This window comes from Malus domestica, chromosome 04 (assembly GCF_042453785.1).
Source record: "Malus domestica chromosome 04, GDT2T_hap1".
Classification (NCBI taxonomy): Eukaryota; Viridiplantae; Streptophyta; class Magnoliopsida; order Rosales; family Rosaceae; genus Malus; species Malus domestica.
This window is the reverse complement of record NC_091664.1, coordinates 16,245,384-16,317,472: the sequence shown is the minus strand read 5'-3', so window position 1 is coordinate 16,317,472 and position 72,089 is coordinate 16,245,384. Positions and strand designations below refer to the sequence as shown.

The 72,089-nt window shown below is 39.6% G+C and overlaps 2 protein-coding genes across 2 annotated transcripts; one reads left to right on the top strand and one right to left on the bottom strand.

Moving 5' to 3' along the window:
- The first annotated feature begins 2,398 nt into the window (after positions 1–2,398).
- Positions 2,399–3,409, top strand: LOC103433113 (uncharacterized). Its single transcript, XM_008371341.4, has 3 exons — positions 2,399–2,645; positions 2,754–2,862; positions 3,040–3,409. The coding sequence occupies exons 1-3, from the start codon at positions 2,561–2,563 to the stop codon at positions 3,203–3,205; spliced, it is 360 nt and encodes a 119-aa protein (XP_008369563.2). The 5' UTR covers positions 2,399–2,560; the 3' UTR covers positions 3,206–3,409.
- A 17,848-nt stretch (positions 3,410–21,257) lies between these two features.
- On the bottom strand, positions 21,258–65,271 carry LOC139195156 (uncharacterized). Its single transcript, XM_070820334.1, has 6 exons — positions 65,198–65,271; positions 65,039–65,098; positions 64,799–64,892; positions 64,595–64,694; positions 64,056–64,190; positions 21,258–21,684 (listed from the first exon to the last, which is right to left on the bottom strand). Exons 3-6 carry the CDS (start codon positions 64,851–64,853, stop codon positions 21,558–21,560), a joined length of 417 nt encoding a protein of 138 aa, XP_070676435.1. The 5' UTR covers positions 64,854–64,892; positions 65,039–65,098; positions 65,198–65,271; the 3' UTR covers positions 21,258–21,557.
- Between the last annotated feature and the right edge of the window lie 6,818 nt (positions 65,272–72,089).

Here is a 72,089-nt window from a genome sequence, read left to right as displayed (position 1 = left end):
TAAACGGGTAAACGGGTAAATGATTATGGTTAAATGGGTAAACGATTATGGGTAAATGGGTATACGGTTATGAGTTTGGTTAACCATTTATAAATGGTTATGGGTATGGGTATAACCGTTTATGCAATTACCCAACGGGTAAACGGTTATGCGGGTAAGAATATAAACGATTATGGGTAAATAACCGCGGTTATCCACCCGCTATAACCATTGTGTTGGAAATGTGCCCTAAAACCAATCATATGATGATACTTTACGGACATTTCACAAGTTAAACTAATGTAGTTTAAATATAAAGGGCAAAGATTATTATTTTAAGCCGTCTCATATAAATGTTATATGCTTAAACGATAAGTCCAAGGAATATGTGATTGGGAGAATGCAATCTAAAGAAGTTAGATTCATGAGACCATTCTTTCGTATACATATCTTAAACGTTCCTGATTATAGGATTGCCAATTGGGCATTGACAGTCCGTTAAGATCAGTACATGCTGTGTCTTCTCTCAGGGAGAGTGACTAGTCTCGAGTCATTGGTGTGTGTGACATCAAGACAAGTACGTAGGTGCTCAATAGAGAATGAGTTCACTGAACACGATCAACGAAGAGTTCTCATATTCATGTCACATGAGAACTCATGGTTGGGATAATGCAAAGTAGTCATTTGACCTGAGGCATCATAGTTGTCTTGTGGTTAAGTCCTTGATATTTGATTATGTCAAAGTCACTCCATCAGGAGGGTGTCCACGGCATAGTTGGGGTTAAGCCACTTAGCTATGGAGGCAAGTGAATGCGCAACAAAGGATCTCTAACCTTCAAACCGTTTGAGGGAGAATACTCTATGATATGATTAAGAATCTCTGGCTAGAGTATGAATGAGATTTAGGAAGTCGTTCCAAATCACATTCAAGGTAATCATATAAGCACACGAATCACATTGGATAGTAGACATGAATAAACTATCAAACCAAACAATATGGTCAAGAGTATTGTATTAGAGAAAGACCGTATTGCATTTGTAATCCTAAACTAAATAGGTTCTCCACCTCTTCTGATTAGCTTGGGTAACCATGATATGCTGCTAGGTGTCACTCATGGTTTGTGGAAGCCCTAAACGTGTATAATCACTAAAGGAAGAATTGAAAGTGAGTTTCAATTCTCAATCGATTTGAAATGGTTTTAATCGCCCACTGCCTCGCTAAAAGGAACCTAATGGATCGTACACCGTGTAAGGTGGAAATTGAAGAAACAATGGAGATGAGTAAGAATAATTAAATGGTTTAATTGTTTATGGCAATGATTAATTAATATGTTAATTAATCAAACGAATAAGTTCGTTAAAGACCTCGGGATAGTTTTGGACCTTAAGGCCCAATGGGCTTCGAACGTCAAGCCCATTGACTTAAGTTGTATGACAATTTAATGAATAAAGATTCACAAGGGCCCAAAAGCCCAAATCCCTTATGTGGCCGGCCATTTGATATGAATTAAGGTTTTGGTTCTTTAGGTCACTTAAAGAAGTGACTATATAAATAACTTTATAGCCAAAATTCATTAAGGGTTTCTTTTTAGGAAATTGGAGAGAACACAAAGCTCTCATTTCTCTCTAAAAAGGCCGGCCCCCTTGGAGGGATTAGCTAGTAATCTTTCTCCTCCAAGGTCACTCATTTCTTCATCAATCTTACCTTGGTATGGAGATTTAGAGGTTCTCAATTTTGGGAACTTGGATAACCATTTCATCCATCCAAATCCATAGATCTAAGATGCAAGGAATGAAGGCCCTCTCTTTGGGTGATTAGCCTTTACTTATGCAAAGAGGAATCTACAAATGTATAAATCTCAACTCACTTTATTTTGAGTTGAGTCTTGGTTCACCAATCTACTAGGCTTTGAATTTCATGGTTAATGTTTTGTTTTTAAGTGCATGCAAGCATGATTCCGCCTTTAATTGTTAATTGCATGCTAATAGATGTTGCTTAAATGCACATATTTTTCACAAAATTTCCTTCACATTGCCCATCCCTAATCCCAATCTGCCCGACAGCAATATCGTCCCAGAATATTTTGAAACGACACCGCATTCGGGAAGCAAGATAAATCATGTTCCCTTCCCTCTATCCATCCCTCTTTTCGTTTCCAGGGTCAGAAAATGAAAATTATTTTTTTTGTAATTTTCAAGTTGTTAAAAAAAACATGTAGATAGGTGAAAAAAGGGATAAAAAAATGATAAACGGGTAAATGATTATGGTTAAATGAGTAAACGGTTATGGGTATGAGTATAACCGTTCATGCAATTACCCAACGGGTAAACGGTTATACGGGTATAAATATAAACGATTATAGGTAAATAACCGCGATTATCCGTCCTCTATAACCATTGCCCATCCTAATCCCAATCTGCCCGACAACAATATCGTCCCAGAAGATTTTGAAACGACACCGCATTCGGGAAGCAAGATAAATCCCGTTCCCTTCCCTGTATCCATCCCTCTTTTCGTTTCCAGGGTTTACGAAACCCTAACTCGCAGCCACAGAAACCGAAACTTCGAATCCAAGAAAACATGGGAGGCAAGTGCCCGCATAGAAGCGTCAAGAAACGAAGATACTCTCACAAGACTCACCGCCGCGCCAAATTTGAAATCAAAGATATCCTTTTTTTTCTTCACCGTAATTGTTATTTCCTTTTTTTTTTTTTTTTTTTTGGTTCAATTTTGTAGAATTTTGATTTGGTTCCTTGACGGAGAATTTGATCACGTGACGACATGGTGTATGATGGTCTGAAGAAGGCAGAGAAGGGGGCGAAGCCACTGCCTCAGGATCAGGACCTTCCTGGGATGGGCCAATACTACTGCCTACACTGCGAGTAAGATTTTGTGTACTTTTAGTTTTGAATTTTGGTGGAAATTTTTATCTGGGTCTGTTTGGTTGCTGAGAAAAAAATGGAAAGTTACCCATCTTCGAGACTCATTTGTTTTACTAGTTTGTTTTAGTTGGGTTTGTATAATTTGCTCAAGTGAGCAACTCGGTTTTGGAATTGCAGCCGATATTTTAACAATGCGCTGGTGAGGGACGATCATTTCAAGACAAAGCGTCACAAGAAGCGTGTGAAGATAATGATGGGGGATGCACCTCACACTCAGCTGGACGCTGATTTAGCTACTGGGATGGGTATGCCAGATAATGGTCCCAAGCTTATGTCTTTTTGAGCTTTCCGTTTTTGTTTTATTTTATGTACCTCGTAGCGGAAGATACATGATACATGCTTTGTGAGGTCTGGTCTCTGAATTTTGTGCATTGTTCATCAAATGCCTGACAGGGGAATAGGAATATTTTACGTGAAAATGGCTGCTGAAGTACTTGCGTAGGTTGTAAAATCCCATATAGTAATATTCTTTCTGGATTACAAGTAATATTCTTTCTGGATTACAATGGAAGGAATTCGCATTTTTTCGGAAATGATAAAAGTAGGTTGGTGCAGACGAAATCCTGTAACTCCACTTTAGTAGGAGAAGTACTACTAGATTACAGAGACCACCAAAGAAAACTAGAAGCTATAAAGAGAGATTTTGAAAGAATTAGGATTTTAGGTTCCCTGATTGTTGGGACTGCAGTTTTGAGCACTATGCCAATTCCTATGTTGATGAACGTCCTATTGAGCATTAAGCTAGACTTTTTAATAGAAATTGTTCTACCAACAGAAAGAGGGGTGACTTGCGTGCATACTTGCTAGAGTAAGAGTTAGTTCCCACTTCCCTGTATTGATAATTGTTTGATCGGTGGTGTTTAGACATTGAAGATTAGATCAATATACTCTTTATCAACTGGAGTTGCAACATCATATGCATCCAATCATACTGCCACAGCTTACCACATAAGAGCAGCTAAATACAATATAGACCCTTTCCATTTTCAGGTAGTCCGTTGGCATTCTATTAATGTACTATCCTGGTGTGGACTCACGGGTTTCTGTTGCCTTTGTAATTAGACAATAACCAGGTCTCTGCTGCGTTCTACTCTGTTGCCTCGTTTGGTGTTGAAAATTGTGTCTGAGTGGATGACTGACTAGAATCAATGTATGTTAAAGAAGAAATGGATACCAACTTCAAAATTTGTCTGTTGAAATTCGAAGAATGGATCAGTCATGAAGGAAACAAATCTGTCACAGTCCTACTAATTTTTGTGAGATCGGAAGGGATAAGTCTTGACATCCATTTTGTCTTTCAACATATATTAAATCTAGTGAGTTATCCAATCCAATCCATTCGTTGACACCAGAGACCTATTTTCAACCCCTGCCCATTCAGGGCTTTCACCCCTCGTACCATCTTCTTAGTTGTGTCATTTTAAATCATATTTTCTCAAGTCATAGATTTTCAGACACTAGGGTTCTGCCTTAGTAAGTCCTTCACTTCAACTCTTACTTCATTTTTGTTATTTTTGAAGTCTTCTTGATTGTGGTCTTCTTTTTCTTCAAAGAGTGAAAGTTCATAAGTGTTTTTGCTCATAAGAACTTTTGTTATACGTATAATATCTATTTTAGTTGTTTGGGGTGTTGGATGGATTGGCCACCCAACATTTAAAAACTGATAACGAATTGATCGGCAGTTGAGCCGAATCGGCCATTGACATGCAGTCCACCATTCAACTGTAATTAGTCATTTCTCCTTACAAATCATAGTTCTACGAGTATGCATGAATACGTCATTTCTGTAAGAAGGCCAAGAGTTAAAGTTGGTACGTGTGGTTTTTTACTTGATGGTCATTTTAGGTACTCAATCTCACTGAATCATGAATTGGAACAACGCAATCCCGAACAACTTTATTGTCTCCAATTTTGTTCATAAAATAGTGTTTTATTGTCTCCAATTTTGTCTCCAATTTTGTTCATACCCCTGAACGTGAAGCATGAGAAGAAATACATTAAAAAATTTGTTACTTTATTCATCCTCTAGGGTTTGTAATATATACACATGCTTTACTCTCCAGGAAACTAATTGCAATGATAAGGAAACTAAATCCTAAAAATTACAACCAATTACAAATCCTATTCCTACCAAATATTGGGCTCCTAGAATATTTATAATAAAATCAACACTCTCATTCAAGTTGGTGCATAGATATGGTACATGCCCAAATTGCTAAGTAAGTCTAGAAAAAAACTTTACTAGATACTCCATGAGTAAGAACAACAGCCAACTATTTCCCTGAATTTACAAATGGTATAGATGCAATCTTCCTTTCGTGATTCTCCTTAACAAAGTGTTATGAACCTCCACATGCTTTGTTCTATCATGTTGTTCTGATTATATGCTATTTCTCTTGTAGACTTATTGTCACAACATAATTTCATAGCTTTCTTTGGTTTGAAACTAAGACATCTCAAAAACTTACGTAACCAAGGGAGTTCACATATTTCTTGTCCCATACCCTATACTCAGCTTTGGCAGATTGTCTTGCCACCACTTTGTTGTAATTTTATGCGCAAACGGAAGCGAATTATAACAAAGTACTAAATATCAACATCGTAGGTGATAGCTAAAACAAACAATCTCAAACTAACACAAGAGATTTAAGTGGTTTGCCATAAAGCCTACTCCATGGGTGAAGCACGGCAAGGAATTTCACTAAACAAACGTAAATTACAAAAGAGTGTTTAAACTCTCACAACCCAAATATCACAAATTACAAACCCTAAACCAAACAAGTAGAGAACTCAAACAAACAGAGAAGATTCTCCCAAATTGCTATCTAACTCATAAACTCACAAATTGACTCTTACCAAATTGTCACACGAATGAGCCACACAAAATACACAAACCCTAAGGTCTTATTTATAGTGTGTTGATGCACAAAATCAGTGAGGACTTTGGTACAACAGAAAGTGTTAAGTTTGCGACCTTCGCTAGATTGCTCTAGTCACTAGTGTGGATAAGTATGTAAATGGATAGAGACAGGGAAGCAAACACAAGATGCACGTGATTCACCCAGATTGGCTACGTCCACGGAGTATAGGAGTTCTCATTAATTGTGAAGAGTTTACACAAGTACATAGGTTCAAACTCTCCTTTTGTGAGTACTAATGAATAATCTAATACAAATGACATTCGAAAATATTGTGAAAAAATGATCTCTATTTATAGAAGAGAGTTTCTATTTTCATTCTGACATTGACACGTGTTGTGTTGTGATTGGCTACTAACGTCGACATGTGTCGTGCTGTGATTGGCCCGAAGGAAACTTTTCTGGGTCCTTGACGGTATAATATTGACCGGTGCTCAGTAGTTTCAAGATTGGTTAAGTATGGTACAAACATAATGCATAGGACTTAGGTTACAATAAGAATCCTAATAGGAAGTAAATCCAAATCCTAATCAAATAGGTAATTAACAAAATCTCTCCACCAAGGAAACTAACTAAGAAGTCAAAATCCAAACCCAAATAGGACACCAAAACCAAATAGGTAACACAAACCTAATTCTTTGCATCATCCTAATTTTAAGCCGTAAAAACCCAACAATCTCCACCTCGGCGAGAAATTAGCAAACTTCCAAATCAAATACAAACTTCAAATTTGGGATACCAAAATACAAACGCAAATGTGCACCAAATTCTTTTGAAACTGATCTCCACCTAGAATCTAAAATCTAAAAGTCTTCAAACTTGAAATTTCCTCCAACGCCTTCTCCAGCAAATTCCATTACGGAAACTAACAAATACGAAACAAAATCCAAGCAAAAGCTTGAACATAAGAACAAAAAAGTGCGAATTGCACTCCACCCAAAGAGCTTGAGTACCAAGCTCCACCTCCTCACATAACCTTTAGAAGAGTTCATAACAATGATCTTCTGCAATGTTTGCATCAACACTAGCAAAAGACTTATCAAACGGCTTCTTTTTGCCCTTGAGTTTAGGGCAATCTACTTTTCAATGGCCTTCCTTAAAACAATAGCTACAAATGTTCTTTCCAAGTTTGCTCCTTTCCTTGTTCCTTCCTCGAACTACCAAATCTCCATCTTGTGTGTCAGACACTTTATTCTTTAGCTTTTTAGAATTCAAAGTAACTTTAACATCTTCCAAAGTAAGACTTTCTCTGCCAAATAGCATGGTATCGACAAAGTGTTCATACGAAGGAGATAAAGAACACAACAAAGTTATCGCATAATCCTCATCACTAATTTGGCCATCCACACTTTTCAAATCCATCATAAGTTTATTGAATTCATCAACATGCTTATGAATTGACGTACCTTCATCCATATGAAGAGTATGCAAACTTTTCTTGAAATACAACCGTTTAGCAAGGGATTTGGTCATATACAATTTATCCACAACTCCAGTGCAGAGTTGATGCTACCAACTTCACGCAAGACTTCATTCGATAAAGTCAGCAGGATTGCTCCAAGTGGCCGCTCCATAACGTCTTCTTTTTCATTATCAGTCCATGAATTCGGCAAAGTCTTCCTACCCTTTAGCGTTTTCAAAAGCCTTTGTTGAACTAACAAAGCACGCATCTTCAATTGCCAAATACCAAAGTCATTGCCGTTGAATTTTTCAATATCCACTTTCACCGACGACACAGAAGGCTTCATAGTGACTGCCAAGCAAAGCCTAAGCCGAAACCTGGCTCTGATACCACTTGTTGTAATTTTATGCGCAAACGGAAGCAAATTATAACAAAATACCAAATATCAACGTTAGGTGATAGCTAAAACAAACAATCTCAAACTAACACGAGATTTACATGATTTAAGGTAAAGCCTACTCCACGGGCGAAGCACGACAAGGAATTTCACTAAACAAACAGAGATTACAAAAGAGTGTTTAAACTCTCACAACCCAAATCCCACAAATTACAAACCCTAAACCAAATGAGTAGATAACTCAAACAAACAGAGAAGATTCTCCCAAATTGCTCTCTAACTCACAAACTCACAAATTGACTCTCACCAAATTGCCACATGAATGAGCCACACAAAATACACTAACCCTAAGGTCCTATTTATAGTGCATAGGACTTAGGTTACAATAAGAATCCTAATAAGAAGTAAATCCAAATCCTAATCAAATAGGTAATTAACAAATTCTTTCCACCAAGGAAACCAACTAAGAAGTCAAAATCCAAACCTAAATAGGACACCAAAATCAAATAGGTAACACAAACCTAATTCTTTGCATCATCCTAATTTTGAGCCTTAAAAACCAACACACTTTCTGTTTCTTACTTTGCCATGTAACCAAGTTGCCTCCAACAAATGTAAAGTATCCCTCAACTTTTAGGTGCCCATGTCTTCCATAGAATATTCCCTTACTAGGTGGCAAGTGCAAATTTCAGGTATGCCAAAATCCACATTATAGCAGCCATGTGATCCTCACTAGTGAGTGCATAAGCTGACTCACAACATATGCAAAATCAGGACGAGCGCGAGCTAGATAAACTAATATCCCCACAAGTCTTTGATATCTACCCTTATTAACAGGAACCTGATTAGGGTAAATACATAAGTAATGCTTTTCTACTATAGGAGTGTTAACATGTTTACACCCTAACATACCAGTTTCTCTCAACAAATCCAAAACATATTTTCATTGAGACAAGAAAATACCTTTAGTTGAACAGGCAACCTCAACCCCAAGAAAGTACTTCAACTCTCCCAAATCTTTCATCTCAAATTCATATGCAAGATTACCTATAACTTCTTAATTTCTTCTGAATCATCTCTTGTACTAATCATATCATCCACATAAACAATTAAAGCAATCAATTTTCCAAGCCTACGCTTTAGAAAAAAGTGTGATCTGAATGACTTTGGTGATACCCATACTCCTTCATTGCTTAAAGTAAACCAGTCAAACCAAGCACAGGGTAATTGCTTGAGTCCATGAAGAGACTTACGCAATATGTACACCCCAATATTACCCTTTGCACCATATCCTGGTGGAAAGACCATATAAACTTGCTCTTCCACGTCCCTATGAAAAAGCGCATTCTTCACATCAAATTGTTTACGATACCAATCCATATTTGTAGCTAAGGAAATCAAAACACATACTGTATTCATCTTTGCGACTGGAGAAAAATTTTCTTGGTAATCTACAACATACATTTGAGTGTACCCCTTAGCAACTAACCTTGCTTTGTATCTATCTACTGATCCATCAGCCTTGCACTTGATTGTAGTAAACACCCAACGACAACCAACCTGTTTCTTTTCTTTTAGCAACTGCACTATCTCCCAGGTTTTATTTTTCTACAAAGTTGACATCCCTGCATCCATAGCTTTATCCACTTAGGATCTCGTAGAGCTTTTTCGACTTGAGTTGGAATTTTAATTGATTCCATATGATTTACCATTGTCCTACATTCTGTAAACAGTGCTTACATGATACGCAATTAGAAATTGGATACTTCACATTTCCTTCTAGAGAGGGCTTATTAGGTGACACATCACGATTTTGTCTCGCTGGCTATTTATACGTGCTCATAATATTAGGATTAGTTGTATTATCATTTAGAATACTTACCTCTTAGATATTCAGAGGAGATGGAATAGACACTACAGGATTGGAGAGCGAGAGAGAGAGCGAGAGGAAGAGGTTGCTACAGACATATTGGGCAGTTCAACACATTAATGCTGAAAAATACTATTTTGTTCGATAGAGGCCTGCTGAACAAAACTGAATTCTTCAAAAAAATCCTACCAAATGGGGCTAGATACCTCGACAGGGGCCTGCTGAACTATGTTGGTATTTTTAATAGGGATTTTCCGATTTGGGCTATATTTCTCAATGGGTTCTTGCCAAAAAAGACTGGCATTTTCGGCAGGTTTCTGCCGAACTGGGTCAAGTTCTTTGTTTAGCTGGACTATTACATCATTTCTTTCTCCCTTTGAAGTACAATATAACCAACGTAGATCATCCAAGTCATCATTGTCCCCTAGTGATCAAAGTTGGATAGATAAAAAGAATAAAACCATTCAAACACGGAACATGCAACATCCATTGTAACATATACATATGTAGAGTGGCGGGTGATAACACTTGAATCCCTTCTGCTGAGTTGCAAAACCCAAAAAAAAAAACACACTAAAGATGGATCAAGTTTGCTACGATGAACTTTGTGAATGTGAACATAAACCACACAACCAAAGATCCAAGGTGACAAGGTATTTGCAAAAACCATTGGAACATGTTAAGTAAGCTTCTGAAGTGATGTTCAATAATTCAAGACTCGAGAAGGTCTACGGTTCATAACATAAACTACATATACAACTGCTTCAAGCGATAAGCATTTGGGAGCAGATACACCAATAAGCAAAGCATGAGCTATCTCCAGGATATGACGATTCTTCCTTTTCGCTATCCCATTGGTTTGTGGGGTATGAAGACAGGTAGTTTCATGAATAATTCCATGACCTTGTAAAAACCAGGATAACTCAGAATTTATATACTCTACACCATTGTCAGAACGCAAAACTTTAATATAAGAGGAATACTGAGTTTTAACCATTTGATGAAACATATTAAACAAATCACAAACCTCACTTTTATTTTTCAATACATACAACTACATCATACGGGTGCAATTATCCACGAAAGTAAAAAACCACTTGATTACCAAATGAATACTAACAGGGGAAGACCTTCACACATCAGAGTGTACTAGCGCAAATGAAAAATACATTTTATTCATACTTGAAGAGATTGAAGCACAATAACTTTTGGCTAAAATACATACTTCACACTTCAATTCGGACTTTTTAATACCACTGAACAAACCAGGTAACATATGATTCAAATAACCAAGAGATGTATGCCCCAAACAACTTGGTGAAGAGACTTAAAGGCCATCTCCTTTGGTGGCTTTGGAGAATCAATTCAAGGAGACAATGTTGAAGATGAAGGTATTGGAGTGCAAAGCAAAAGCAAGAAGTTGGAAGGTCTTTCCTTAAAGGTGATAACTTTGGTTTTGGAACCAAAGAGACTTCAAGGGGAATCATATCATCCTTAAACTTTTGTTTGGAACAAAATATGGTTCATAAACCCTTAGGCTTTAAAGATTTTTGTAAAAGGATTTTTTTTTTATTTTGAATATATGCATATCTAGCATTCACATTTAATTTGATTTTAAGCATGAGTTATTCAATAAATCTTATAATTTCACAACATTCTTTCTCCAGGTGTGATAAGGGAACAAAATATGGTTCATAAACCCTTAGGCCTTAAAGACTTTTGTAAAAGGATTTTGATTTTGAAAATATGCATGTCTAGCTTTCACATGTAATTTGATTTTAAGGATGAGTTATTCAATAAATCTTATAATTTCCCAACATTCTTTAGGTTTAGCTTGCCTATTCTTTTCTTGGTTGTAAGGATATTCTAGTAAGTCTATTCTTGTATGAAATTTGTTCCCAAAACCATAAACCACTTGTACCATTTGCAACCTTGAACCACTAAGAATGACTTTCTCCATGTAATAAGTCAAATAGTGTTTAAAATATAATATTTTAAAAGAAAAAAAAATCAAAATTATATCTAATTGTTTTTAGCTATAAATTTTAAAAGAAAAAAAAAATCGAAATTTGTTCCCAAAACCATAAACCACTTGTACCATTTGCAACCTTGAACCACTAATAATATTCTAGCTAATTATATCTGCAAGACACACACTTAGACCATCTCTAATTGTTTGGCCTAAGGACTAAAATTTAGGTTACAAAATTTTAGGTCTTAGGCTCAAAACAGTTTTTTCCTCCAATGGTATGGCCTAAATTTTAGGTCACAAAAATTGTCAAATATTATTTTATTTATTTTTTCCGTTAACTTACTTTTATAAACATTTTAACTAAAATTGTTTTTTAAAATCCCAAGAAAGTATTAGAAAAATCACACACCAACCACAATTGATACACCCCAATCTGGGATGTCCACTTGGACTCCGAATCGAGTTTTGCAGGCCGACACCTGAAAGGTGACGAAGCCATAAAGTGTAGTGTGGTAAAATATGTGAATAAATTTAAACCTAAAGGTGCCTAATTTTAAGAGTGTGCTGGTGAGTGGGAATGAACCCATTTCACACATGATGTCAGAGCATAAATACAGTAATTTAGGGTAAGAATTATACAATTGAAGGTAATCTCCAATACCAAGATTTATCAAGAATCCTCGTCAATACGAAAGCTCAGCTACTAAAACCTGGAGGGGCGAAAAATAAGGGTGAGTGGGCCTAAAAATAAAGCTTTATAAAAACCATATTGAAAACGTTATAACCCCTTGCCGTAAAACAAATATAGTTTCCAAAATATACATACTATGTATAGTATAAAAATGCTTACCAAAACTAGCAATATTTCAAGGATACGTCACAACTTTCGTAAATGAGTACATGACGTCCATAATCACATATTTTCGCATAAATAAACATATCACATCGAATGTTCATCAACAGATGCTAATACACGAGTTCATGTAGAGATATTCTGACATGAACAAGACATGTGTAATAATGATATACGCTCTAGTACTACAATCACGTGAAGACTGTCGTTAGGCGCATCATATATGAATCGGAGTTGCCTATTGCAACATGTACGACAAGACTGACACCTACAATGGATCCAAGGTGAACGTGCACTTCAATGTGAACATACACATGAAGCTTGGCCCTGGCCCAGGTGAGTACTAACACTTGTGTAACAATGATGAGCAAATAACTTAAATATAATCATACCACCACAATTAGTAACTTACTATTCATGACCATAATTATGATTAAGACATCCCCTTATAGTAAGCTTACATGTGCATCCCGTAGGATTATTTCATCATTTCCCAACAATAAAGCATCTTATAAATGTTAATTTAATCATGGCAATCACGTAGAGAATTTATTAATAAACTTATATATGGAAACTAACTAATACATATATAAAGAAAAGACCCACTCACAGGTCATGTCGTCGGGTCAAAGCCGTTCGAACTAAAAAAGTTGGAGTCACCGATAATAATCGCACATAAGCATAATATTAGGACCCATTAGTATAACTCCACTAAAACAACTAAATTTAGGGAAACAGAGTGCGAATTTGGAATTAGGGTGTCGAAATAACCTTAAAAAGGAGTGTCCCCGACAAATTTTGTAAAAAGTCAACGATCAACCTTAAAAAGTCAACTAAGACGCTCCGACAGTCAACTACATTAAAACTATATAATTTCACTAAATAGATGTCAAAAACGGACTCAGGGTGTCGAAATTAGCCTACGATGGCTTCCGAGAAAATTTTGAGAAAGTGAACATAAAGAATATTCTAGGGAATATTCCAAACAATATTCTTAGAATATTCTAAGCCCATTTTAGACTGGGCCGAGCTGGAAATAGTGGCCCAATTGTTTGGGTTGGGTTTGAGCCAAGTTTGGGCTTAGGCCTTATTCTTTTGTTTTTCATTTATTTTTATTTTTATTTTTTATATATATCGGGTTAGGCCGGTGCATTGGACTCCTGGGTTGTACCCGCTGGACCTAGGGGGAAAAACGCTAGATTTTGGCCGAGAAAATTCCCCGGCTTCTATTAGCTCGATTTCACAACCATTTTCAACACAAAATATATGGATTTGAAGCTCAGAGAGAAAAGAAGGATTATATACCAAAATCAAGTCGAGCCGTGGTCGGGATTGACCGGAAAATGACCTGCAATTTCTCGGGTTCACTGGAAATATTCTGGAAAAACTTCCCAATGTGGTTTTTACGTTCAAAAACACCCAATCGCTTCAAAAGAAACATAATCGTACTCTTAAACACAATCTACGAAGACCTTGAGAGTTTTCGAACTTACCTATATGGAAAATCTCGAGATTTCTCACCGCAAACACAGAGGTTGCAATCCAGGTTCGTGGTTGCAGTTCGAGGTCTGGGTATGCAGTTTCACGGTTAAGATATGAGGTAAGGTCTTGGGTTCGTGGTGATAATCCTTGTCGTATAGAATGGTGGTGGTCCTCCGATGGGTTTCACGGAGAAAGGGAAAAAGAAGAGGCTTGAAGGAAGAGAGGACCGAGAGAGAGAGAGAGATAAGGGTTGAGAGAGAAAGAATCATGGTAGTCGATGGTGGTCCAAATTAGTCCATATGGTGGTGTTCACCATTCCGGCGAGATGGGTGTAATGTGGCCTCTGCATTTGTAGAGAGAGATAGATAGAGCTAAGAGAAAGAGAGAGTGTAAAGAGAGAGAGATGACCAATCAGAGATGGGCCAAAAAAGTGAGAGACACGGAAGAGAGGGAGGAATGGGGTATGGACCCCAATTGGCACACAACTCAAAATCATCATTGAATTTACAAAAAATATCTCCCGTAACGTGAATTTACCAAAGCGCCCATCACGCTCCGTAGTTTGTAAAATCTTCGTTGTAACTCCAAATTCAGTTCCGCTTACGCCTATGCGTTTGAACCATCGAGTACTTCAAGAATATGGTAAAATAATAACTCGTATGCGTCACGAAAAGGTGGTCAACAAAAGTCAACAGTCTTGCCTCTAGGGCATTTTCGTCAATTCACACTTTTAAAATTAATAAAATCATAAAATTAGGGACGAGTTGTCACAATAATTCAACCCCTTCCTACACAGACACCAAGAATGTTCCACCCCATTCCTACATGCACCAACCACATTTCCAATCCATTCGCACACACCACTGTATTTATATACACACTAACCACCACTAGAAGAAAAAAGCTCATCTGCCATAGTCAATGCCCATGGCAGATTGCAATCCACCACGGACACTATGCCCGTTAGTAATTTGGATGTGATAAAAGTCTCATCTTCTACCATGGATTATGCCGATTGTCAAACGTAATATAACCATCGATTGTGCCCGTGACAGAATTGTGGTGATAGATGAACTGCTGTCTTGTAGTGTGCACACACTAAGACAAAACACACTCCTACCTCTTTCCTACACCCACTAAACACACTTACACCAACCACACTCCTATAAAACAACACTTCCACCAAACAAGCTCCCCCCAACCCATTCATTTTCTCTATATAAAAAGAACTTGGAACTCAAACCAACACACACCATATTCTTCAAAATCATTCATCTTTCAACACACACCATCATTTTCAAAATCATTCAACTTTTATATAGTTTTATCTTAATATACTTTATTCTCTTAATGGGTTCAAGAAGACGAAGCTTGGCAACATATGCTACGTCTCTAATCAAATGTTGATAGGGACGAATAAATAATCAATGTTTTCGTTGTTCAAACCTGTGAAATGATGAAAAATCTTGAAAACTTTGAATCCAGTCACAGAGGTTTGGTCCCTGATCATGTATTAAAGAACCGTTTTAGATGAGATTAGCATGAAAACCGTTTTAGATGAGATTAGCATGAATAAATCATGCAAGACTATTTCTACATTAATTGTTCCTTTGGTGCTACTAATTTTTTAAGGCGTTATCAGATGAGGCAAAATTTTTTCTCTCCATCTTGGACGAAGTTGTCACACACGATGACTACTTTGCAAGGAAGAAGATTTTATAAGCCGACTTGGTTTGTTACCAGAGCAGAACCTACCATCTGCATTCTGGATGCTGACCAATGAATGCTCAGTAAACGAAAATGATGAATATTGTCGACTAGCTCAATCCATAGAACTTGAGAACGTTAGGTGATTTTGTGCAGCTATTCAATCCATATATGGACGTATGAACCTTAAAGGCCAAATTATGAGGATCTGAAAAGGCTTTTGCATACCGGTAAGAAGCGAGACTTATTTGGCATGATGGGAAGTCTAGATTGTACACATTAGAATGGAAGAATTGTTATATCGCTTAGTCATACAATCTAGAATTCCATTCACAATGCATATAAATAAGACTTCCTATCATGTCATGGAAGCCTCAATTCTCATCCTTACGAACAAGCATATTCAGAACTTCACGATTTGGTTTTTTTAGGTATACACGCTCGTAAGTGACTTCAATAACCGCACAAAATCGTCTGACGTTCTCAAGTGTTATGGATTGACCTAGTCGGCCGTCAATTGTGTTTGTTAAGCATCCATTAAACAACATCCTTATTCCTTGCAAAGTAGTAGTCGTTAGTGACACCTTCATCCAAGATGGAGAGGAAAAGTTCTCTCCTCATCCAATAACGCATCATAAAATCAATAGCACTAAAAGAACAATTAATGTAGAAATAGTCTTGCACTATGTCTTCATACCTATGTTCCTTGTGATGGTTCATTAAATGTTATACGCTTAAATGATAAATCTAAGGAATATGTAATTAGGAAAATGTGATCTAAAGAAGTTAGATTCATGAGGCCATTCTCTTTCATACACATATCCTAAACGTTCCTGATCATAGGATTGCCAATTGGGCATTGACGATCCGAATAGATCAGTACAGGCTATGTCTTCTTTTCTCCTAGAAGAGTGGCTGGTCTTGAGTCATTGGTGTGAATGACAACAAGACAAGTATATAGGTAAACTGAACGCAATCAACAAGGAGCTCTTATACTCATGTCACATGAGAACTTATGGTTATGATAATGCAAAGTAGTCATTTGACCTGAGACATCATAGTTGTCTTGTGGTTAGGTCCATATCTTTGACTGTGTCAAAGGCACTCTATCAGAGAGTGTCCACATAATAATTGCGGTTAAGCTACTTAAACATGGAAGCATGTGAATGCTCAACAAGGGATCTCTAACCATCAAACCACTGAGGGAGAATACTCCATGATATGATTAAGAATCTCTGGCTAGACTATGAATGAGATTTAAAAGTCGTTCCAAATTACATCAAGGTAATCATATAGACAAGAGGATCACATTGGATAATAGACATGAATAAAATATCAAACCAAACAATGTGATCAAGAGTATTGAATTAGAGAAATATCGTATTGCATTTGTAATCCTAAGCTGAATAGGTTCTCCAAACCTCTTCTGATTAGCTTGGGCATCCATGACATACTTCTAGGTGTCTCACTGTCACTCATGGTTTATGGAATCTCTAAACACTAAAGGGAGAATTGAAAGTGAGTTTCAATTCATAATCGATTAGTAAGAGTTCTAATCGCCAACTACCTTGATAAAAGGAACCTAATGGATCGCACACTTTGTAAGGTAATAACTACAAAGATGAGTAAAGACAACTAAAATATTTTAATTGTATATGGCAACGATTAATTAATATGTTAATTAATCGTACGAAAGGTTCGTATTGGGGTTTTACGTTTGTTTCGGGTTTTGGTCCACAAGGCCCATTGATTTTAAGTTGTATGACAACTATAAATAAATCAGAATTAACCCAAAATTAACCTCAAAACCCACCTACCTTAGAGGGGGTGTGTTGGTGGACTAATTACAAGTTTGCCACTCACTTGGAATACGGTATAAGGGCAACTTTATAGCCCTAACCACATTAGGGTTTTCCATGAGGAAAGATGAGAGAACATTTGATCTCTCTCTAGGAGTCTAACCACATATGAGGGATTTAGCTAGCAATCTTCTTCCTCCTATGTCACTCATTGATGAGTCGATTTTATACTATATATTATACCCTATTCTTGGTATATTTTGGTTATTATTTTGGTGAGATTTTGATGTTGTGCTATGTGCTTAATGTAGGACATGCGAACTTGTTTGGAGCATAAAGTAATCAAACGGTGGAATTTTTTAGTGATTTCAATTGGAGCGGGTTTGTGAATCTTTTCAAGAAGGTTGTGTCAAAAGTTCATAATTTTATCCCAAAACATCAGATCATGACGAATTAATTTATGCCCAGCGTGCAGTGCTGGCAAATTGGGCCGCAATGGATTATGGATTTGGGATCTTCTTGGAACTTGAAGCGGAGGTCCTAATCTTTAGTTTGAGCCATTTTGGACCTGTTTTGGAGCCCTGAAGGTCTAGAAACGTGGCTATTTCTGTGTTGGGCAGATTTCCTAGTCATAATGGGAATGTAATTCCTAGTTACCCTTTTATTATTTTATTTCCTAGTTTTTAGAAAACCTTTTTCTAGGAGAATTTTAATTTGGAGTAGTATAAATAAGGTTTTTAGCCATAAGGGTTCTCTACGCGAGATTAAGAGAATTTAGCCAAACCTTAAAGAATTTTAGACTTTTCACGTACAAAGTGTTTTCATTCTTTTTCTAGTTAATGATATTTTCTTTGATTTTTATTATGAGTATGCGTAACTAATCAATTTTGTTAGGGCAAAGCCGTGAGCCTTAGCATGAATATGTAATTTTTATTTAATTGCTTATGATAGATTGCATGCATACTTTGAATTATTAATCATCGTGATTAAAACTATCTAATTGTCTTAATGCCTGATCACCGTTAGGATCTTTAGAAAAGTAATTTGATTCAATTTTGGTCGGAAGGTTCCCTTAAATTGATGTTGGCTTCTTGTGGTTAATAATTGTAATTTCACTTAGGATGAACACCACATCTTAAGGGTTGCATGGCTTTTCAAAGGGTTTTCATAAAGCATAATGAGTCTCTCATGTTCAAATTTGACCCAAATGTCTGGACGGATTGCATGTTAGATATACGTTCTATGTTGAAGGCTCCAGGTAGGATATATATTAGAAAAACCTAACCTTCAAAGTGGCATGTGTAGATCATAAGTAATTGGTAAAAATGCATAGGATTGCTAGGTGATGGTGGAACACTAGTGCTTATATAAATTGGTATTTAAAAAAAAATTATTTTCTTTTGTCGTATTATTTTTGGGAGAATTTACTATTAAATTTTAATTAAAAACGTTTTTAATATTATTCAAGTTCAAAAACTCTTCTTTGAATTTTTAATCTTATGTAGTTAATTAGGAATTGTTTTTAGATAAATTATCCAAATAGTCCTTGTGGATAACGACCTTGCATGAGCATCTATACTACAATAATCTTGTATTCTTGTAATTATTTTGTGTGATTTTACCCTTATTTGCGTAGACGGTAAAAATCCTATCAAGAAATTGACGCCATTGCCGAGGATTGTTTCAAATAATTTGTGTTAATCATATTCTTAGTTAATTATTTGTATATATATCTTTTTATTTACTTGTTGATTTTGTTTTTATTTTTGTAGGCTTGTTAAGTTTGAGAGCAATTGAATGATGGAGCCACCAGGAGGTTTGCCGATATGGGTTTCTTTAGCAGAAAAAGGATTTCATGGATTTAAATCTATAGTTTGTGCCCTTTGCTGTTTGAAGACCCATGATCTTTTGGAGTGCCCGAAAGAGAATATTTTCCTGAGTTTGTCCAAAAACATATCAATATGAGAATCGACTCCAAAAGGCATTGGAACAATCCCTATTCAAAGTTCTACACTACAAGTTTGAAAAAGCATCTTGAGCAATAGTTTAAGCAACCTAAGAGCAACTCTACCAGGACCATTAGCCCAATGGACCCGCGACTTCCCCATCCTAATAGCCCAGGTGCAACCTTCAGCCCATATAGGCATGTGGGCTAAGGGGCCCGAGCGAGAGGCTCGGCACGAATTGGTGGCCCGAGAGCCTTAGGGCTGTGTAATGTGTGGCTGACGTCAGGGTGACTGGGCTCGACTTCGTTCGTTTTCCTTTGTCAGAATCTGGAAAAAGAATATGATGCATACAGGGAATTAAGCCTTTGAATTAAACCACAAGAATTGCAACACAACAAGATTTAAAGCACAAGAACACAAGATAGTGATAGAAACATTACCTGGGTTTGAGATTGAGAGCTCAAGCTCTTGGCTTCAATGGTAGGACCTCGCACCATGCACCAATGCCGCATGCAAGGCCATGGTTAGGTTTTTTGAGTTCCAGGGATTCCAAAAATATTATTTTTTAGCTTGATTTGTTGAAGTTTTTAAGTGAAGTGAGGAAGAGAGCTCACGAGAGTGAGTTGGAAAAGAATGAGAGAAAGAAAGAAAAAGGAAGAGAGAGATAAAAAGAAAAGAGAGAGAGAGAGAGAGAGAGAAAGAGGAAGAACCGGTCAAATAAGGGGAAAAGGGAAAGGATGATGAGGATGTATGGATTGGGTAAGGAAAACATACTAATATTTTATTGCCTATTGCTATGATTATTCAATTTAAAGATGGAGATGCAAAAGACAGTTACTGTTCACTACGTGAACTCAATAGTGAGTTCCCTAGAGTACCTTTGCAACGCTGGTGTTGCTCTAATGTGCCACAAGAGCTCTCAGTGGAAGACAAACTTTCTATATTGTTGGAATCAACTGAATTGTACATTGAAAGAACCCATCAAGGATTTCAGATTCAAGCATTATACTGTGGGTATAACTATGATGATTAAGAAGAGGTTGTCTCAAAAGCTAAGGAGAAAATTTCCAGCCATTGACATCCAAGGGAGAAAGCAACACATCTTGATCCTATAATCCCACCAGAATCTGCGACGCCCCAGGTACATGTGCCGTCAAAAATTTTCCAACAAAGACTCCAGGAAAGCATGGGAATATGTGTTGGAGAAGGGTGTTCACACAAATTCAGAATCTGGATAATTTAATGATCAGCTTTTAGACACAGTTAAGAATTTGGATACAGGGCAGACGACTACTAATACAATTTTCGTTGTTGAATTGGGCATTCCAGTAGTACAGCCCATCAAATTGAAAGGCATATGAGAAGAAGATCTGTGGCAACCAAATTCCTCATAAACAAATTCAGCCATTGCAAAGGTTAAGGGTGTTAAATACAAGGTTCATATCTGTTCATTAGAGACCAAAGCCTTGCTGGAAAGGATCCCATATGACTTCAAAGAATCACTCACATAGAAGGGCAAATATGAACGTTTCAACAACTGAATTTAAATGCACAGTTTAAGTCCATTCTAATCTATTATTGCCCTATGATGTTGTTAAGGAGTGGTTGAGTTTGATGGATCAAGTGACATGATTGCCAATTTCTTTTCAATCCGCCTAGCTATAGGCATTAAGTAAAACCCTAATAGGGACGCAACCCAATTTTTCTAACTCTTTGCTTATTTTCATTTTATTTTCTTGCTTTCATTCATTATCACAAAAATAAAAATTAAAAAAAAATTAGAAAATTGAAAAACAAAAAAAAAAGGCAATTTTTTAATTCTTTTTATTTTTATTTTTATTTTTTTATGTAATTAGCTTTTTTTTTTATTTGTAATTGCAGGTTAAATTCTGAACTAATTTGGCCAAAAATCCCAACTACGTGTGGATTCATACATTCACCGTTCATTCACCAACATACATGATATGAAAAATCATGAAGCATGCAGAAGATCAAAGAGCTGGGTTTAGGGTTGCTTACAATGGGGTTGTTGAGAGGCTTATACACTACATGGATCCACTCACTCACACTCTCCCATTTAAATTAAATTACAGACCATATGAAATCCTATGATACATGCATGATTCTATAATCGGGGATCCAAGTGTGCGGAAGGGTCCATATATCACAGATCCAGATTTGTGCACGAATTTTCCTTGGCATTCGTCATCAGGAGACATGCAAAATAAATTCGATTATACATGATACAAGAACCCAGAGACAAATTCCAAAGGATAGTATACTGATGCATCACATTGTACACATTGTTCGTCTGGAAGAATTTTCGATGGGGATGTTTCCTGGCTGACGAGCACACAGCTCCCCAAGAGGTTGGCGCTGTTTGATATTGTATGTCAGGATTCTGCTTATTGGTGGGCTGTAAGAGAAAGACAGAGTTAATTCTGAAAGGTGCCTTTGTGGGGCCTTAGGTGTAGGCCTTGAAGCTCACAATCAAAATTAACTTGAGGTGTTCAGGTGTGCCACTGCCATCTTTAGCATTACAGATGTAAAACAGATGTTTAATTTAATTGTATATGCCCGAGAGACTAAGTTAGCTATGAAAGGTGCCTTTGTAGGACCTTAGATATAGGTCTTGAGGCTCGCAATCAAAGCTAACCAAGTACTCAAACATATAGTGGTTGGTTCATTGTTGCAGAAGTATTACAACTATTATACTTTAATCACCCGAGCCCGAAGAGCAGAACGAACCCAGATAGGTGCCTTTATAGGGCCTTAGGTATAGGCCTTGAGGCTTCCCATCAGAATTAATTCTATACTCAAGCGTTCTATGGTAATCATAATATAACAAAAGTAAAACTAAGAAATAGGCTGATTACTTGCACCCCAAGTAACTTCGGATTTCTTGTTATCAAGGATTGTCATGGATGGGTTAAGTCCACATAAAGTTCTTTTTTTTATGCCTTGAGACCAAGGACTTCTGATTGATAAATCTTGTAAGCCGAAAGGTTAGAACTTAGATCTGGTCACGCTATGAGTGCGGATTCTAACTTTACTTTTACATGGTTGGGCACTATTAAACCGACCAGATTCAAAAACCAAGACACCTTTTAATCATAAACTTGCTAGAAATAACTTGGATACAGATGGAAGTATACATCATATTACTAGATTTATGAATGAAAAGACAGAACTGTATGAAGGAATTATTTTGAAAAACATGTTCATTTGAGCAACATCATATAGCATGCAATTAACAATTAAAGGCGGAATCATGCTTGTATGCACCCAAAAACAAAACATTACCATGAAATTCAAAGCCTAGTAGATTGGTGAACCAATAATCAACTCAAAACAAAGTGAGTTGAAATTTTTACCTTTGTGGATTCCTCTTTGCATAAGCAAAGGCTAATCACCCAAAGAGATAGGGCCTTCATTCCTTGCTTCTTAGATCCATGGATTTGGATGGAAAAATAGGTTCTCCAAGTTCCCAAAATTGAGAACCTCTAAGTCTCTTCACCAAGGTTAGATTGTAGAAGAAATGAGTGACCTTGGAGTTGTTAGGATTGCTAGATGTACCCTCCAAGGTGTTGGCCTCTTTAGAGAGAAATGGAGAGACAATTCTCACCAATTTTCCCCAAAAATAAACCCTTTTAATCCTTAATGAATATTTGGCTATAAAGTCATTTATATAGTCACTTCTTTAAGTGACCTAAATAACCAAAACCCTAATTCATCACACTATGGCCGGCCATATTGGGATTTTTGGGCTTTTGGGCTTTAATGAATCTTTATTCATTAAATTGTCATACAACTTAAGTTAATGGGCTTGACGTTCGAAGCCCATTGGGCCTTAAGGTCCAAAACTATCCCGAAGTCTTTAACGAACTTATTCGTTTGATTAATTAACATATTAATTAATCCTTGCCATAAATAAATGATTAAACCATTTAATCATTCTTACTCATTTCCGTTTAATCTCCAATCTCTACCTTTTATGGTGTGCGATCCATTAGGTTCCTTTTAGCGAGGTAGTGGGCGATTAAAACCATTTTACATCGATTGTGAATTGAAACTATTTTCAATTCTCCCTTTAGTGATTACACACGTTTAGGGCTTCCACAAACCATGGTTGACGCCTAGCAGCATGTCATGGTTACCCAAGCTAATCAGAAGAGGTTAGAGAACCTATTCAGTTCGGGATTACAAATGCAATACGGTCTTTCTCTAATCTAATACTCTTGACCACATTGTTTGGTTTGATAGTTTATTTGTTCATGTCTACTATCCAATGTGAATCTTATGCTTATATGATTTACTTGAATGTGATTTGGAACGCATTCCCTAATCTCATTCATACTCTGGCCAGAGATTCTAAATCATATCATAGAGTATTCTCCCTCAACTGTTTGAAGGTTAGAGATCCCTTGTTGCGCATTCACTTGTCTCCATAGCTAAGTCACTTGACCCCAACGATGCCGTGGACACCCCGAGGGGGTGACTTTGACATAATCAAAGATCAAGGACTTAACCACAAGACAACTGTGATGCCTCAGGTCAAAGGACTACTTTGCATTATCCCAACCATGAGTTCTTATGTGACATGGAATATGAGAACTCTTCGTTGATCACGTTCAGTGTACTCATTCTCTATTGAGCACCTACGTACTTGTCTTGATGTCACACACACCAATGACTCGAGACTAATCACTCTCCCTGAGAGAAGACATAGTACGTACCGATCTTAACGGACTGTCAATGCCCAATTGACAATCCTATGATCAGGAACATTTAGGATGTGTCTACGAAAGAATGGTCTCATGAATCTAACTTCATTAGATTACATTCTCCCAATCACATATTCCTTGGACTTTATCGTTTAAGCATATAACATTTATATGAGACGGCTCAAACAATAATCTTTGCCCTTTATATGTAAAACTAGATTAGTTTAACATGTGAAATGTCCGTAAAGTATCATCACATGATTGGCTTTAGGGCACATTTCCAACACTGTAAACACGGGAATTCTTCCGATGAACGAGACAAGAACACGTGTACAAAATAATATTTGTATTAATGATTTAGGGGTTACAATCTCTTCTACAAATTTAGCCTCTAATTCTATCTTTGTAATGGGTAGATTTGTTGATGTTGTTGATCCAAAGAGTTGTCGGGGCTTGATCTTTAGGATGAACAAATGATGAATGATGAACACTTTCTTCAAGGGTTGTCGGGGCTTGATCTTGAATTAGTGGAAGTTTCTTTAAGGACCGTTGGAGCTTGGTCTTGAATGAGGACTTTGACGAAGAACGAAGAGGGCTTTCTTGATTCTTCAGGATTTGCTTGAGAGCTTTAGAGTTTTGAGGTTTCAAGACTTTGGTGTGGTGTGAATTCTCTTCCAATTTTGGGAGTAGAGAAAGTGTATGTAAAATCCCCCTTATTGCTTGATGGAAAAGCCTATTTATAGGCTTTGAGAATGAATCACCACCATCCATTTGTTTGGTGAAGTAAGTGGATTTTATAGGTGGGATGAGTGTGTGTTGTAGGTGAAATAAATGGGGGTTGTAATTTTAATACAATTGTCAATACTTATTTCACCGAAATTTCAATGTCTACAAATGCCCCCATTTCAAGGCGCGTTGTATACATGTGCTTGTCATGTGTAGAAGATGCGTTTTGAAGTCCCTTAATGTAGATGTCGATCCAAGGGCCGTTGAGGCTTAATCTTGAGTTGGACTGGGAGTTTCTTCAAGTGTCGTTGAGGCTTTTTCTTGAATTAGTGGAAGTTTCTTCAAGGGCCGTCGAGGCTTGATCTTGGATGAAATTTGGACCACAAGGAGCTTCATATGGTAGATGATCTTTGGCTTTGGTAATGGATGAATTGGCACGTATTTTGTTGTGCTTGTTGACTTTCCACAGCTTTGATCTTGAATTAGGTTGGAGGGTTTTCTGGTTTCCTCTAAAGGACTTTCCACAGACTTAATCTTGAATTGGATTTAATTCAAGGGTGGTGGATACTTAATCTTGAATCGGGCTTGTCAAGGGCCGTTGGGGCTTGATCTTGAGTAGTTTTCAGGGTTTGAACACTTCGCAGGCAGGCACGAGGCGGAGGTGATGGCCTGTTTCTTTGTTTAACTTTTTTTTTTTCATTCATACTGAAGAAGGTCAGAGGATAAGGTCAGATACTGCAAAGAATTTGCTTTGAAAGATCAAGGAAGTTCGCAACATTTCATATGAACCCTGAGTAGTTTGGTTAATGGTATGATCTTCAAGGGTTGTCGAGACTTTGCTCTTTGGCGACATTACCAACGAATGGCTATTGAAGCTTCTCGAGCTCTTTGATTATAGCAACGATGGCGGGCTTGGATTTGACTTAGACTCCTCCGTCTGGATTATGCAGTATTGCTGAGAAGGGTGTCCTGCCATAACGATTTGTTCCAGCTCATCGTGCTGCATTCTTCTCTACTTGTTTCTTTCACCTAGCCGAAGTGGTGCACAACCCTTTGCCTTTAAATGGTCCTTCAGAGCATCACTTTTCAGCCATTCATCCATGCTTGGTAGTTTCAGTGTAAAGAGCCAGCACCATATCAACTGTCTTGAAGTATTTGTTGAGGAAATTCGAGACCCGTCAACAGTTGAAGATGAGCACTCGAGAGCAATGCTAAGTAAGCAACCAGGTAAAGGTTCAGGACAATTAGTTCTTGATCGGACGTTTAATTTCAGGTTCTGACTGATTGCTTCATTTCTCCTTGTTCCGTAGGCAAGAGCAAGGGCAAAGGAAATGATAGGGGAAAAGCATGATATGAGATACTTTTGCTTTTAACCCTGATGATATAAGATACTTTTGCTTTTGAAGAAGTAGCAGATGATCAACACATGTATTTATTGTGCTTCACATGCTTCGATGCATCATTTTCACTTGCCCCTTCTATTCTTCAAGCAGATGTGGTATCTTCTCCGGAAGTATAAGATGTTGAGACAATGGGTACTTCGAGAGCAGTGCTGGGTGAGCAATCAGAAAGGTTCCAGGCAGTCGGTTCCTTACCAGGAGCTTAAGTGGAGGTTCCGACATATTGTTTTCTTTATCCTTGTCTTTGCAGGTAAAACAAGGACAAAAGAAAAGACAGGGAGATTGCATGATATGAGATACCCTTGCTTTCTACCTTGATGATATGAGATACGTTTTCTTTTGAAGCAGTAGCGGATGAACTAGCACGTATTTTGTTATGGCTGTCTCCACATGCTTCGATGTATCATCTTCACTTGCATCATCTGTTTTCCAGGCAGATGTGGTATCTTCCTTGGAAGTACATCAACGGTTGAAGATAAGTTGAAGGCAATGCTAGGTAAGCAATCATGGAAAGGGTTTCCAGGCAGTCTGTTCCAAATCGGAAGGTTGACTCCAAGTGCCGGTTGATTGCTCTCTTTCTCTTTGTCCTGCAATAAGGAGGGAAGACAAAGAAAGGGATAAGGAAAAAGCATGCTATGAGGTACTCTTGCTCTTAACCCTAATGATTGTTGGAAGTATGCCCACAAAGCCACTCATTTGATGTAATAGCTTTTTGGAATACTTATTGTGTTAAACTTTTATATGTTTAATGAAGGGCAAATCTTATTGTTAATCACTATTTATTGTATCATGTGTTTAAGCAATAAGGGAATCCAAGGAATGTATTTGTTCTAAGAGATAAGTGATCTAATGAGTTAGATTATCGAGACCTTTCTCTTATGTTCATTCCTAAAACGTTCCTAGCCATATGATTGCTAATTGGGCATTGACAATCCGCTAAGGCTAGTATGTGTTATGTTGACTCAATCGTGAGTATAACTGGTCTCAAGTCATTTGGTGTTGGACACTAAGACAAACACATAGGTGCTCGAAAGAGTACTCGAGTACACTGAACTACGATCAAAAGAGAGTTCGAACATACATGTCATGTATGAACTCTAAGGTTGCAATATGCAAAGTAGTCCTTTGACCTGAGGCATCATAGATGTCTAATGGTTAGGTCCTTGATCTTTGATCATGTCAACGGCATTCCTTTGGAGTGTCCACGGCATTGTTGGGGTCAAGCTATCTAGTAATGTAGGCATATGAATGCACAACAAGGGATCTCTAACCTTCCATGGTGGAGGGAGAATACTCTAAGATATGATTCTAAAGTCTTTGGCCAAAGCAAATGAATATGACTTAGGAAGTTTGTTCCAAATCATATTCAAGGGAATCATATAGGAAAGTATCACATTGGATAGTAGACATGAAACAAACTATCACTTAAACAATGTGATTAAGAGTATTGTATTAGAGAAGGACCGTATTGCATTGTAGTTGTAACTGGATAGGTTCTCCAACCAATTCTACTTAGCTTGGGTAACCATGACATACTGCTAGGTGTCACTCATGGTTTGTGGAAGCCCAAATGATTAGGTAACACTAATCATTAAAGGGAGAATTGAAATGTGGTTTCAATTCACAATCGATAGTTAAGAGTAACATCGCCCACTACCTCGCTAATTGGAACCTAATGGATCGTACACCGAGTAAGGATGTATGTGAAGAAATTATATGAAATGGATAAGCAATTAAATGGTTTAATTGAAGAATGGTCAAGATTAATTAATTAGTTAATTAATTTTATGAAAGGTTCGTATTGGGCTTATATGTTGGTTTTGGGTTTCGGGGCCCAAAAGCGTTTTGGTCCAAAAGGCCCATTATGTTTAAGTTGTATGACAACAAAAACAAAATGGGCAAATTAGCCCAATAACAAGGAGAGGCTGGCCATTTGGGTGAATGGGCAAGTTTGCTTAATTACAAGTTTGCCACTCACCAAAGAAAATGTTATAAAAGCAACTTTATAGCAATTTTCTCATTAGGGTTTTCTTGTTGAAATTGGGTGAAACATTTTCTCTCATTTTTCTCTAAGAGGCCGGCCACTAAGGGGAGGGACATCTAGCAATCTCTTCTTCCCTAAGTCATCCATATCATCTTCACAAGATACATCCTTGGTGAAGAGACTTAGAGACATCAAGCTTTTGGTGTTTTGGAGAACAAATCCTTATTTCCTCAAATCTTCAAAGGAGCACTAAAGGGAGGAAAACACAAGGAGGATTCAAGGAGCTTGGAGGTGACTTGAAGGCCCTCCACTTGGGTGAATCCCTTGTGTAAACAAGGATGAGCTTCAAGGGTAAAGAAACTCTAAATCTTTACTTCTCTTTAATGTTGTTAAAGAGTTTATTTTGGTTCACCATATACTAGGCTTTGAAAGTCATGGGTTTTATGAATTGTTTTTTAATGCATGCCTACTTTAAAGTGTTAATAGCTTGCATGTGTATTCAAATGTTCATACTTGTTCTTAGCTAGGACAAATTTTTTCCTTCAAGTGGTATCAGAGCCTAGGCCTAGTGTATGGTGAATCCTTTTGGGTTTTGTGATGTTCATATTTTGTGATTTAAATGTTGTAAATGTTACAAACTTTATTCTTGCTTTTGAATATATAAATTTTGCTAGAAAATTTAGCATCTCAAATGTTGTAGATGTATTTCATTCAAGCATGAATATTGGAACTAAAATTTGGTGCCATGTATTTTGGGAAATTCGGCCAAATCCTTAGGGTGACTTTTTGGGTTCATGTTTGTCTTGTTAAAATGGTTTTAAGGTGACTTTTGGAACCCCTAAGTACCCTAGGATATTAGCCCTCTTTTGAGAGGTGAAAAATTCAGTTTTGATGATTGAAAACATTCATGGAGCTATTATGAGTTTTCATGGTGTTCTTCAATGTTCTTGAAGTTCTTGCCAAGAACATAAAGTTTTGAAGTTATGATTCAAAAGTTTTATGTTTTTCATAAAGTTTTGGTATATTATTGATTTATTATTGATGGGTGATGTTTATTGGTGAAGTATTATTGTTGGTTTTTACGTTTGACAAAAAATCTCTTACAAACCTATCCAAATCACCTTTACCTCACCCACCAAAATCAACTTGCAAAAACTTTTTAGAAATTTTTCAATTTTTCATTAAATGGCCGGCCACCCTTAGTGGGGGTACTTTTGGGGCCTTTTGTGCAATTACATAAAGTTTTAGATACTATTGTGTATTTACATTTTGGCCCAAAAGTTTACGTTTTTACGTTAAGGCCCTAAAACTCTAAAGGACAAATTGTTTTGATCCTTTAATGATGTTTTTACATTATTAAAATTTTGGGATCTAGTTTAATTACATGAAGTTGTGGACTATTGTGTTTTTACAAAGTGACCCCAAAAGTTTTTGTATTTGCATTATGGCCCAATTGTTGTGGTCATAGTTTCCTATTGACCCAAAAGGATGAGAACAAAATTGTTTTGTCTCTTTAATGAGAATTGGATTTTCATTTCATTTAGTTCTATTGATGCACAAAATCAGCTATGACTTTGGTACAACAGAAAGTGTCAGGTTTTGTGACCTTCGTTTGGTTGCTTCGGTCACTAGTGAGGATAAGTACGTAAATGAATAGAGACAGAGCAGTAAACACAGGATGTACGTGGTTCACCCAGATTGGCTACGTCCACGGAGTAGAGGAGTTCTCATTAATTGTGAAGGGTTTACACAAATACATAGGTTCAAGCTCTGGTTTAGTGAGTTCTAGTGAATAGTTTAGTACAAAATGACATTAAAGATTATTGTGGGAGAATGATCCCTATTTATAGAATAGAGTTTCTAGTTTTGTTCTAATATTGACACGTGTCGTGTTGTGATTGGCTTCTGATGTTGACACGTGTCGCGTTGTGATTGGCTTCTGATGTCGACACTTGTCGCATTGTGATTGGCCTTCTGGTTGAAGGGAAACTCTTCTGGGTCCTTGACGGTATAACGTTGACCGGTGCTCAGTAGTTTCGGGATTAGTCAAGTATGGTACAAACAGTGCTCCCCTAAGTTCCCGAGTGAGGGAAGCTCCTCGGTTGGGGACTTGCAAGATCCAAGCCGCTGAGTAATCACGAAACTTCTAAGTACCGAGGTGTGGTATCGTCTTCACTTGCCTTATCTTTCTCATAGGTAGATGTGGCATCTTCTCTGGAAGTACGCTTCCTCCATCCAGGGGTGGTATCTTTAACCGATGAAGATGCACAAGGTAATGTATCAATTTCACTTGAAGCTTACTTGTAGTTTCGGGCTTGGTCAAGTGCGATACAAACCCTATAGTAGGAATCCCCCAAGTCGCCGAGCTAGGAGATCTACCGAAAGAGGTGACAAACAAGGTAAGCAATGAAACTTCCAAGCAAGCAACCCAGGATCAGAGGTTTGACTTCGGCTTCCGGTTGATTGTTCTCCTTCTCCTTGTCTCTCATTCAACTGCCAGGATAAGGAGAAGCAAATGGATAAGAGATGATATGAGATACTTTTGCTTTTGAAGAAGTAACTTTCCACAGGCTTATTCTTGAACTGTGCTGGAGGGTTTTCTGGTTCCCTTCAGAGTATAAGGCCGACTCAAGAATTTGAGGGTCAAAACAAGTCCATCAAATCTAGAGTACGTTCGACCTTGATGATATGGGATACTTTTGCTGTTGACGGAATAGTGAATGTGGTATGGAAAGGTGTCGTGATGTAGTGATCTGTTTCAGCTCATCGTTGACCCTTCTGCTTCAATCTTTTGCATGTAAATGGTCCTTCAGAACATTCCTTCATAGTGACTCATCCACGCTTGGCAGCTTCAGTGTAAAGAGCCAATATCTGATCAACTGTCATGAGGTATTTGCCGGTGGAATTTGTGACCTTGACAGCAGTTGAGGATGAGTACTCGAGAGCAATGCTAAGTAAGCAACCAGGCAAAGGTTCCAGGCAGTCAGTTCCAGATTGCAGGTTTGATTTCAGGTTCCGACTGACTGCTCTCTTTCTCCTTGTCCTGCAGGTGTGGACAAGGACAAAGACAAAGACAGGGAGAAAGCATGATATGGGATACTCTTGCTTTGGACCCTGATGATATGAGATACTCTTGTTCTTGGTGTGGCTTATTTGCTGAGGTATTATCGGGGGGAAATAAAGCTGAGTATTTCGAGAGGTTATGTTGAGGGTGCCTTCTCGAATGCGAGAAATGGTTGAGCATTTTTGTAGGTTTTTCTGTCCGTGGAGGAGGGAGGTCGACATATATAGGAATTTCTCAATAGCAAGTAGTAATGCTATTCCTTTACCATTCTCGGTCATAGCAATGTAGTGGGAGCTGTCAGCTTCACGTGTTTTAACTTTGTCAGAGCACTTTGAAAAAGATGTATGTGGTATCTGGAAAGCTGATGTTGCGTGTGAAGATTACAGACAAGCTTTATCTAAGGAAATCTGGCTCTCGAAGTTCTGAGAGCTGTGCCTCTTTGATTTTCGAACAAGCAATCCCGTCGGGGATCTGGCTCTCGAGATTCGGAAAGCGGTGCCGCTTCGGCTTTTAAGAGAGTAATTATGTTGGGTGTCTTTTCTCGAATGTGAGTAAAGGTTGGACGTTCTTGCCAGTCTGTCTTGCCACAGAACACGGAGGTCGACACACATAGGGACTTTCCAGTTGTCAAGCAATGATGCTGTTCCTTTACCCTCGTGGGTAATAGCAGGGTAGCTGGAACTTCGAAATTCTCGTGCCTAAACTTTGTCAGAGATCTTTGGCAAAGTTATATGTGGTACCCGAGGAGTTGATGGTGCGTGTGGAGAGTGGTGATTGAACAGTAAGATTCACGTGCTTTCTACTTCACCAGAAATCTTCGACAGATTGCCTGTAATTTTTGCAAAGCTGAGTGTGCATGTGACAGGTGCTGACGAGGCTGAAAAAGCAGGTGCTTCTTCGATTTCTAAGATCGACCCTCGTGGTCTCTAAGCAGCCCAACTTTTGAGAAAAGAATCGCCTCTTCGATTTTTGAGATCAGCCATCGTGGTCTCTGAGCAGCCTAGCTTTTGAGAAAGCAAACGCCTCTTCGATTTCTGAAGCTCCGTCGAGTGCAGATTTTTATAGAGGCTGGCATTAAGTTCCACAGCACACCTGAATCTCCACCAGTAAAAGCTCCCTTCTTGTACTTCTAAGATCTTGATTTGCCTAACCTCTTCTCTCTTCAACACCTTTGAAAATGTCTGGCCCCTCCGACCGTCGTTTTGACTTGAACCTTGGAGAAGAGACAGCCACGCCTTTTCCAGACAACATATGGCACCTATCCTTCATATCCCCTACTGGTTGTCTTACCGTTGGGGATTCTGTGATGAAGAATGATATGACTGCTGCGGTGGTGGCCAGGAACCTCCTCACTCCCAGAGATAACATACTACTTTCCAAACGGTCTGATGAGTTGGCTGTTAAGGATTCTCTGGCTCTTAGTGTTCAGTGTGCAGCTTCTGTGTCTAATATGGCCCAACGCCTATTTGCTAGAACCCGCCAAGTTGAATCATTGGCTGCTGAAGTGATAAGTCTCAAACAGGAGATTAGAGGGCTCAAAGATGAGAATAAACAGTTGCACAGGCTCGCGCATGACTATGCTAAAAACATGAAGAGGAAACTTGACCAGATGCAGGAATCTGATGGTCAGGCTTTACTTGATCATAAAAGGTTTGTGGGTTTGTTCCAAAGGCATTTATTGCCTTCGTCTTCTGGGGCTGTACCGCATAATGAAGCTCCAAATGATCAACCTCCAATGCCTCCTCCTTCTAGGGTTTTGTCCAGTACTGAGGCTCCGGATAACCACCCTCCGGTGCTTTCTCTTTCTGGGGCTCTACCGACTGCTGAGACTTCCCCTAAGCAACCTTTGTGAAGGCTCCCTTTTGTTTGTTTATTTTGACTCATGTATATGTACATATTTGTGGCTTATCGAAAATATTAATAAATAAGCTTTGCTTCATTTCAACATATTGTGTTAAATACACCAAAGCCTTCTTCAGAAAGTTCTTTGAATTTTTTCTTTTGTTGAAACTTGTATTGTTGAAGCTTTGTGAGTGAAGCATGTAGTTTGAGGTAGTGTTCCCTTAATTTCCCAAGTGAGGAAAACTTCTCGGTTGGAGACTTGAAAAATCCAAGTCACTAAGTGGTTGTGAGACTGCCGAGTATCAAGGTGCAGTAGCATATGGTGGGAGTCCCCCAAGTCTTCAGGCGAAGAGAGTTGCCGAATGAGGTGTCTCGCTTGTTACTAATTTGTCAAAGTAACGAATCCTTGTTTCGATGTCACACATTCGTATATGCCTTATCTAAAAATATTTCCAACTTTTGTGTGTTTGATGCTGCATGCTATTGACTAGACAAGATCAAGTGCAATTAGTAGCTTTTCTCTCTTTTTCATCTTTTCTTTGGTGGAATTGCTTTTCATTTCCACTAATCAGCCTGAGTGGATGCAAGATAACACCATTCTCTATAGCTCAGATCGCAACGTCGTCTTCATGAAAGTTGTTCCTTATCTTGTGAACTACACCATATCCAAATTTGAGATCCATCGGAGTAGTACAACTTCAGAAATTCAGGTATGATGAGTAACTGTTCATCAATTTTCTGTTAACCCGTCAGACTTGTTGTGAGCTTCTAAACTCCATTTTTTCTTGTTCAGCTCAACATACTTTCTTCATCGAAGTTGTTCCTCACCTTGTCAGCTACAACATATCCAAATTTGAGATCCATTGGAGTAGTAGAAATCCAGAAATTCAGGTATGATGAGTGACTGTTCATCATTTTTCTGTCAACCTGTCAGACTTGTTGGGAGCTTCGAAACTCCATTTTCTCTTGTTCAGATCAACATACTTTCTTCATCGAAGTTGTTCCTTATCATCTCTTTCATGACATATCAAAAATTCAGAATGAACTAACGGTTAAATATTTCAGATCTTCGAAACATCACAGCAGTCTTTAAATTTGCGGGAATCCGACTGTCGTGTTTGGAGCCTCAACACTTTAATTTCCGTCGCTCAAACAGAAACGATTCCTTCTTGAAAGTTGTTCATCTGCTCAAGAACTATAGGGTGTCCAAAATTCAGCTCCACTGGAGAAGAGCAAAGGTTGCAGAAATTTGATAGATGGAAAGAGGCGGAAGAGGGAGAGGGAGAAAAAGGTTGCTTGGGTTGGATTTTATATAAATGTATGTCTGTTTATGATAGGGATATTGTGGATGTAAAACAAAAAGGTTTGTGTTCACTCATGCGTTGTTGTACAAGTTCAAGAGAATCTTGGTTGTGTGAACAAAATTTGTTTATTTGCCACAAGGTTTTGTGTTTGGAAAATAGTTTAATAGGTAAGGTTTATTGACTATAGATTTGTGCTTGGGTAGATAGCTTGACTAGTGGAAGCTAGTTGTAGGACACAAAACTTGAATTAGCTTCGCACTATCTTGATGAAGAGTGTGTGAAGCTTGTATATGTTTTGGTGTTGAAATTTTGTATGGTAGGTGAAGTTGTGGGGTTGAAGCTTTATAGGTGAAGCTTTAGTGTTGAAGCTTTATAGGTGAAACTTTTGTTGGCACCATAAATTGATTGTGCTTCGCACTATCTTGATGAACATAGTGCGAAGCTTTTGAGCTTGATATTTGTCCTCCATTGATGAAGCTTTTGTTGGCACCATAAATTGATTGTGCTTCGCACTATCTTGATGAACATAGTGCGAAGCTTTTGAGATTGATATTTGTCCTCTATTGATGAAGCTTTTGTTGGCACCATAAATTAATTGTGCTTCGCACTATCTTGATGAACATAGTGCGAAGCACTATCTTGATGAACATAGTGCGAAGCACTATCTTGATGAACATAGTGCGAAGCTTTTGAGATTGATATTTGTCCTCCATTGATGAAGCTTTTGTTGGCACCATAAATTAATTGTGCTTCGCACTATCTTGATGAACATAGTGCGAAGCTTTTGATATTTGTCCTCCATTGATGAAGCTTTTTTTTTTTTTTTTTTTTTTTTGGTTGGAGGGTGAACTGAAACATTTGAAATTTGAAACTCCCTAATGTTAGAAGTTTGAAGATTTTCCATGTGGGGCTTTCTCATGGTTTGAATTTGAATTTTGAATGTTAATAGCCATGTTGAACTATATATAAGAAGGATAAGTTTCCATTCTTTACCTTACCTTCATTTGCTCATTTTGTAGTGATTTTTGAAGACAGAGTGCTTTTTACTTGAGAGGGATTCTAGCATTGCTTTGCTGCACCATCTTCAGGTTGGTAGTCTTCTCCACTACATTGGATGTTTTCCTTTTTGTTGAATTGTTGGAATGTTCATGTATTTTGTGAAGAACATAATGAACTGGTTGAGCTGTTCTTCATGCCCTGTGAGCTTCCTTATGTTTTGATCCTTCATGTAGTGATAGAGTTTGTTTCTGTTTGTTGTAGATGTCGGAGTCTGGAAGTCTAAGTGATGAGGGCTCCCTTAGCTCGGGCTCTAGGTTTGAGCCTGCAATGTCGGGGTCTTCATGGCCTTTGTTAGAGTCTTGTACAAAAGAAACGTTGGATGATCCTCACAATTGTCAAACCTTAGCCAATATTGGTTCTTCCTCCATGTTAGTGGGTGAGGGGGTTGTTTGTGACGCCATACCCATATGTCGTTCTAATCCTTACAATTGTCAAACCTTAGCCGAGATTGGTTCTTCCTCCATACGAGTGGGTGAGGGGGTTGTTTGTGATGCCATACCCATATTTCGCTCTGAATTCACAGCGGATCATTTAGAAAATAACTTGTTAGATAGTGAAAAGCAGCTTGAGGCCCTAAGGCAATCATGTAGTATCCCCCATAGTGTAGGAATACGTTTGGTGTGTTGTGAAGAATTGCCTTCTGAGCCGCCCACGGGTCATGTTATGTTCTATACCCAGACATTAGTGACCTTGGGGGTAAATTTACCTTTGCATCCGTGGTTGCAACGGATGCTGTCTTTTATTGGTTATGCACCGGGGCAACTCAACCCTGGTTTCTGGGATACCTTGATCGGGTTTTATATTATATGGATGGAGTGTGGATTAGGTGAACCTTCCTTCCATCAGTGGCGCTACTGTTATAAGATGCGCCTGGTGAAAGCATGTACGGGTTATGCTGAATGTGCATGTCGGAGTGAGAGAGAGCGTGTTGTCTTTGATAAGAGAAAGGCGTACTGCACATGGAAGAAACGTTGGTGCTTTCTTTATAATGATTGGGAGCATGCTAAGGGTGTCACGCCTGAGCGACGTGTTCCTACTCATTTCCAGACTGTAGGTTGTAATGTATCCATTTTCTCATTATTTGCTATTGTTGTGATTTTCTCTTGCTTCTAAGATTTTTCTTCATGCAGTGACACGAGGCACCATCAAACTCTCCAGACAGGAGCTAGTTAATGTAGAGAAAATGCTGAGGGTGCCTAAAGAAGATAGACACTTGGGTAAGCTACGACCCTTGTTTCGAAAGTACGGTTTCCAGCCCTTAGTTTCCGAGTGCCAGAGACGAGCGAGTAAGTTGTATCCTCATTTGATCCTTGTTCTTCCCTTTTTTTTTTAAATAGATATATAATGTGGTATTCCTTACTTTGATTTTCCTTGTTCAGTGGAGAAGGTGGGCAAAAAGGTGGAGACTAGCACCAAGAGAAGGAGAGTGCCCATGTTAGTTCCTTCAGAAGACATCCTGTTTCACAAGGAAGCTCGCAAGCACCGAGTGAGACCAATCATTAAAACTAAGTCTCGAGAAGAAGTCCTCAAGGTTGCTGCCTCGAAGAAAGCTAAAGATGAGGCCATTGGATGTGCTGCTGCCATAGTTGCCGGGGAAGATAGGCGATTGCTGCCTCCTCTTCCTACTATTAATCCCATATTTCCTCCAATTAGGGAACACATTGGGCAGGAAGGTGATCCTAGTTCTAGCAGCAAGGGTAAAGATAAGGAAAAGGTTGGCAGTGTCCCTTGGAAGGATTTGAAGGTTGCCATGCGGCCAAAGGACTTTGGGTATATCAACAATTGCCTGGCAGGGCGTGGATTCACTTTCGATGAGCTCGGAGGGCCTTTAGCTAAAGATGAATCAGATTGTGACCGGATGTTGAAGCTATCTTCATATGTGAGTGTTACTTTGTCATTTCCTTGTTTTCTCCTCTTTATTAGCATTATTTTGGTAGCGATGATCGTCTTGTCATGCAGGTCATGACTGAGCGAGAGGCTGAGCGGTGCAAGGTGAAATTGAAAGAGAATAAGCAGCTTGTGAATGATGCCAGAAAGACGAGCAAAGCTTTGGCTGAGGCCATTAAAGTCAGGGATCAACATTTTGAGAGTTTGAAGAGGCGGAATGGTGAGAACTTGAGACTCAAAGTACAGTTGGAGGCAACTAAGAAATAGTTGGAGACAACTATGCTCGAGGTTTCCAAGGCTAAAGGGGAGTTGGATAGTGCCTTGGTTGAGGTTTCTGAGCTGAAGAGTAGTATCCCGACTGAGAAGGAAGCTGCTGTGAAAGAGTTCTTGGGTTCCCCGGCCTTTCTCCATGTCCTTAGACCTCGCTGTACCCGGGAAGTTCACTTTGAAAAAAGGAAATGGATGGCTGTCCTTGATCGTTATGATGATGGAAGCGTTCTTTGAAAATACCGTGAAGAAATAGATGAGCATCATCGAAAAGGTGAAACCTTCAACCTTGCCGTTTATTCTAGCAGTGCAGATGAGTCTGGTGATGAGGCTAGTGCTGATGAGCAGAGTCATCAGGGTGATGATGAGTTTGGAAATGCAGAAAATGGCGGTAGGACTCATAGTGATATGATCAGGGGTTCAACCTCAGATGAGGATGACTAGAAGTACTTTCACTTTCTGCATGTACTCTACCTGCACTAGTTTGTTGTTTGTATGGCATGTGCCATGTTATAAGCCCGAGAGTTTTTTTTTTTTTTTTTTTTGTATGTTTATGAGTGTTTGCATTATCAAGCAAGTGTTTGTATTATCAAGCTTCAAGTGTTCGTATTATCAAGTTTCAAGTGTTTGCCCTATCATTGATGAATGTTTGGCTATGTTTGCATAGATCCTTTGTATAGTCTTGTTGACATATACTTAGATTTTATTTTGTATTGGGAACATGTGCGTTGAAGCTTCAACACTTGAGTGTTTCATTGCTCAGAATGTAAAAGAGTTTAAGGCCGAGTTGGCTAAATCACCTCTTTATTGAATTCATACCAAATGGTTTTTGTTACATAGGATGCCGAACGGCTGTAGCTTAACACTTGTACAATGTGAGTCTATTTGTAATAGTACTTCAAGTGGTCAGCATTCCATGGATGGCCAAGAGTCTTGCCGTCGGAGCTTCTGAGCTTGTAGGAGCCAGGGCGGCTGATGCCGACGATCTCGAACTGTCCGTCCCAGTTAGGACTGAGTGTTCCTTCACTCAGGACTCTATCACAGAGTAATCTTTTCTTCAGTACCCAGTCTCCCACTTTGAAAGAGCGAGGTTTGACCCTTGAGTCGTAGTAGTTGGAGATGCGCTGCTTGTAGGCAACATTCCTCAGGTGAGCCTGATTTCTGTGTTCCTCGACTAGATCCAGGTTGAGGGTGAGTTGCTTGTCGTTCTCACTCTGTATGTAGTTCTGGATTCGGTATGTTGCTTGCTCAAGCTCAACTGGGACAACTGCTTCTGTACCAAAAGCAAGTGAGAACGGAGTTTCTCCTATGGAAGTCCGATATGAAGTGCGGTATGACCAAAGAACTTGGGGTACAAATTCTGGCCAACAACCTCTAGCTTTGTCCAAGCTAGTTTTCAGAGTGCGTTTGATTATTTTGTTAACGGCCTCGACTTGTCCGTTAGACTGGGGATGGGCTGGAGAGGCAAAACATAAGTTGATGTTGAACTTAGAGCAGAACATCTTGAACTTCTTGTTGTCGAACTGCCGCCCATTGTCCGTGACTATCGCATTAGGAATGCCGAATCTGCAGAGGACGTTCTTCCATACGAAGTCTTCTATTTTTCCCTCAGTAATGGTTGCCAAGGGTTCTACTTCAGCCCACTTTGTGAAGTAGTCAACTGCAACGATTGCATAGCGGACCTTGCCTTTCCCTGCAGGCATTGGGCCGATCAAATCAAGTCCCCATTGGGCGAAGGGCCAAGGGCTGATCATAGGAGTGAGCGGCTCGGGAGGGGAGTGAGGGATAGTTGCGTAGCGTTGACACTTATCACATGAGCGAGATATTCTGATGGCATCTTGGTGGAGTGTTGGCCAATAGTATCCTTGGCGAAAAGTCTTGTGTGCTAGGGATCGAGACCCAGCATGGTCTCCGCAGACTCCTTCATGTATTTCCCGAAGGACAATTTCCGCCTCTGCAGGTGTGAGGATCTTAAGTATGGCAGGGTAAAACCGCGCTTGTAGAGTTGGTCATTAATGATCAGGTAGCGGGCAGACTTGTATCGAATCTGCTTAGCTTGGACTTTGTCAATTAGGAGGGTGCCATGAGCAAGGAATTTATAAATTGGGGTGATCCAACTATCTCCTTGTTGTAAATTGCACACTTCCATGACCATTGTGCTTGGTGCTGCCAACAATTCGACATGAATTTTTCTCCCAATCTTGTCTTCCACTGCTGAGGCGAGGCGAGCCAAAGCGTCTGCATGACTGTTTGCCGCTCGAGGAACTTGGGTGATCTGGTAGTGGAAGTGCTTGAGCAAAAGTCGCGTTTGCGCAAGATATGCTGCCATGGAGCTATCCTTAGCATCAAAGTTGTTCGTGACTTGGTTGACCACTAATTGGGAGTCACTGAAGATATCAATTCGTTTAACCCCGAGGTGCTTGGCCAAACGTAAGCCTGCTAGAAGGGCTTCGTATTCGGCCTCATTGTTCGATGCCTTGAATTTGAAACGAATAGCGTATTCCATCGCCACTTTGTCGGGGGTAGTGAGGACTAATCCTGCTCCGCAGCCCTGTTGGTTGGATGAGCCATCAACATACAGATTCCATGCTGGGGTTGTTAATTCTATCTTCTGAGCTTCCGATGGTAATGAAGCTACTGCTTCAGGTGTAGAAGCAATGTCAACAGGATATGTGAAGTCGGCTATGAAATCTGCTACAGCCTAACCTTTTTCGGCTGGTTTTGGTTGGTAGGAGATGTCAAACTCACCCAATGCTATCGCCCATTTGATCATTCGCCCAGACGTGTCAGGACTCTGGAGTATCTGTCGAAGAGGGTGATTGGTAAGCACGATGATGGCGTGTGCTTGGAAATAAGGGCGAAGTTTTCGAGCAGACATGACCAATGCTAAAGCTAATTTCTCAATGTTGGAGTATCGTGTCTCCGCATCTTGTAGGGCCTTACTAGCGTAGTAGACGGGCCTTTCGACCCCACTGTCTTTTCGAATAAGAACAGAACTAACTACTGAAGCCGAAACCGATAGATAGATAATGAGAGTGTCACCAACTTCTGGTTTGGAAAGCAGAGGGGCTTTACTCATGTACTCTTTGAGGTTCCTGAATGCCTTGGCACATTCCTCCGTCCATGTAATGTACTTCTTATTTCCCTTGAGTGCTTTGAAGAAAGGGGCACATCTGTCTGTGGCCTTAAAGATGAATCTGGTTAAGGCTGCCACCTTGCCAGTAAGGCTTTGGATGTCTTTTGAAGTTATTGGCTCTTTCATGTCGAGGATTGCTTTGATCTTTTCAGGGTTAGCTTCAATGCCTCGTTGGCTAATCATGAAGCCTAAGAATTTGCCAGAGCCCACGCCGAAGGCACATTTGTTGGGGTTCAACCTCATTCGATACCTCTTTAGAATGGTGAAAGTTTCAGATAGGTTGGTGATGTGTTGGTCAGCATGTTTGCTCTTGACTAACATATCATCAACGTAAACTTCCATGCTCTTCCCAATCTGTTCAACGAACATTGAATTGACCAGTCTCTGATAAGTTGCTCCTGCATTCTTTAGACCGAAGGGCATGACTTTGTAGCAATATAGTCCCCTGTCAGTAGTGAAGGCTGTGTGTTCTTGGTCTGAGGGATTCATGAGGATTTGGTTGTATCCTGAATAAGCGTCCATAAAGCTCAAGAGCTCACACCCTGCCGTAGAGTCTATAAGTCTATCAATGAGAGGAAGAAGGAAACTATCCTTCGGGCATCCTTTGTTTAGGTCGGTGTAGTCGACACACATTCTCCACAAGACCTTTTGAAGCAGGAGACTTTCCTTGGTCGGATTTTTCTTAACAAGGACAACATTTGCTACCCATGTTGGGTAATTGACTTCACGGACGAAGCCTATGTCCTTGAGTTTTTCAACTTCTGCTTTCATCGCCTCGTATCGCTCAACATCATAAGATATTCGCTTCTGTTTTACCAGTTTGGTCTTGGGATCAATACTCAAGTGGTGACAGATGATATCGGGAGAGATGCCCGGCATATCTTTATATGACCAAGCGAAGACCTGGGCGTTCTCTTGCAAAAAGGAGATCAACGACAACCGAAATGGTGGTGACAAAGTGGTGCCAATCTTCACCATGCGGTCTGGATGGTCTTTGGAGATAGAGACCTTCTCTAACTCTTCAGCGGGTTGTGCTTGTTGGGTGAAGGAGTCATCTCGAGGGTCGTCGGGTTGACTGTTGCCATCCTGAAGACCCGAGTTGGATTCATCTGGACTGGTCTATACAACTTGGTTATGTATAAAGAGAGTCTCATTGGGGACAGGCAGGTGTTGTTGTTTGACTGAAGTGTTGTAACATGATCGAGCACTAAGTTGATCTCCCCTGATGTACCCATTGCCGAAAGGGGTTGGAAACTTCATCAACAACATATGTGTGGATACCATGGCCTTGAGATCATTGATGCCTGTGCGCCCAAAGATGACATTGTATGCCGTCGGGCAGTTGACCACTAGGAAGTTAGTGGTAATAGTAGCTGTGTAGGGGCATGTACCAATGGTGAATGGTAAGTGTATACTCCCTAAAGGTTGCACGATATCGCCAGAGAAGCTTATCAGAGGAGAAATCGAGCGATCGAGCAAGTGTTCAGCTACATTAAGTGCCTTGAAAGCTTCAGCAAACATGATATTGACTGAAGCACATGTGTCTATTAGGATTCGTTTCACATCAAAATTTGCTATGTGAGCTTCCACGATCAGCGGGTCATTGTAAGGGTAGATGATACCTCTTTCTTCCTCAGGGTAGAAACATATTGGATCCCAGTTAGGCTTTTGATACTTGCCTCCTCTGATGTCTTCCACGTGAAACACTTGATGGCCAGGTCTCAAAGTTCGTTCACTGCTTTTCATGGCCCTATTGGAAGATTCAAACATCGGTGTGCCGCCGCTTATGGAATATATCACATTCACCTGGCGTTGGTTACAGTTATCCCTTGGAGGGTGAAGGAGGAACTGATCAATTTTTCCTTCACGTGCCAAAGCTTCAATATGGTCACGGAGGATAATGCACTTCTCACTATCATGGCCATTATACTCGTGGTAGCAGTAAAACATGCCCGTGTTCTTCGTGGACTTGTAGTCTGGCTGTCTTGGCTTTGGCTTTGGTATCAGGTGAGCTATACTGGGGTAGATGGCAGCACATGTAGCATTCAAAGAGGTATATCTCTCATACCTCGGGGTATGACCTGTCTTGACACGTGATTGGCCCACTGCGTTGACGGCCTGGGGGCGGGCATTATTGTGACGATATCCTGAGTTATCGCGATAGTGCCCTTTATTCTTTTTATTAAAATGAGATTGGTGAGGATGGAAGTCTTTCCTTTTGCCCTGAGATTGATATATCTGCTGACTTAGCGACGCATTAAATGAGGCAGGGGGGTGTGCTGCTACCATTTGGAAGGTTGAGGTCTTTTCATTCGGTTGGATCTGGCCTCCACTCCCTACTTGCTGATAAGGGGTGACTGTAGGGGGTTTCCCTTGATATTTCCTTGCCTCGGCGGAGGCATGGTTGTAAGCTTGTGTCATCACCTCAGAGTAAGTCTTCCAAGTGTTGGCATTAATCATGTACTTGAAGAAACAGTCACGTAAGCCTGCCCTGAAAGCCTTGAGGGCAGTCTTGTCATCTGCCTCAGCGCAGCGAGAAAACTCATGGCTGAAGCGGCCAGTGTACTTTCGTAACGACTCGTCCGGCTTCTGGCGAATAGTGTACAAGTCATCTGCGGAATGCAAGCGATCGGTTTGGAAGATGTGTTGAGAGACAAACAGCTTTCTCAACTCTTCAAATGAGTCTACTGTCTCAGGTGGAAGACAGCAATACCAGTTTAAAGCTCCGCCAGAGAGGGTAGAGGGGCAGAGAAGGCACCGTTCTTCGTCAGTGTGTCCCCGGTATACCATGGTGGACTCAAAGAGGTTAAGGTGTTCAATCGGGTCTTCCCTTCTAGTATAGAGCTGTAAGTCAAGCTTCTGCTTTGTCTTCGCTTGGAGGGGAGTGTTGAGGATCCTTCTTGTGAGAGGGCCAGGCCTGGGTTGGTTCCAGTCAGGTATCTCAGCTTGACGTTCAGCCTTCAGCTTGTTTACTTCCTTAAGGAGTTGCAGGACAAGGGGGTCCTGAGCGGAGTCGTGCACCACCGAAGTTTTCTTCTTTAAGTCCCCATCGCCTCTTGGAAGTAGGAAAGTTTGATCAAGATAGCGTGATCTTTCTCTGGACTCGCCACACTGACTTCTAGAGTGAGTATGTCGGAATGTTTCCGAGTCCCCAGTACCTTCATATTCTTCTGGGACTTGTTGTCCATTCTCTAGATTGGCGGTTGGCCTGGGTCGTGGAAGAGGACCGAGTCTTTCAGAAACCCTTGGGTCATTGATCTTCGAGCTTATGTGGATGGGATTCTCTCGACGTTGCCTTAGAAAGTCTCGACAATCGCGTTAGACAGCTTTTGATCCTTCCACTCCCTCAGTGAGGAAGTGTTTTCCTCTACTTCTCCTGCTTCGGGTTGAAGCAGCTGGGTTGAGAGAAGTCTCATGTTGATTATCACATTGATGTGTAGCTCGATCCCTATCAGGGATGTCCGTGTCGGATATCGGCGACCTTCCGTGTTGGGGGGCATTCAGTTGATTGTTGACCTCAACAGGGGCGACGAGCTTATGTGTTTGAGCATGCCTAGCCTCGTGAAGCATCTCGAAAAGTTTTTCATATTGTTCCTAGAGGACTTCATTCTTCATCGCTATCTTGTTGTTCTGAACCTCTAGCTCATCGACTTTAGCTTGAAGAGTAACTCTATTTCCTTCCTGCTTTCGTTGCTTCATACTCGGTCCAGCGGGGGTGTCATTCTGTGTGCTGTGGCTTCTTTCGCTCCCCATGTCGGAGATAGATGCTTGGCCAAAAGAGAGTGTACGAGCGGTGGAAACCAGCTTGACAAAGCTGAAGAGAGTGAGAATAAGTGTCGTTTCCCACAGACGGCGCCAAATGTTGATGCACAAAATCAGCTATGACTTTGGTACAACAGAAAGTGTCAGGTTTTGTGACCTTCGTTTGGTTGCTTCGGTCACTAGTGAGGATAAGTACATAAATGAATAGAGACAGAACAGTAAACACAGGATGTATGTGGTTCACCCAGATTGGCTACGTCCACGGAGTAGAGGAGTTCTCATTAATTGTGAAGGGTTTACACAAATACATAGGTTCAAGCTCTGGTTTAGTGAGTTCTAATGAATAGTTTAGTACAAAATGATATTAGAGATTATTGTGGGAGAATGATCCCTATTTATAGAAGAGAGTTTCTAGTTTTGTTCTAATATTGACACGTGTCGTGTTGTGATTGGCTTCTGATGTTGACACGTGTCGCGCTGTGATTGGCTTCTGATGTCGACACGTGTCATATTGTGATTGGCCTTCTGGTTGAAGGGAAACTCTTCTGGGTCCTTGACGGTATAACGTTGACCGGTGCTCAGTAGTTTCGGGATTAGTCAAGTATGGTACAAACAAGTTCCATTTAAATCAATTCTATGGATCCAAAAACCAATTGTTTAAAGTTGTTTTCTTAGTTAATATGATTGATTAAGAAAAGGGTGATTATGAACCAAAGGCCACGATAATTGAGCTATGTGATTAGCCGATATACATTATGAATGTTTGGGTTTTAGTAGTATAGATTTGAATGTAATTTGATTAATTCAATTTGTTGTAAATGGACATAAGTCCATCATTTGATTTGTGTTGTAAAAGGGCATAAGCCCTTCTTATTATTTCATGTATTCCTTTTGTTTATATGTATGCAAAATGGAATAGTTGGGTCCAACGCCCAATAGGAAATAACGGTTTAATTAGATTAAACGCGTAACTAAAATCAACAACTATCTATCTTAAACCCAAGGTCCAACACAAGACTCGTGTTGGATCAAATCAATCGGTTCATAATCATCCTAAAACCTAATATGACTATATAGTCCATATGAGGATGCAATGCATTCGTTAGTAGTTCCATATAGTCTCGCTTGTTTCAACGAAACAGTGGGAGTATTATATGCTACTAATTCATATTAACTTGGACCAATAGTTGTGATAGGCCCAAGTTCTTTTAATGTGATTAAAATGTTTTGATGTAGCCCAAAACAACTCCCTCAAAATGAAGATTTAAGTTGATAAGCGAGAGATGTTTAGAATATCTCTTCGTAGGCCTTCCACCGTAGTGGGCTCCAAGCGTTTGTGACTCATGCACCGGCTTCACCCTATCATGGGGGAGTACAAAGTATGTGCTTACATCTAGGAGGAGTTCATAAACATATGATGAGGTGAGTGTAGGCAACGAGGGTAGCCGACATCGTATCATCGTGAGGCTATTCTTGAACCCCTTCACAAACTAAGCATGGTAGGAATAACTTAAACTAAGTGCAATGGTGCCAACATCGTATCATCGTGAGGCAACATTCTCTAGAGGCCAAACGGATGGGTAATTACAAAAGTTGTAAATGAATAATGCGTTATTCTCTCATCATTATTTTTGCTAGCCAAACATCGTATCATCGTGAGGTGGGCTTGGTAATGGTGAGTCTCCCATAACCCGCTAAGAGTTCAATATAACTCTCGAATTCTATTGAAGGATGTGGAATTTGACAAAAATAGTGGGTGGTACTATTTGATTCAAAGACCCAATCAAATAGTTTTAAACAAACAATCTAATACGATTTCTGTTATGTTATGTAGTGAACGACATGCCTAAAATTATACCCACCATTATACTTGACAAAAGTGGCCTTAAGGGCCAACGTTTCCTTGCTTGGTATCGCCATATTGAGAATGTCTCAAAGGTGAAAGACATATTGTATGTGCTTAAGCAATCCCCTCCTCATGTACCTCCTACGAAACTAGCTTCAAAGGAGGAGTGTCAAAATTATGTTAGACACTATGAGGATGACTTACAAGCCAAATGCTTAATCCTTACTTCACTTAGTGAGGAGCTTATGAAGCTACATAAGCACATGGACACTTCTTGTGCCATGGTTGAAAGTTTGCATAAGATGCATGACATTGAGACTAGTAATGTACGATTCTCAAATGTTTGTAGTCTAATGAATGCCAAGATGGCAAAGGGGGCATCGGTTCATAAACATGGACAAAAGGTGGAAAAGATATTTAGAGATCTTAAAAGTTTAGGAACTTCCATCGATGGGAAAATGGTCCAAGACTTTTTCCTTGCATCTCTCTCGGATGATTTCACTAAGTTTATTGTAAACTATAAAGTGAATAGATTCGATCATTCTTTGAAAGAGATGATTGACATGTGCTGTAGATTTGAAAAAGGTTTCAAAATGGACAGTGGGAGTGAAAATGTAAACATAAGGAAAAGGTTGCATAAGAAGAAGGCAAAGAAATCCAAAGGAACATGCTTTCATTGTGGAAAGGATGAACGTTGGAAGAAGAAATACAGGGTGCGCATTGCGAGCCTCATGACAAGAACTTTTGAAGAGACTATTTCTGTCATAGAGAGTTCTTTTACAGTGAGCTCCAATTCCTGGATATTTGATTCAGGCGCTAGTCAACATATCTGTAATACGATGCAGGGACTAGTGGGGAGCAAGTCACTGAGCAATGGGGAGATGATTGTGCGAGTTGGGAACGGCACTAAAATCTCAGCAAAAGCAATAGGCACCTACATGCTTAACCTACCCTCTGGGGAAGTCCTGGAACTTAAAAATTGTTTATATTTTCCTTCATGTATAAAGAATTTGATTTCCATCTCTAAGCTTTTACGAGATGGGCACTCAGTATTGTTTGACAAAATGAGTTGCACTTTATACTTGAACGGTCGTATTATCTCTCATGGTAATATGATAGATGGACTTTTTCACCTAGAGACGAATAGTGGGATGCACTGTATTGCAAGCAGGAATACCTCAAAACCCAAAAGGGCTAGAGAAGATGTTAACCAAGAAAAGATGTGGCATCTTAAACTTGGACATGTGAACCTTGATAAGATTCGCAAGATGTCGAAAGACGGATATATCCACCCATTAGGTAATGACCAGATGGGTACTTGTGAATGTTGCTTGAAAGGGAAAATGACCAAATCTCCATTTGCTGGAAAAGGAGAGCGTGCCACTGAAATTCTAGGGTTAATCCACACTGACGTATGTGGACCTATGTCTACTACGTCGAGAGGAGACTTCTCCTACTATATCACATTCACCGACGATCACTCTCGGTTTGGCTATGTGTATCTTATGAAGTACAAGTCAGAATCCTTTGAAAGGTTCAAAGAATTCAAGAATGAAGTTGAGAAGCAAACTGGGAAACAGATAAAGACCCTAAGATCAGATCGAGGGGGTGAATATCTGAGTAATGAGTTCCTAGATTATCTCAAAGAGTGGAATAATATCACAGTGGACTCCTCCAGGAACTCCACAACTTAATGGAGTTTCTAAAAGGAGAAATCGAACCTTGATGAACATGGTTCGTTCAATGATGAGTTCTGCTGATCTACCAGTAACATTCTGGGGATACGCTCTATATACAGCAACTTACTTGCTTAATAGAGTACCTTCCAAATCAGTTTCACAAACGCCCTATGAGATATGGCATGGAAGAAAGCCAAGTCTTAAACACATTAAGATTTGGGGTTGTGAAGCATATGTCAAGAAGCTTGAAGCTACTAAGCTTGAAGCGAGATCAGTAAGATGCTATTTTGTGGGATATCCTAAAGAAACTATGGGATATGAGTTCTACCATCCTGACGACCAGAAAGTCTTTGTCGCCAGAACTGCTAAGTTTCTAGATGACGAATTTGTTCTCAAAGGAACTATAAGCAAACAGATGGAAATTAATGAGATTAATAATGAACCACAAACAAGCACTCGACATATTGACAACCCTGTTCCTGAACCCCTAGCTCCACGTAGATCTGAACGGGTTAGTAAGCCACCTAAGAGGTATGGCTTAGACAATGACTTTGATGAATTGTACTTTCTAGGTGACAATGAAACAAAGGAGGACCCTAGAGACTACACTGAAGCAATGTCCGACATTGATTCAAAGAGATGGCAAGAGGCCATGAAATCCGAGATGGATTCCATGTATCAAAATCAGGTCTGGACTCTTGTAGACCCTCCAGAAGGTATTGTACCTGTTGGAAACAAATGGGTCTTCAAGAGGAAGATAGGCGTTGATGGGAACGTGGAGACTTATAAGGCTAGACTAGTAGCCAAGGGTTATAGGCAAAGAGAAGGGATTGACTATGAAGAAACTTTCTCTCATGTAGCCATGATTAAGTCCATTCGGATTTTGCTTGCGATAGCTGCGTACCATGATTATGAGATATGGCAAATGGACGTGAAGACGGCCTTTCTGAACGGCTACCTAGAGGAAGAGCTCTATATGACTCAACCCGAGGGTTTCGTGTCCAAGTCTGAAAAGACTAAGGTATGCAAGCTTCAAAGGTCCATTTATGGACTTAAATAAGCCTCTAGGAGCTGGAACATTCGTTTCGACACTGAGATCAAAACGTTTGGTTTTACTCAAAATGAAGACGACAATTGTGTTTATCAAAAGGTCGTTGGGGATGCAGTTGTATTCCTGGTGTTATATGTAGATGACATATTACTATTCGAGAATGACACTGCAGTACTTTCTTCTGTAAAAGTGTGGTTGTCCAAAACTTTCCACATGAAAGATTTGGGAGATGCATCTTATGTACTTGGGATAAAGCTCTATCGTGATAGATCCATAAAATTAATTGGATTATCCCAATCTATGTACATTGATAAGATGCTAAGTAGGTTCCAGATGGAACAATCTAAGAAAGGTTTTCTTCCTGTTGGACATGGAATTCACCTTTCTAAATCCATGGAACCTAAAACTCCTGAAGAGATACGGCAAATGAGTTGTATTCCTTATGCTTCAGCCATATGAAGTCTCATATATGCCATGATATGCACAAGGCCAGATATTGCATATGCTGTGAGCATTACTAGTCGATATCAATCTAACCCAGGATCAGAACACTGGGGAGCTGTCAAGACGGTCCTTAAGTACTTAAGAAGAACTAAGGACATGTTCCTCGTGTATGGAGGAGCATCAGAGTTGCGAGTGGAAGGCTATACAGACGCAGATTTCCAATCTGACGTCGATGATAGAAGTTCCAACTCCGGATATGTATTCACTCTGAATGGTGGGGCTGTCAGTTGGAAAAGCAAGAAGCAAAGTGTAATTGCTGATTCCACGACAGAGGTTGAATATGTCGCTGCAGCTGAAGCCGGCAAAGAAGCGTTCTGGATGAAGAAGTTCATCACTGAACTTGGGGTGGTTCCAACCATTACATCACCAGTAACTTTGTACTGTGATAATAGTGGGGCGATAGCTCAAGCCAAGGAACCCAGGGCACCTCAAAAGAACAAGCATTTTGACAGACGCTTTAATATCATTAGAAGATATGCTGCCGAGAGGAAAGTCAACATCTTCAAAGTTACTTCAGCCGATAACGTAGCAGATCCACTGACAAAGCCAATGTCTCAGATCCAGCTTGACCGTCATATGGAAAAGATGGGTATTAGATACATGGGAAGGTGGCTTTGAGTGCAAGTGGGAGATTGTTGGAAGTATGCCCACAAAGCCACTCATTTGATGTAATAGCTTTTTGGAATACTTATTGTGTTAAACTTTTATATGTTTAATGGAGGGCAAATCTTATTGTTAATCACTATTTATTGTATCATGTGTTTAAGAAATAAGGGAATCCAAGGAATGTATTTGTTCTAAGAGATAAGTGATCTAATGAGTTAGATTATCGAGACCTTTCTCTTATGTTCATTCCTAAAACGTTCCTAGCCATAAGATTGCTAATTGGGCATTGACAATCCGTTAAGGCTAGTATGTGTTATGTTGACTCAATCGTGAGTATAACTAGTCTCAAGTCATTTGGTGTTGGACACTAAGACAAACACATAGGTGCTCGAAAGAGTACTCGAGTACACTGAACTACGATCAAAAGAGAGTTCGAACATACATGTCATGTATGAACTCTAAGGTTGCAATATGCAAAGTAGTCCTTTGACCTGAGGCATCATAGATGTCTAATGGTTAGGCATTCCTTTGGAGTGTCCACGGCATTGTTGGGGTCAAGCTATCTAGTCATGTAGGCATATGAATGCACAACAAGGGATCTCTAACCTTCCATGGTGGAGGGAGAATACTCTAAGATATGATTCTAAAGTCTTTGGCCAAAGCAAATGAATATGACTTAGGAAGTTTGTTCCAAATCATATTCAAGGGAATCATATAGGAAAGTATCACATTGGATAGTAGACATGAAACAAACTATCACTTAAACAATGTGATTAAGAGTATTGTATTAGAGAAGGACCGTATTGCATTGTAGTTGTAACTGGATAGGTTTTCCAACCAATTCTACTTAGCTTGGGTAACCATGACATACTGCTAGGTGTCACTCATGGTTTGTGGAAGCCCAAATGATTAGGTAACACTAATCATTAAAGGGAGAATTGAAATGTGGTTTCAATTCACAATCGATAGTTAAGAGTAACATCGCCTACTACCTCGCTAATTGGAACCTAATGGATCGTACACCGATTAAGGATGTATGTGAATAAATTATATGAAATGGATAAGCAATTAAATGGTTTAATTGAAGAATGGTCAAGATTAATTAATTAGTTAATTAATTTTATGAAAGGTTCGTATTGGGCTTATATGTTGGTTTTGGGTTTCGGGGCCCAAAAGCGTTTTGGTCCAAAAGGCCCATTATGTTTAAGTTGTATGACAACAAAAACAAAATGGGCAAATTAGCCCAATAACAAGGAGAGGCCGGCCATTTGGGTGAATGGGCAAGTTTGCTTAATTACAAGTTTGCCACTCACCAAAGAAAATGTTATAAAAGCAACTTTATAGCAATTTTCTCATTAGGGTTTTCTTGTTGAAATTGGGTGAAACATTTTCTCTCATTTTTCTCTAAGAGGCCGGCCACTAAGGGGAGGGACATCTAGCAATCTCTTCTTCCCTAAGTCATCCATATCATCTTCACAAGATACATCCTTGGTGAAGAGACTTAGAGACATCAAGCTTTTGGTGTTTTGGAGAACAAATCCTTATTTCCTCAAATCTTCAAAGGAGCACTAAAGGGAGGAAAACACAAGGAGGATTCAAGGAGCTTGGAGGTGACTTGAAGGCCCTCCACTTGGGTGAATCCCTTGTGTAAACAAGGATGAGCTTCAAGGGTAAAGAAACTCTAAATCTTTACTTCTCTTTAATGTTGTTAAAGAGTTTATTTTGGTTCACCATATACTAGGCTTTGAAAGTCATGGGTTTTATGAATTGTTTTTTAATGCATGCCTACTTTAAAGTGTTAATAGCTTGCATGTGTATTCAAATGTTCATACTTGTTCTTAGCTAGGACAAATTTTTTCCTTCAATGATATGTGATACCTTTGCTCTAGTGTGGCTTGGTTGAAGAGGTGTTTCTAGGGAGGAAGAAAACTGGGTATGTTGAGAGGTTTTAGTTGCAGAAGCATTCGACAAGGAAGAAGAGTCAGGCGTTTTGGATGTGTGCCTTGCTATAGAGGATGGAGGTCGAATTATATGGTGATTTCCTAATAGCAAGTGGCAGTGTGGATGTGGCCTTGTCACCCACGCTTGTCAGCCAAAAGTGTGGTAGTGGGAATAATGGACTTCACGCGTTTTTAACTTTGTCAGTGATCTCTGACAAAGTTGCACATGATAGCCGAAATCTGAGATTGCGTCTGAAAAGTGTTGACAGACTTTACGCAGGAAAATCTGGGTTTTGAAATTCGAAGAGTGGTGTTTCTTCGATTTTTTGAACAAGTGGTTGTGTTGCCTTTCCTTTTAAAGAGGTGTCAATCGTTTTCAACATGCACATTTTGAAGATTGCCCGCCCTTGAAAATCCTTTCTGGTGTATTTCTAAGCTTTTACTCTATCCAACCTTTTTCTTTTAACATTTTTTGAAAATGGCTAACCTGTCTAACATTTACTTAGATTTGAGTCTCGGGAGTGATACAAGTGCGCCGCGTCAGGGTTATATATGGCGCCTGTCCTTTTTTTCTTCTAATGGCCCTCTTACAGTTGAAGACTCTGTGATGAGGGATGCAACAACGGCTACGGTTGTAGCTAGAAACCTCATCACTTCTAGAGATAATAGGATACTTTCATGACGGTCCGATGAGGTAGCTGTTCAAGATTCTCAGGCTCTTAGTGTCTAGTGTGCGAACTCTGTTTCCAACATGGGCCAACGCTTACTTGCTCGGGCTCGCCAAGTTGAATCATTGACAGCCGAGGTGGCAGCTCTTAGTCAAGAGATCAGACAACTCAAGCGCGAGAATAGAGTGTTGCATGTGCTTGCAAATAATTATTCGACAGGCATGAAGAGGAAGAAGATAGAGGTTGTGCTGCCGTTGACTGTGCACTGACCACTACTACTTGCTATGCTTGCTGCCATGGTTGTGTTCTGCAAGGCTTAGGCTGAAACGAATCAGCGAAGAAGAAGAGTAACTTCGAAGGGGACGAGTCACCACTGTTCGTAGCAATGGACATCGAAGGCGCTTGCAGATAAGGAAGAAGGTTGCTACAGGGCGTTGAGCTGCTGCGGCTGTTTTTCTTACGACGTTAAAGAAAGATCTCGGAGAAGGTGAGAGGATGAGCATACGAAGAAGATGGCTGCGGTGCAAGATCTGTTAGATTGTGGCGTGATGGGAGATCCAACTAGACCTAGCAGAATGATTGAAGCCTGTGTTTTTTTAGGGACATGGCCTAGCGTGGGCTATGGCCTGGATTTGGAGGGAGAAGACCCAATTGTTGTTTTTGACGATGTTGATATCAACAAGGCTGCTGAGTGGGTTGCCTTAGGTATTTTTTGGACCAGGACGGCTTTTTTTATGGGCTTGCCACAGATTAGGCCTGGTGTTGCTTTGGGGTCCATATATATATTTGTTTCTCTTTTCTTTTTTTTTCAAAGAGACTGTAATTTAATTTTGTACAAAGAAAATTGCAAATAAATTTGTAATAAAATTGATCTCATCAATGATACTTTAATAAAGCCCTTTTTTTTTAATGTGACTGTTCTTGAAGTTTTGACGTTTCAAGCTGTCTACGTACCCTCTGTTGATGAGGGATCAAGTCATAACGTAGTTCAAATGAGCGATGAATTTTTAACAGTGATTTTGATGATGATTTTGCCGTACACAGTTTATGCTCTTACGGGCCAGGAAGGTTGGTTGTCGCCTTTTAGGGGTAGTAGCACTTCAAGAATCTGCCATTGATGGGGCCGATCTTTAAGCCGTCTTCTGCCATGATTAAGTAGGCGCCGTTGGTGTAGACCTCTTGTATTACATATGGTCCATCCCACTTTGATGTGAACTTGCTTTTTGTCTTGTTTGTTGTGATGATGGGCTTACGCAATGCGAGGACGAGATCTCCAATTTGGAAAAAACTTTAGGCGGACCTTCTTGTTGAATGCCTTAGATAGCCGTGCTTTGTAGCATTCCAAGTGTTGTTGAGCTTCAAGCCTTCTTTCGTCGAGTGCTTCCAACTCTTGAAGGCGTAACTTTGCATTCTCTTCATCAGTCAAGCCTTCTTGTATAGCCATTCTTAGTGAGGGGATTTGACTTTTGAGTGGTAGAACAGCTTCTACGCCATATACAAGAGAATAGGGCGTAGCTTAGGTAGGAGTCCTATGTGTTGTCCTATATGCCCAAAGTGCTTTGCTTATTTTTCATGCTAGTCTCTCTTTCTTCAGCCGACCACCTTCTTCATGAGGTTGCACAATGTTTTGTTGAATGCTTATGCAAGACCGTTGGCCGAAGCATGATACATGGAAGACTTGTGCTACTTGAACTTGTATTTCTCACAGAGCTTGTCCACGAGTCGGTTGGAGAACTATTTTCCATAATGTTGCGAGGCACACCATATCGGTAGATGATATGCTCCTTGATGAAACGTACAACAGTTGGGGTACGGCTTCAGCCCACTTGGAAAAGTAATCTATTGCAGCTAAGATGTAGGCTTCTCCTGCAGATGACTTTGGTGTGATCGGTCCTACAACATCCAATCCCCATGCATCGAATGGCCACGAAGCAATTGTAGGGTGTAGTGGTTTAGGTGGTTGATGTATGAAGTTGGCGTGGAATTGGCAAGCTTGGCACCTTTTGGCATGATCCAGGCAATCTTTCACCATGCTTGGCCAGTAGTAACCCATCATTTTGAGCTGGAAATGTAGCTTTGCTCCAGACTGATGTGCCCCACATACACTTGAGTGTGCTTCTTCCATGGCTTGATTGGCTTCTTCCTTACCTAGACATCTCAGAAGTATTCCTTTAAAAGAGCGTCGGTAGCGTATTTCTTTGTAGTAAAGGAAGCGGGGTGCTCGTCGACGTATTTCAGAGCGATGTCTAGGATCATCTGGGAGCTTTCCGTGCTCCAAGTAGTCGATCAATGGTTGTCTCCACTCTTCTGCGTTGACTGGAAGTACTGAGATGACGTTTGTATCATCCAGTATCATTTCAGAAACTAGCGGGATCACCCATTTTTGGCAAACTGGCACGTCTACAGCTTCGTCTTCTCCTAGTGACATATTTGAGGCTAGGTTGGTGAAAGCGTCTGCCATTTGATTTTCTTTTCTTGGCACATGTTCTAGTGTCACGGCCTAGAACTTTTGTAGTAGCTGAGTTGCCAGTCGGAAGTATGGGACGAGATCATCTTTCCTCACCTCATATTCAGTTAAGAGTTGATTGATTATGAGCTTGGAGTCGCCATATACCTCAAGGGTTGTGATTTCCATGTTGATCGTCATTTGGAGCCCGATGATCAGTGCTTGGTACTCAGCGACATTGTTGGAGCATAATTTGCTTAGTTGGAAGGAATAAGGTAGTATTTGCCTTTGTGGCAACATAAATACTACGTCTGCCCTTGCTCCGTCTGCTCGTGCAGATCCGTCGAAGAACATCGTCCATGTCGGGAAGATGTTGATGTAAAACACCTCCTCGTCAGGCAAACCGTCTGAGATTTTCCAATCAGCTGAGATTAGGTGATCAGCAAGAAAGTCTGCTAGCGCTTGTCCTTTGACGACTTTAGCTGGGACGTAGATGATCTCATACTGGTTAAGAAGCAACGCCCATTTAGCTAGTCGCCCTGTCAAAACTGGTTTGGACATGACGTATTTGACAGGGTCAGCTTTAATAACTAAGTGGATGGTGTAAGCATGCATGTAATGTCTGAGTTTCTAGATGGAAAACACCAAGGCAAGGCACATCTTTTCTATTGGAGAGTAGTTCAACTCAGCGCCGGTGAGAGTTTGACTGAGGTAGTAAATTGCTTCTTCTTTCTGGGATTCATTCTCTTGCACCAAGAGTGCTCCAACTGAACTTTCTTGAGCGGCAATATATAATATGAGTGGTTTCCCGGGCACAGGTGCCCCCAAGACAGGTGGACTTGACAAATACTTTTTTATGCTTTCAAAAGCATTGTGGCATGCTTCGTCCCATACAAATGGAACATCCTTCTTCATGAGTCAGCTGAACGGTTGACAACGCCCTACAAGGTTGGAAATGAAACGTCTGATGAAGGCTAGCCATCCTTGTAGACGTTTCATCTCGTGCAGGTTTCTTGGCTCAGGCATGCTTTGAATGGCCTTGATTTTTTATTGGTCCACTTCAATACCACAGTGTTTGACAATGAAGCCAAGGAACTTTTCAGAGGTGACGCCAAATGCACATTTTAACGGGTTCATCTTAAGGTTGTATTTTCGCAGTCTTTCAAACATTACTCGTAAATCCTTCAAGTGATCTGATCTTTTCTTTGTTTTGACCATCACATCGTCACATAACATTCTACATTTTTGTGCAGCATGTCATTAAAGATCTTCTGCATTGCGCGTTGATATGTAGCTCCAGCGTTCTTTAGACCAAATGGCATCACCTTGTAACAGTAGATACCTTTTGGAGTGCGGAATGCTGTTAGTTCCTCGTCTTCGAGAGCCATATAAATTTGATTGTATCCAGAAGAGCCGTCCATGAATGACAGTGCCTCGTGGCCAATGGTTGCTTCCACCATGATTTCGATGATTGGCAAAAGGAAGTCGTCCTACGGGCAAGCGTCTTTAAGGTCCCGGAAGTCTACGCAAACACCTATTTGTCCAGATTTCTTAAGGATGATGACAATGTTGGAGATCCACTTGGGGTATTGCACCTCTCGAATGAAGCCTGCTTCAATTAGCTTGTCAATCTCTGCCTCGATTTGTGGAATGAGCTCGGATCGATAGCGCCTTTGAGTTTGCTTTATCGGTCACGTTCCAGGCTTGACTGCAAGATGATGCACAGAGATGACAGGGTCAAGGCCAGGCATTTCCTTGTAGGTCCAAGCAAAGACGTCTTCGTACTCTGATAGCAGTTGGTAGTACTCCTCTATCTCGTCCGTACTTAGCAACGCACTTACGAAGATAGGTTTCTGCTCCTCTTTTATGCCTAAGTTGAGCTCCTTGAGATCGTCAACCGTGGCTTGCCCCCCATCCTCAAGTTGTGGTGGTGCAGCAATGACATCTTCTTTGGGGATCTCGTCTTCTTTGCCTTCTTGGATCGTGATATGGAAGACATCTTGGACTTCCTTTTCAGTGTCGTCATCTTGGGCTTGTTGGCATGAAGATTGTCCAGTGTGGATGATGGTGCGCCTTCTTACACCTTTTTCTGCTAGCCTGTCGAGCTTTTCTTCCTTTGACGTTGTCTCCTTATTTTCAGAAAACTTCCTGTCGTTTTCAAGTCTTTCCAAAGCTGACTGACAAGAAGGAGAGCTAGCCGTGTTGCTTTGCTTCTTAGGTTTTGATAACCTTTTAAAAACAGAGCTTTGGGATGTTGGCCTATTAAGCTTCTTGAAGACGGAGGTTCGGTTTTAACCACGGATGTGATCAAGTGCTGATGTTCCGGGTCTTAAACGATTCATCCTATCGAAGACTGACGTTCGAGGGGTAAATTTAGGCTCCTCTTAATCTTGTTAAATGCTCACGCTGATGTGTTGAGTGCTAGCATTTTTCGCTTTGCTTGAAATCTTCACGAGTACATTTGGTGCAAAGCCAAGTCCAGCATTGTTGTTGTTAACTCTGTAACCATGCTTCTTCAACTTCTTTTGAGTCTCGGTGAGGTCACATTCTTTATTGTTGATGGTGTTTGAAACCTTCTTTCCAGGATTCGAAGAAGAAGCGAAGTCATACCCAGCTTTCGACATGAGTTTGTAGGCATTTGGATCAAAACCTTCTTCGGTCCTCTTGGTTAGGAGAAAGCTTGGTTCCACCCCCTTTGGTAGAGCTTTTATGAAGCCTTGTGGTAGCCTTGCAACCTTAGCGTCGCTTAGCTATGTCAGAGGTAAAACTGCATTCGTCTTGAGCAACTTTACATTATCCATGTCCCGCTGTGCATCAGTTTTGCTTGCTCCAGTTTCGAACAGAGATTGACCATTCTTTCTTCTCGACATCGGGATGTATCGGAAGACGGGTTTGTTTGGTCCATTTGAGGGCGTCCTGCTTCCTTTGGTTGTTGCAAGTTTATCAAGCTTATCATCGTTCTTGCTTGAAGACGGCAAAGCTTCTTCTTCTTGCTTCTTGGGCATAGCTTGCCACTCTTTCTTTTTAGGTGTTGCTTTGCCCGTGGATTTAATCTCTTTTAGAAGAGTTTCGGGCACGATGTCTTCATCCATTTAGAACTTGGCGTCTGTGAAATGTGATTCAGCTTCGATGAATGGTTTCATGTCGCCATAGATCGCCTTCACTCATTCTCGGTAGAATTTTAAGCATTGGTGAAGGGTGGACGATACTACTCCATTCGCATGGAACCAAGGTCTTCCTAAGAGCAAGCCGTAGGAAGTTCTTGCATCAATCACGTGGAATATTGTACTTGACTTGAGTTCACCAATAGTCATCTCCACTAGGATCATGCCCATCGCTCTTTGTCCTCCTTGATTAAAACCTTGGATTAGTAGACGACTTAGGGATAGTTCATCCGCCTTAATGCCGATTGTAGTCATTGTTGACTTTGGCATAATGTTTATGGCTGGTTCACCATCCACAAGCATGCGGTTGACGTTGTGCTCCCTTATGTACCCAGAGACGAAGAGATGACGGTTGTGTGGCATGGATTCTAGCAGCAAGTCTTCGTTGGTGAAGTGGATTACGTCATCGACGACATAGCATGTGGCACATTCATGTGGCCAAAGCTTCAAGCCTTCGTTCTTGCTTTCTTGCACTTCGTGATCGTCAGGACTTGCCAAGACTGCTGCCAGTGCTCTTTGCATCTTCTTTGGTAATCGTAGCACTTATTCGATGCTAAAATGTATCGGCAGGCCTTCTTTGGGTGTGAGGACAATTTTTCCCTCAATTGCTATGGATTTTCCTTTTGAAGGCTCTTCCATTTCTACTTCGACCATGTGACAAGTAGCGATAGTGCACTATTAGAAGAAGTCTTCCGGGAAGTATTCGTGCAAGGAAATAGGCATGCGTGGCTCTTTCTCCATAGATTCCCCAGCATACCTTGTTCCACATTTGGTCTCGTGGCTTGTGGTTTTGGTTTCCTTGTTTTTTTGTAGGTCACCAATGTCCATCCTTCTTCATCATCGATATGTGCATCTTGTTCGTTTGCCCCCAGCGATGGTTGCGTAGAAGGTATCGTGCGACTTGAGCATTGATAAGAATGGTCAGGTGTCACTTAGAGAGGCACGAGATTGAATGATCCAAATGCAATTGTAGTAGTATGTGTTGCCACCATGTCTTCGAGGTCGAGCTCGATTTTCCCTTGTTGAGCTAGCTTCATAATGAGTTCTTTGAGGACGAAGCACTTGCCAACAGAATGGCTCACAATACGATGGTACTTGCAGTACCTATGATCATTCATGCGATTGATTTCTTCAGGGCACTTGCATTCTGGTAACTCAATCACCTTCTTTTCCAGCAAGTCATTTAACATTGCATCCATGTTTGAGTCAGGAAAAGGGTACGCATTCTACTCCAATTCCATCAAGGTACTTTTGTACCTGTCTTGGGTGGAAGGAAACTTACCTCTCTTTATCTCCTTTGCTTTGGTTTTGGATGAGATCTTGATAGGCACGGAAGAGGTCTTGACAGGCACAGCGTTGACAGTGAAAGCTTCCTTGGTGGGCTTCTTCCCAGTTTTATCTACATTTGGGGCAAACACCTTGTCCTTCTTGAAGTTGGTGATTGGCTCTTTTTTTTCATGGTGAGCAATGCTTAGCTCCATGTCGTGGGCACGGGTGGCTAACTCTTCAAAGGTCCGTGGTTTGATGCCTTGAAGGATATAGTGTAACCCCCATTGCATGCCTTGGACGCACATCTCGATTGAAGAGATCTCCGAGAGCCTGTCCTTACAGTCGAGGCTTAGATTACACTATCGGTTGATGTAGTCCATGACTGGCTCATCCCTCCATTGCTTCGTGTTCATCAGCTCTAGCATGCTCACAATGCGACGGATGCTGTAGAAGCGGTTGAGGAATTCTTTTTCCAATTGCTCCCAGCTGTTGATTGACTCAGGCTCTAGGTCCGTGTACCACTCAAAGGCATTTCCTTTCAATAAGCGTACAAACTGCTTAGCGAGGTAATCTCCTTCTGTCCCCGCGTTATTGCAGGTCTTAATGAAATGGGCAACGTGTTGCTTCGGGTTTCCCTTTCCATCGAACTGCATGAACTTTAGCAGTTGATGACCTATCGGCATCTTCATAGCATCAATCTTTTTTTAGTAAGGTTTTAAGTATAGTACTCAGTCATGTGAACTTCTTTCGTACTGCGCCTTAATGGTGCTGGCAATCATCTCCTACAACTGCTGGATAGAGAGAGATCACATGAGTGCTACTGCTTGGTCCGGCTCCGGCTTCACATCGGCTTTCTCCACCAGAGGCTCATCTTCTTCACCAACTTCTTTTTTTAATGGATTACCCTTTAGGTCGGGTTTATCATCTTGCTGCGCCTCTAATTGGTTAACGAGTGTAGCGATTTGTGAGTCTTTTTCTTCCATAATTCATGTTAGCCTTGCGATCGCTTCATTCATATGAGTCAGCTGCTCATCGATTGAAGTCGCTCCAGTGGTCATGACTTGCATGGCTGAGCTGCCGCTTAAGTCAGCATCGGAAAGCATAGAATCAAAGTACTTCCTTGGGCTTTCCTCCCTTGGCGCCCTTAGCGAGGCCAGGGTGATCACAAGTTCGTGCCTCAGTTGCTCTTGTTCCTTCGACGGAGTTAATGTAGGGGTAAAAGATATGGCAGAAAGAGCTCTTGCCTTGCTTCGAGTTGTGACGCCTGAAGTGATACCACCTACGGTGATGACACTCTTGTTCCTTGCATTGGTTGTGAGAACAACTTGAGCCTTCTTTGATGCCATTTGTGCTTTTTGCGGATTCAAAGATAGAGATGAGAGGTAGAGAAAGGTCCTACCGGGCGTGCCAAATTTGTAAACACAGGAATTCCTACGATGAACGAGACAAGAACACGTGTACAAAATAATATTTGTATTAATGATTTAGGGGTTACAATCTCTTCTACAAATTTAGCCTCTGATTGTATCTTTGTAATGGGTAGATTTGTTGAAGTTGTTGATCCAAAGGGTCATCGGGGCTTGATCTTTATGATGAACAGATGATGAATGATGAACACTTTCTTCAAGGGTCGTCAGGGCTTGATCTTGAATTAGTGGAAGTTTCTTCAAAGGCCGTTGGGGCTTGGTCTTGAAGGAGGACTTTGACGAAAAACGAAGATGGCTTTCTTGATTCTTCGGGATTTGCTTGAGAGCTTTAGAGTTTTGAGGTTTCAAGGCTTTGGTGTGGTGTGAATTCTCTTCCAATTTTAGGAGTAGAGAAAGTGTATGTAAAATCCCCATTATTGCTTGATGGAGAAGCCTATTTATAGGCTTTGAGAATGAATCACCACCATCCATTTGTTTGGTGAAGTAAGTGGATTTTGTAGATGGGATGAGTATGTGTTGTAGGTGAAATAAATGGGGGTTGTAATTTTAATACAATTGTCAATACTTATTTCACCGAAATTTCGATGTCTACAACAAGAAAGAGGGTCGGGCAAGGCTGATCGTCTTGCAACTTCCTCTCTTTGTGATTTACGAAGGGTTTGAGTGCTAGAAAGGGAGATTGGGAGATGAGTTTACAGGAGGGAATCAATACTACAACAAGATTCAGACAAGGTAGTAGAGCTTTTACGAAGGCTTTTGGTGAGGGTTGATCCTGAAAAGGATGAAGGCTTGATGCTGACTACAGCTTCGTATGCAAATCTGGCTTGAACAGAGTTTGTGTATTTGTTTGTTTGATTGAGTGTCCTTATCTCTGATTTCTCTTTCCCTTTTTATAGATGATTTGGCTTGGCTGCCTGCAGCATCGATCTTGCCCGAATGCGGCTGAAGGGTAGTGACTCATCAGTTTTTTACTTGTACTGCCATTGTAAAGTACTTTTGGGCTGATTAGCTGGCTAGTCTATACCACTTGACTTCTAGGTAGGTGAGCAAGTGGCTCAAATGATCTGCACTTAGTTGGGAAAACTGGGCCTCGGCTGAGCTTTGGGCTTCCTTCCTTCTAGACTTTCTTCTGGGCTGACTTCCTTTTGAGCCCAAAGTTCCAGTTTTAACCCAAACACATATATCCAAGGACTATCTTTCACAGATTTAGATCAAGACACAACAGAATAAGTTTGGGGGCTGTTGGTTATTTACCTTCCTTTTGGATTTGAAAATCGCGGACTCTACCACAAATCAGTGCTTGAGTTCTCTTTGTCACTCGAGTTTCCTTGCACAGATAAAGACCACATGCATGTGTTAGTTTTGGTTTATTTTACTGCAATGCACAAATCGAAACTAAAACAAACAAGTTTGGTGGACAGTTTTACCTTTGCGTCTTTCGACTTTTAGATCGGACGAAAATGGGGCCTGCAACTCTTTTTGCAAGCATGATGAACTCCATGAACCTCTTTGTTGAGTTGTAAATGAGTGAGAGAGTGGGGGAGTTAGAGAGATATCTCATCTTTGGAGAAATATGGAGGCTAGGGTTTAAGAGCTCTCATGGCTCTGGGCTCGAGGTTAGAGAGAAAAAGGGGAGAAAAGCTCATCGGCTGAAATCAGAAATGGATGAGCATGTGAGTTTATTCACACGTGTGGTTTAACCCCTGAGGGTTCTGTGTCCTGCCTTCATGAGTTCGATCCCCCGGAGCTATGCATTTTTTGTGCTTTATTTTTCAATTTTGCCAGCGCCTCTGTTTCCCAAGATCATGCGTTCGAACCATTCCAGGTGTGTCCAATCCCTATTTTCCTTTCTTTTCTTTTTCTTTCCCTAGTTTATTTTGTTTGTCTTTGCTCAATGTTTTTTTTTTTAATTTGTCGTTCTAGGGAATAGTCATTTTATGTTTTTATTTTTCTTTTATTTTCCACACCTTAAGGACAATGTGTGATTTAAGTTTGGGGGTGGGAAATCAGAAATTTTAGATTTTTTTTTTGTAAGTTAAAAATTTTCGTTTTTAAGTTAAAATCCATAGATTATTTTAAATTTTAGAACAAATGGACATGGTGAAGATGAATCCCACAATAGTCTTTTCTATTTATCATTGCTTAGACACTAATTCATGGGTTATACTTTGAAAATTTGCACATTCACACCAACACGGTTTGTGGGGAGAGATTGAAACACTTACTTTTTTCTAAGTGTATTTTATTATTTTTGTTATATATAAAATAAAGTTAGTATGTGTTATAAAGTAATAATTGTTCCACCCGAATCTTTGCCTAGTAATTAGGCCAATCCTGCCTAATCAGCAGTAATTTTCACGTCAAACGGTAGAGTCTTGGCATGGGGAAGAGTGGTTAGTTGGTTTCATAGCCTTTTTAGTTTGAGTTAGCAAGTCATTAGGGATGTTCTACACTTAGTGCCCTAAAGCCTTTGTGGTTTGGGAGTTATTGACCTAAAGCTCGTTATATGGGTTGGATAGAAAGCTTAAGTGAACTGACATTGCACAATTACCACCGTTACTGGAAAAAAAAAAAAAAAAAAAAAAAAATGAATATAAGAGAGAAAAAAGTATGTTTCAATTTAGTATATATGAAGTATTAAATAAAGAGGACGAAAGGTAGGGATTTTAGTCGAGTTTCCTTAACTATGTTGGTTCACTTTACACCAAGGGAAGTTCATAAATTATTTCTAATTGGTTGTAAATGACTTAGACTCTGTGGTGGGATTAGTTGGAACTTTTGAAAAGATGTTCTAATTTTTAATGTTTTCTATGGATTGCAACTTGAAGGTGAAATTTTTGTGTCTTAGTTAGTTTTGTTAGTTTCTAGTTTGTTAGTTTTTATTTTTGTTTTTGAGTTTTGTTCTGCCGCTCAGTTATGCGATGCATGGATGAGGAGCATAGTTAAATCACATATCCATACACTACAGAACTGAGTACAGCTTTTATTACTAGATCTACAACAATTACACTTGCAGGGATTCAAAATTTTACCTCCCAGATGCACATATCTGGGGTTCGTGGAAGCTTTTGCCATGATTCGTCCGTTGCAGTTGCCGTAGGGATCTGTGATGACCGGACTCATCTTCATTTGGTTTGCTTTTGTCAAGCTTCCAGAATGTGGGTTCCCTGCACAACAAAAACAGAACAACCAAATTCATTAGTTATTCAGGAGACATGATTTTTTCAGTAGGCCTATCATTCATGCATCCAAGAGTTGAAAATTATATCATCACTTAAGTCTGGGATGGGTTCTTCATGTGTCATCTACACGGTTCCAGTTCACATAGTCCACATGTATGCTCTCAGTTCTGATTCAGGGATTAATTCATTTTATTGGGAGCCAGTGTTTTCAGTTCAGAGTCATCATCAGCTTACAGTTACCAGATTCAAATTTTTATTCTGGTTACTCCCACATTTTTCATTCTATTAAGTTTGAGGGTGTTCTTAGAGATGGATGATACATGCATTCTATATTCATTCACAAAAGTTTACATATCCAGAAAAAAATCCCAGCATATATGAGTGTATACCTTTCAAAATCCGACGATGTGCCAGTTGATAATTTGTTTGCCTTTGGATCTGCAACTTCAACATTTCCTTTCTCTCGGCTATACATCGGATTCAAGTGTCCTGCACAAAAATTAGAAACAATGCTGAGATATGCGCAGATAGAGGATGAAGATAGCTATGTTTTGCAGTCAGTCTATATGCTTGAAATTACAATGGTTTTATACCTGCTGTTTGTTCGGATCTGTGATCTCCAAGAATAGATCTTTTCTTTTGTTCCATGCTGAGATGTGCAGACCACCAAGATGTATTTTTTTTTTCCTACAAAAACAACTCTACACTTTGAGAGTATTTTAACCCTGTGGGGTGTGTAGTATGAAGATCAACGGATCAACCACATGCATTGTGAACAAGAGCAGATTGTGTATAATAGATGATTAAACGAAAGGGAGTCCAATTTTATGTACCTGAGGTGTAGCGGCTGAGATTGCTTGTTGTTTGTCTCGGATTTGCAACGATTAGGGGTCCTTACACCGATAAAACCACATGCATGCGTTAGATCTTGTTACATTTATCTAAACAAATAAATCTGAAAATAAAACCAAACGATTTGAGGATGGTTTTACCTTGAGCATTTCAGTCTTTTAGATTTCCACCATGGTTGGGTTCTCTGTTGCAGAAAGGATGCTGAGATTAGGGAGATGAATGAATGGGTGGGTTGTAAGGATGGGCGCTGGGTTTGAGTTAGAGAAATGAGGGCTACTTCTCATATTCCATAGAGTGACTGATTGAAGGCATAGGGACATGTGATGTTATATCGGGAATCCTAAGGGTCTCTGTGAGGGTTGTTTGAAAATAAGAGCAAAAGAGCCGTTCGGCTCTGGGTTTGATGAAAAGAAGAGAGCCGTTGGCTCTAGGCTCGAGGCAATTGGATGCAGAGCATCCAATGTAATAATTTCTCCACCCGAGGCTTTGCCTAGTAACCGGGCTAGTCCTACCTAATCAGCAATGATTCTCGAGTCAAATAGTGGAGTCTTGGCATGGGGCAGGGTGGTTAATTGATTTCGTAGTTTTTCAGCTCAAGTTAATAAGTCCTTAGGGGGGTTCTACTCCTAGTGGCCTAAAGCCCTAGTGGTTTGGGAGTCATTGATCTAAAGCTCGCTACATGGGTTGGATTGAAAGCTTAAGGGAACCGACGTTGCACGACCACTACTGTTACTGAAAGAAAAGAAAGTTATATGAAAAAAAAAAAAAAAGAGAAAAAACAATTGAAAAGAAAAATGAAAAAAAAAAGTGTGAAGTATAAATAAAATGGATGAGAGGTAAGAGTTTTGGTCGAGTCTCCTTAACTATGATGGTTCACTTTACGTCGAATAAAGTTTATGAATTCTTTTCTAAGTGGTTATAAATGGCTTAGATCATGTGGTGGGATTGGTTGAAACTTTTGAAAAGATGTTCTGATTTTTAACATTTTCTATGGATTGAAACTTGAAAGTGAAAATTTTGTTTTAGTTAAGTTTCATTTTTAAGTTTTAAGTTTGTCAGCTTTTTTTTTCATTTTTTTTTTTAGATTTGTTTTGCTTGAGGACAAGCAAAAAACTAAGTTTGGAGGTATTTGATGAGTTGATTTTATACTATATATTATGGCTTTTTATATTAGCACCCCACAAAATGTTGAATGCACCCCACATTAAAAATTAATATGAATGACTTATTTACTCTACTATGCAATGACAATTTTGACCTTATTAGGTTTAAAAAATAATAAAAAATTTATAAATACACCCCAAATCATTTTTAACGTATTATTTATCTACTTCAACTATCAAAAATCCCTCCCACCCTCCATTGTTGAATAAAACCATAAGCAATGAAACTACAAACATGTTGATTGAGAAAAATTATTTTTGATGAATGAAACACGAAATCAGTGTTTCGAAAGCTTTGAAATCATTATTATTGTTATTAAAAAACGTTCAAATGAACCTAAACATTTTTTCAAATCATTCAATTTGAAATCATTTGGCAAACTAACGTTCAGATAGTTTGAAATCATTCGGCAAAATTAAAAATGAGTGTTATAAGATTTGAGAAATGTGGGGTATATAAAAAATGTGGGGTGTATGTAGAAAATGTAAGGTGTATATTAAGAATGTGGGGTGTGAGGGTATTATGAGGAAGGAAGTGTGGTGTATTAAAATAATTTTTAATTGAAAAAGCAAATGTGGGGTGTATTAAGTATGTGAGGTTTATTCAACAATTTGTGGGGTGCTAATATAATAATCCTATATTATTCCCTATACTTGGTATATTATGGTTATTATTTTGGTGAGATTTTGATGCTTTGCTATGTGTTTTTAATGTAGGACATGCGAACTTGTTTGGAGCATAAAGTAATCAAACAGTGGAATTTTTTAGTGATTCCAATTAAAGTGGGTTCGTGAATCTGTCGAAAAGTTTGTGTCAAAATTTCATAATTTTATCCCAAAGCAACTGATCATGACGAATTAATTTATGCCCAGCGCGCAGTGCTGGCAGATTGGGCTGCATAGATTATTTGTGATTTTTGGACTGGAAGATGATGGATTTTGGATTTGGGCTCTTCTTGGAACTTGAAGAGGAGGTCCTAATCTTTAAATTGAGTCATTTTGGGCTTGTTTTGGAGCTCTGGAGATCCATAATGGGAATGTAATTCCTAGTTATCCTTTTATTATTTTATTTCCTAATTTTTAGAAAACCTTTTTCTAGGAGAGTTTTAATTTGGAGTAGTATAAATAAGGTTTTTAGCCATTTGGGTTCTTTACGCGATATTGAGAGAATTTATCAAAGCTTAGGAGAATTTTAGACCTTTCACCTACAAGGTGTTTTCATTCTTTTTCTAGTTAATGATATTTTCTTTGATTTTATTATGAGTATGCGTAACTAATCCGTTTTGAGCCTTAGCATGAATATGTATTTTTTATTTAATTACTTATAATTGATTGCATGCATACTTCGAATTATTAATCACCATGATTAAAACTATCTAATTTTCTTAATGATTGATCACCATTAGGATCTTTAGTAAAGTAATTTGATGCAATTTTGGTCGGAAGGTTCCCTTAAATTGATGTTGGCTTCTTGTGGTTAATAATTGTAATTTCACTTAGGATGAACACCACGTCTTAAGGGTTGCATGGTTTTTCAAAAGGTTTTCATAAAGCATAATGGTCTCTCATGTTCATATTTGATCCGAATGTCCGGACAGGTTGCATGTTAGATATACGTTCTATGTTGGAGATTTCAAGTAGGATATATATTAGGAAACCTAACCTTTAAAGTGGCATGTGTAGATCATAAGTAATTGGTAAAAATGCATAGAATTGCTAGGTGATGATGGAACCCTAGTACTTTTATAAATTGGTATTTAACAAAATCTTTTCTTTTGTCGTATTATTTTTGGGAGAATTTACTGATAAATTTTAATTAAAAACGTTTTTAATATTATTCAAGTTCAAAAACTCTTCTCTAAATTTTTAATCTTACGTAGTTAATTAGGAATTGTCTTTACATAAATTGTCCTTGTGGAGAACGACCTTGCATGAGCATCTATACTACAATAATCTTGTATTCTTGTAAGTATTTTGTGTGATTTTGCCCCTATTTGCGTAGACAGTAAAAATCCTATCACTCATTTTCATCTATAATCCTCCTTGGTGTCAGAAGTTAGAGGCCCTCAACTTTGGGGGCTTTGGAGAATCTTTCGAGCATTCAAATCCAAGAATCCAAGGAGGCAACTACGTGAAGATGATGGCCATGAAGTTCAACTCAAGGAGAGGAATGAAGGTCCTCTCATGGGTGACTAGCCTTTGCTTGTGCAAAGATGGACTTCAAAGGTATAAAGTTTGTCAACTCTCTTTGTGATTAGAGTTAAGTCTTGGTTCACCACCACTACTAGGCTTTGAATTTTATGGTTTAAGTTTTGTTTTAAAGTGCATACAAGCATGCTTCTGCCATTCAATTGTTATGCATGTATTATGTAGCTTAATGAACTTAGCGTATCAAATATTTTCCTTCATATGTTTGGTGTTAGTGTTTTTGGTGTGTATAGGAATAAGGTGAAGTGAAAGTGTGGTTGGTGTGTGTACGAATGGATTGACCGTGCTAGGTATGTGTAGGAAGAGGTTTAAGTGTGGTTGACGTGCATAAGTTGTATGATTTTTCATTCTTTTTTTTCGGAATTTAAATATTTTTCGTTAAAATGTTGATACAAATAAGTTGATTTGATTTAAACAAATGCTATTTTTAAAATAGTCAATCGAAAACAAAATGAGGCTAAAACCATACTTAATAATTTTGTGGCCTAAATTTTAGGCCATACCATTGGAGGCAAACAACTATTTTTGACTTAAGGCTTAAAATTCTATGGCCTAAATTTTAGATCTTAGGCCACTGCCATTAAAAAGGGTCTTTAGGGATTTTTGCATCCGTTGAAGAACAGTCTCTAACGCAGTCGAAGCAAGAAAATGTTAATAATGAAAAATAATCAGTTTCTAATTAACATGTTGGCTGAGTGGCTTTAATCAATACAAATAGTTTTGTGAACCTTTAGAGCTGTTGTGAGGTTGATAATGTCAGCTGCATATCCAGTTGTTTTCTTTTTTCTTTCTTTTTTTTTTTTGTCCGGGAGATCTTCCATACAACCCAAGAAACATCACTCCTCTCTTCCTAAACCACTCATTACTCATCGAGTGACGAGTGCTTTAGAAAGAAGGATATATATTAGGTTGAAATATTCCACATCGATTGTATCTCTAAGAAAAAAAGAGTTTAAATATCCTAATCCAACTCCAACTAACACCGAGACCTTTTATGATAAAACCCCACACTTGACAGATTGTGCAGGCAGTAATTACCAAGCTGGACAATATATGTGTAAGGAGATCTTTCTTTCGTCTTCTCGTCTTTGTCTTAATCTCCCATCAGTAAGCGAATTTAACACTGAAGGCGTCATTGGTGGGGTCTTTGGCCTGTCTCTCTAATAATTCTACATGGTATCATAGTCACGGACGAACCCGTACTACCATGTGATGGGGCCCCGCATGTAGGGTGAGTCCCCTTGGCTCTAGGTGGTTGTCAATGTGTGGATCTCCCACGCGCGATCCATTAATGGGTCCCACATGAGGGGCTGTGTTGAAATCAAAGTTCTAAAAGACTCTAGGCGCTAGTCAGGCTGTGGACCAAGGCCTAGCGCTTAGGCAGACTAGGTGGATTTAATTAAATGTATTATATTTCGTATAAATAAGTGTGTGTCTATACTTAAAATATATATAATTTTATCATAGACTACAAAATAGAATGACATATACATTATAAAGTATTGGAACATAATGAAAAACATGGGGAACATGCATATAATGTGTGTTCATTTAAGTATTCAACAAGTCTCTTACAATTTATTGAAAAATAATAAAATGCAAAATGAAAGTTCATTATTTTGTCTAAGTGAGTTGCAATCGAGGCGGATGCCTGGGCGGGTTTGGAAGGGCTAGGCCGGTGCCTAGGCGGTATTCTCATCAGGACTAGGCGTCCTTTCTTAATTTTCAAACGCCTAGTCATTCATCGGGTTGGTGACTAACCGCCTAGCGTTTAGGCGGGGATTTTTAGAACAGTGATTGAAATATCCCACATTGACCGTATTTCTAAGAAAATAAGAGTTTAAATACCATAATTTCACTCCAACTAACACCAAGGGCTTTTGTGATAAAATTTCACACTTGATGGATTGTGCAGATGGTAATTACAAAGTTGTGGACAATATCGATGTTGATGGCATTCCCGGCCCCCCGTGTCCGGGGCCAAGTCTCTCTCCCTTTTCCGACCAGCACCAACAGCAAATGATGACTCTTGGGTAAATTTTGTGGAAGTGTGACTCTATCCCATACAAGAAGCATGGCCTCATTATTCTACTAGCCCTATAGTCAAAGCAGACCCACCTTTTCTCCCTTTTGTGTATGTCCTTTAATTCTGAACTTCTTTTGAGTTACTTTCTAATTGACAGGAAACATTGCTGTATTCCAACCTGAGGAGGATAATCATTTATGCTTCTGGCATTCCTGTGTCTTCTATTTGTCTTTCACTTTTTCCATTTCTGTTTCAGACAAGGGATATGAAAAAGCAGTGTGTGCTGTTTCCACCATCCCAAAAGTGGAGGATATGAAAACAAAATTATTCATGGTAAATAAATAAAGCAAGTAGGCTTCAAGCATCTCCAACAATGCTAGCCATTATTTGGTTAAATTTGACTTCAAATTACTTTAGGTGATGTAATATCCAAACATCTTTTTTCTCCTCCGCACATCTCTCTTAATTTTTGTTGCCGGTTTTCTTTAAATTTATTACTTCAAAATCCACAAAAAAGACGTGTAGAAGGATCAAATGAGTGCGCGAAAAATAATTTTCTACTTTAATCATACTAGTTTAGTATCGCTCTCTAGTTTTAACGAACATTGAATATTTAAATGATTTCTTGAGATTGAATCATTCTCTCTTGACCAACTTAATCTGCTCATGCCTTGTTTAAGCCAAATATGACTTGAGATTAAATGTCTTTGTGAGTTTTCCCGGTCTCCGAAATGGTGGACTACTGTGACGAAACCACTAGTTGGTTCCTTTTAAAAAAAAAAAAAAAAAAAATCAAAGACGAAGGATTCACAAGATGGGGCATTACGACATCACCCTAGTGGTATCACTACTTTGTTGTGCTTCTCTAGTAACCGCACATTATCCTCTTATTGCCTTTTTAAGATGGAATTTTTTTTTTCTTCTCAGAATTGGTTTTTTCTCCTTTCGGTTTTTGGACGCATGGCACACTCCCTCCGGAGAAGGATACCTTGGAGAGGTCATAATGACATATTGAACTAATAATACGATGCCACTTATTTTAAATTTTTTAACTAATAATACAACGCCACTTGTTTTAAATATCTCAGATAGTGATCCATAATTTGTTTAGAACACTTCAACCTTAACGTCATCGATTCACGTAGGTTATTGTTCCATCTCTGACCAGTCATATCCCTATATATTTCCTTCAGACAAAGAGATTAGTTGGTGACCCACTCTCACACACATAGTACCTACAAATCAAACACCAAAATCTCTCGAATTACCATGTCATTTTCTAATGCCATACATCCATCCGCTTTATCTCACAGGCTTTGTCCACTACCAGCCACTAATTTGAAGTATTCATTCCCTCCACCTTTTGGGTCTCTGTCCATTTTTTTCATCATTATTCAATCTCCCTCCGATTTCTCTGTCATTAAACTCATGCACATGGGCATCAAATAACTCACATAATTTTGTCCCCCACAAGCTCTATCACATACGTATGTACTTGCCCTATCGAGATCAGGACTAGACTGGATAGGACTATTTCACATCACCGTGGACGAATGACCCAATCATGTTCAAAGTTTGGACCGTGATGTGTAACTTATCAAAACCCTAACATGTCTTTTATCCCAGTCGCAGGTC

What these genes read in the sequence shown, in the direction of transcription:
- LOC103433113 (XM_008371341.4), top strand. Translation starts at nt 2,561, where the DNA reads ATGGGAGGCAAGTGCCCGCATAGAAGCGTCAAGAAACGAAGATACTCT. An exon ending in CGCCAAATTTGAAATCAAAG is followed by an intron (nt 2,646 to 2,753) that starts ATATCCTTTTTT and finishes GAATTTGATCAC; the next exon opens with GTGACGACATGGTGTATGAT. An exon ending in TACTACTGCCTACACTGCGA is followed by an intron (nt 2,863 to 3,039) that starts GTAAGATTTTGT and finishes TTGGAATTGCAG; the next exon opens with CCGATATTTTAACAATGCGC.
- LOC139195156 (XM_070820334.1), bottom strand. Translation starts at nt 64,853, where the DNA reads ATGGAACAAAAGAAAAGATCTATTCTTGGAGATCACAGATCCGAACAA. An exon ending in CAGATCCGAACAAACAGCAG is followed by an intron (nt 64,695 to 64,798) that starts GTATAAAACCAT and finishes ATTTTTGTGCAG; the next exon opens with GACACTTGAATCCGATGTAT. An exon ending in ACATCGTCGGATTTTGAAAG is followed by an intron (nt 64,191 to 64,594) that starts GTATACACTCAT and finishes TTTGTTGTGCAG; the next exon opens with GGAACCCACATTCTGGAAGC.